The sequence below is a fragment of the Dysidea avara genome, chromosome 8 (genome assembly GCF_963678975.1).
Source record: "Dysidea avara chromosome 8, odDysAvar1.4, whole genome shotgun sequence".
NCBI lineage: Eukaryota > Metazoa > Porifera > Demospongiae > Dictyoceratida > Dysideidae > Dysidea > Dysidea avara.
Genome location: NC_089279.1, coordinates 19,470,561 through 19,522,443, shown reverse-complemented (window position 1 = coordinate 19,522,443; position 51,883 = coordinate 19,470,561). Strand labels below are relative to the sequence as shown.

At 36.7% G+C, this 51,883-nt stretch overlaps 3 protein-coding genes across 8 annotated transcripts; 2 read left to right on the top strand and 1 right to left on the bottom strand.

Moving 5' to 3' along the window:
• Positions 1-5,235: 5,235 nt before the first annotated feature.
• LOC136264219 (uncharacterized) lies at positions 5,236-14,581 on the bottom strand. The gene is made up of 2 exons (XM_066058930.1): positions 13,368-14,581; positions 5,236-5,553 (listed from the first exon to the last, which is right to left on the bottom strand). The coding sequence occupies exon 1, from the start codon at positions 14,562-14,564 to the stop codon at positions 13,458-13,460; it is 1,107 nt and encodes a 368-aa protein (XP_065915002.1). The 5' UTR covers positions 14,565-14,581; the 3' UTR covers positions 5,236-5,553; positions 13,368-13,457.
• A 10,853-nt stretch (positions 14,582-25,434) lies between these two features.
• On the top strand, positions 25,435-37,010 carry LOC136264084 (protein NLRC3-like). 6 transcript variants are annotated; one of them, XM_066058774.1, is made up of 6 exons: positions 25,613-25,816; positions 25,876-26,039; positions 33,850-33,907; positions 33,951-34,208; positions 34,266-34,310; positions 34,369-37,010. In XM_066058774.1, exons 2-6 carry the CDS (start codon positions 26,037-26,039, stop codon positions 36,645-36,647), a joined length of 2,643 nt encoding a protein of 880 aa, XP_065914846.1. In that variant the 5' UTR covers positions 25,613-25,816; positions 25,876-26,036; the 3' UTR covers positions 36,648-37,010. The 6 variants fall into 6 exon arrangements, with proteins under 6 accessions (XP_065914844.1, XP_065914847.1, XP_065914842.1 ...); XM_066058770.1 differs by having other exon boundaries at positions 25,612-25,816; positions 33,951-34,310; XM_066058772.1 differs by lacking the exons at positions 25,613-25,816; positions 25,876-26,039 and adding an exon at positions 25,435-25,580 and having other exon boundaries at positions 33,951-34,310.
• Positions 37,011-40,862: 3,852 nt separating this feature from the next.
• Positions 40,863-49,880, top strand: LOC136263734 (uncharacterized). The gene is made up of 4 exons (XM_066058367.1): positions 40,863-41,113; positions 46,433-46,592; positions 48,132-48,259; positions 49,472-49,880. The coding sequence occupies exons 1-4, from the start codon at positions 40,883-40,885 to the stop codon at positions 49,643-49,645; spliced, it is 693 nt and encodes a 230-aa protein (XP_065914439.1). The 5' UTR covers positions 40,863-40,882; the 3' UTR covers positions 49,646-49,880.
• The last annotated feature ends 2,003 nt before the right edge of the window (positions 49,881-51,883 follow it).

Genomic DNA, 51,883 nt, shown 5'->3' with positions numbered 1-51,883 from the left:
GGCACTGAGAAGCTTGTGCAAGACCAACGGGCAGTGTGGTATATGTGAGAGATGGTTTAGAAGTATGTATAGGTGACTTAGCAGTGCACAGATGCAAAGTGCAAAGGACCAATAAAAACTTGTCAACAAGATGCAGGATCAACTGCCATTCTTACATCCTTCAATTTGGAGGACCAAGTGACCTGAGATGCAGTGGATAGACAAGACAAATGTGTGTGTGTGTGTGTGTGTGTGTGTGTGTGTGTGTGTGTGTGTGCGTGTGTTTCTACTGTATAGAAGTGACAGGTTTTGAGTCTTTTGACAGAGACCCCCTTTTAAATTTAGCTCAGTCTAGCTATTGCTGTATTAGCAAACAACTGTATAAATAGCACTGTACATACTTCAGTATCATCTACTTGACGTATAAACCCTCAACAACACTTCTCCAACTACATGTACATTGAAAACGATTGAGATACTCTAATGCATTAGCATAATGTCTAAATAACTCCATGTGACCGGATTTGGTAAACCAGGCTTCCATACACATCTAAAATTTTAGTTTGACCATGTGTTTGACCTGAAATTTTCCGCACAGTTCTTTTATAGCATTATGAAATGACAGGTCAAGAATGAAACTGATGCATACACCTACATAGATTCATGATCCTTCAGTGGTTTGGTCACATAATATTATATGCGATTGGATTATGGAAAATGTTCCAAATCACACATAGAAGTTTCAAGATAAACATGCAGTTTTAAATAATTCATGACAGTATAACTTGCCAAGGATAGTAAGCAGGTGTATGGAATTTATTTACACAAGAGGTTTATCAATCTATCACCTTTCAGATACCTGTAGTTTGTAGAGTTTCCCACTAAATAAGATAGAAAATCAACAGAAAATTGTTTGGCCAACACTTAGGCCATCCACCAGTAAATCACTGATTCTTGTCAGGCCAGCTGCAGGCCCTTCACAAGGCCAGAAACTGCCATTCAAGCTGTCCACACCACCCAGAAAGACATCTGTTAAAACCAGCCTCGCTGCCCCCCCCCCCCCCCCCCCTCCCCCTTCATCCCTTTAAAAAAAAATGCATACAAGATCGAGATACTCTTATACTATAGAGCAGTCAATCACTCTAATAAAGCAGTCACAGTGTTCATGAGGCAAACTATGAAGCTTCATTATACTTTATAGTGTATACATTTGGTAAAGGACAGCCATTATTGCTGCGACCTTTTTTGTTTTGTTTTGTTCTTCAACTTTTTTTCAGCAAAGTGCACCCCCCTTTCTAAACTCTGTATCCGCCCCTGAGCCTCGAGTAGTTTGAGTAGTATTGAGGGTCAAAACTAGTAGTAGCTATCCACTGGTGGTGTTAGCTAGTTTGATTTTTCCTGATGTGCAATTTGGATCAGTTTTGTAAAATCCGGTCACATATCAGTTAGCTAAACCTGTGTCTATTGTCCAAGGACGAACTGTCCTGATTATCAAGGTGTCCTGATTTTCCAGGTCAGTTTACTTTCATTATGACATGTAGCATAGCAGTAGTATCTATGTACTATAAAATACTTTGAAGTGTCTCCTTATATGTTTTCCAACTGACTATAGTCCAGAAAAACATGCAGAAACTTTTAAATGGCTGCTGATCATACCACACATAAGTCAGTAAGAGACAATTATTGAAGCCATGTATATGTACTAACACCATATAATCAAATTTGCAAAGTAAATACAATAATTATGTATGTCATTGTGTAATTACATATGTAGGTAATAACCTAGCTTTACTGCTACAAGCACCTAAACTGCATTAATTAAAAGCATTTTCAGTTATAGCTACAATTTTGTAACATTGCTATTGCCATCACTGTCATTCTACTTGTTGCTTAATATTAAATTTTATGAAACATTTTTCTGCAATGTCTTCACACAGCTCTGTATTACGGACACTCCACTTTGGAATTCCAATTAGATGTGTACCATATACCTGCACTTTAACAACTTTCAAAGTAAGTAATTGCTGCACATGGCAGTGGCGGATCCAGGATGGGGCATTTGGGGCAAATGCCCCCCCCCCCCTTCAAGAAATTGCATACAAGATCGAGATACTCTAATAGAGCAGTCAATTACTCTAATAAAGCAGTCACAATGTTCATGAGGCAGTGTAGCTTACCTATGAAGCTATAAATAGGATTTTATTTTACATAACAGACGTAAGGATAACTAGCTATTATTGTCGTGACCTTTTTTTTTTTTTTTTGTGTGTGTGTGTGTCTTCAACTGGTTTTCAGCAAGTTTTTTTGGTCTTCAACTGTTTTTTAGAGAGGTGCCCCCCCTCTTTCCAAACTCTGGATCCGCCCCTGCATGGCTAATCATTCCATATCTTTACAAGTTTAAATTTATCATAATTCTGTTGCTTAAACCTTGACATTATGTTATGTCATTCACACAGTATTTACAGACATCATCTTCAGACAATTAATTTTCATGAAACAAGCAAGCAATAAATTGCTGTATAGATTGCTTGTCCAACTTTTTCAGTGTGTCAGCTTTGGTCACACTTTCAGTAAAAGCCAACAAGTCAGCCCAGTGAACATCAAAGACATAGGAATAGTGACACAGAATACCATGCCACCATCTGTAATAAATTTAGCCTAAGGATTGCTGAGTGCTGCTTGAAGTGTCCTGTAAAAGGATTAGTTTTTATGTCAATCATGATCTGTTGGGGTTAGTGCCATAGCACAGATTGTATGTCAGAGTGACTCGATGACTTTCTGTAACTGGAAGAACTTCATATTGAACATCACTGAAGAATGCAGCCCACTACAAACTATTGAATGGATCTAAGACAGATGGAGACCAGTCATATTTTATCTCTTTCTTTTTGTGATGCACAACCAATTCTCCACCGCTAAACTGAGTTGGTAAACAAACCACAAGGCTACCAAACATCCGAGGTGTGTCAACATGAGGTTTGAAAAAGCCACCAGGTGTATAAATATTCAATTTGTACAGCTCTGCTTGCAACCAGCACAGTTTAGAATAAGTGATCCAACCTCTCTAATGATGGGAGTATTTGATATGGTGTTGCAAACTCTAGTTAGAGGGCATCTCGGTAGTTCTTATCAATCACATCCTTGTCTTTGCACTCAAAAATAGCAACTGAACACACACATAAGTACCTTATGCTTTATTAGTACTAGGAAACTCTATTGAGCTCCACACCTCACCTATCCCTGTACAAACTCCAGTTGATGTAGAGGGTAGTTGTTGTAGTCTTGTAAGCCACTATCACCACACTGCTGTTGGGTAGCTCCATTCCTCCATTTGAAATAATGGAATCAGCAGATTCTTCATTTTCACATGAAGGTTTGGCTCTCTTGTTGGATTCTGGTTCACTTTGATGCTTTGCAAATTGTTCTTTAAGTTGTACAAGTTCTTTCTGGATTTCTTCATTATTTATTTATTACCAAGTAATTTAACTCACTCTTCATGTTTCCCTATTTCTTCACACCATTGCCTAGTAGCTACTCCTCAGATAAATGGAATTTGTCACAAACTGTAAATAACATGCATGTCACAGTATAAATTCCATAACAAGCATGTAACTACAGAATGCCAACTGGGAAAATTGACCAATGGACAATGCCTGCTAAGGGCCATCATGTCAATAGATTTATACAGCACAATGCTTCTTTGCAGTCTTTCTAGATCTATAAAATGATTGAAACACTCTAATAGAGCAGTCAAGAATGTTTTGGACCTGCATTGAAAGCCCGTGAATTGATGAACTATAGCCGTCATAGATTAGGTATAGATCTAGATATAGACCAGCTAAGTCAACAACACCAGAAAGCAATTAGCTGCTGTTGGCTACTCCTATGAAACCATAAATATTATAAAAGATTAAACATCAGCTAACATGAAGAGGTTCACAGTTTACTAACAGTACCTATGGCAGACTTTGGTTTTGGAAACTGCACCTATATTATGTTGAGGTATGCACAACTTCCCACATATATAATCTAGAGTGGCACATCCAGACATTTGAAGGGATATCGATGATATCATTTCTCTACATTTTGTCTTCGCTGTTTACCTTTACCATAATATAGAGCATTTGCAATAGTTACAAAGATTAGTACAGAATCAAAAGACATAGCTAGCTAGCTCACTTGTGAAACTATAGATTAAACAATTAATATTCTGAATAGGAAAATATTACAGTGCATTTGTCGTCATTTGTAACATCATCTCATGTTATACAAGATAGGTTTAAACATTTGAATAGTGAACAGTATGTCAGCAAATTCAGCATTGCTCTAATTCAGTGTTACAAGCGATCAACATATTGTACATCATTTTGCATGTAAAAACAGCTATTGCTGATGCAATAAGGTCACAACACAGGATACCCCAAGGTTGGAAATATCTTAGATATGTTGCATTGTTAATTGAAGTATAGCCCAGTATATACAGAGCACATTGAATCCTTGTCCATGGGATTTGATGAACTCATGGTATTTATTAGTGTACTCATGTACAGTGTAGTGTTCACAATAACCGTTGCCTGATGTGTATAGTGAAACCCGTGTCACTGTGTAATAAGGTCACCACTCTTATGCTCTCTAAATGGCCATTGTAATAATCCTCAGATGTGCCATTTATGACCACAGCCATGCACTGCTTGATAAAGTCAGGACTCTATAAGGCGACTGGAATAGACAGGTTTCACATACACAAATTTTACCATATCAATCTAAATTTTCAAAGCTTTCATTTAAGAATAATATCTGGCACACCGTAATTATATCAGCCAGTCATCACCTATCTATCCCTCATGTTAAATTATGCTGTAGTATGACTGTTCACCTTGTGCAGCACACACAGTCAAATATCATGGTTGACTGGACATTAAACCTTACTACATACATGCAGTGTACATCATATCTCCCTCATTGTAAAACCTGCAGTATTGTGATATTGCAATAACAATTTGTTTGTTGAATCATCTATACTATACAAAAGTAATAATTTACCATTTTAAAACTACAAAGTTTATGAACAGATCTAGGCAATTACTTATATAATAACAACTAACTAAGGGTGAAAAGTTAAAATAAAATTTAGTGGACTTGACAATTCCCTATATGGACACTGCCACCTACATAAGATTCCACTGCCTACATAAGATTATGCTTTTATAATTAATCCTGGTACTGCACTTCACCACTAATACAATTTCTGTTTGTAGTAAAAATGTACATACTGTATATAGCACTAATTTATGATATCAAAATAAAACAAAAAATAAAAAAATACACATTTTCCTTAAGCTTAATATCAACACACACTAACTAATGCTTGTAAAATAATGTATATGACATTGGAACTCGTTGTAGCTTACATTCTTCCTTGTCAACTGGTAAACACTTCCAAAATTCATTGCCATCATAATGTTGTGGTCTAGTATAATAAGGACAGTGTTGTAAGTGTTTGTTCATTACACTATCATTGTTGGTGAACTGCCAGTTGGAAGGTATCTCAGCATGTCTAGAGTAGCTCCATACCTACAGGGGTGATTATAGTTACGTATTTTTAAATGATCTGACATTTGTCAGACCATATTTGATCTGACATTTGTCAGACCATATTTGATCTGACATTTTACATAATGATCTGACATGATAATCAATGTATGGTCTTTTTACAGGTGTGAACAGCAAGGACTGATTTGGGGATACAATATACAGTGCGTGAAACACTCCAAAATGCAAAGTGTTGGGCATGCCTCCTCCCCCCAGAACTTTTGAAAAAATTGGTACCCAAATCTATTATTTTAATAAAATTATAGTGATCATTAAGTGAAACCTGTCTAATAAAGTCAAACATATAAGCTGCATAAATTGATGTACAATAATAATAATAATCTTTAATAGGTATACTTGTCAAATTACTACCTGTTATAAGGTTTATGAAGCCTCATTAGACAGACAGAATTCACAATAGTGATTGAAACAAATTTTATAAACATACAATGCTGCTGTGAGTGTTTCATAAAATTTTTAATGTTACAATGATAGAAAGTAATAAGCATGGTTGAAACAGTTTACAATATTTCACAATATCTATAGACTGTCTGTGTAGTTCAGCTTGAGTCTTCACTCTCTTCTGAATCTGAATTAGTAGAAGTATCAGAAACAATTTCATCATCACTAATCAAACCAGAATGTCAACAGTTCACAATTGTCAGTATTTTCGTCACTTTCACTGCCATCATCAGTTAGTGCTTTAGCACTTGAGGTCTGTTTAGGTTTTCTTTTCTTGCACCATTTTTGAGGTTTCTGCAGAACATGCCTCAAGCAATCTTTCCACCATAACTCAACGGCTGCATCAGCAGAAAATTTGCTGAAAGGTGGACCCTCTACTTTCAATTCTAGCAAATCCTCTAATGTAGAAGTATTCAGACTGGTTCTTTTTTTCTGTTTTAATTGCTTTTAGCACTGAGAAAATTCTTTCTACTTTGGCAGTAGAAAATGGCAAACTAAAAAGTAACTGACATATCTGCAATAAATTAGGCCACTGAGCTGTATCTGTTGCAGTGTGTAGCCTGTACAAAACCTTCTTATAGCTGTCTTTTTCAATGTTTAAGTACTTCCTCGAATATAGCACAGCATCTTCTATTTCATCTAAAATGCAACAGAGCTCCATGTTCTTGGCTTCTAATGGTGCTCGGAAATACTCAACAATCGTTCCAATGCTTGATTTAATTTCATCCAAGCTTTCGTCATCCTCTTCACTACCTGAACTATGCTGAGATGTCCAGTTTTGTGTATCCAGCAATATCAAGATTGCTCTAAGCAGTGCAAGGTTGGACCATTCCAAATGTATTTGTAATTTTTCATCTAAATGGTTCAAATTCGCTGCGACTTGTTCTTTGCAAGCTTCTTAACAGATTCACTGTAACTTTTTAAACATATATTTACCATGTTCATCAGGGTCTTCAGCAATTTTACTGCAGGTAACTCTTACGGTTGGCCATTGGAAAGGATCAAGTGAGCTGAACTTCTTAAGAGATTTATGTGACTTAAGAATGACAAAGGTGCCTTTGGCTATATCAAGGTTGTCGTCTTGGAGACTAAGGCTAAGTAGTGATGGTTACTGTAGGATGTCAATATACATGGCACACCCCATGATTATTTGACTATTTCTCCATTTGAAAACATAGCCTTTTAACTTCTGGCGGTCTACACTCTTGACGGTTTTACCTTAACTTAGTGATACCACGTGATTAAGGTAAGCACCAAACTGGTCTAGGACACATTGCAATGCATTTTGTTTTTGTGATATCCAGCGGCTCCCCTGAGCTCTGACAGGTAAGTTCCCACCTTCAGGAAACTCATACACTTCTTTTAGGTCATCTACAATATCTGCAAGTTCATGGCATTTCTTTGGTGATTTCTTTTAGAGATAGTAGAGTCTGAGCAACATTTCGTTAATGTCATTAAATAAGTGACTACACAGAGAATCTTTACATGTTAATTCTAGACAGTGTGCAAAACACCATGACCAGAATAGCCATGGAAGACTACGTTGGAGCATGCCCTTCATACTGTTTTGATCTGATATATTGACTGACGCTCCATCAGTGCCAACACCAACAAGCATGGTTTACCTTCAACATTAAGAACTTCCTCGCTGTCTAAAATATCACTCACAACTAGACCATTAGCATTAGCATCAGCTTTCTTTGGCTCAACTATTTTTTTAAATCTGGAGCATGATGTCATTTCCTCAGAATTGTTATCTACAAGGCAACACTGTACAACTATTACTTCGTTCTCAACCTTTCCTTTATCTACAGAGCCATCCATTAAAATGCTAAAAAACTTACTGTTTGAAAGCACGCACTGAAATTCTTGCTGCTGGGACTCTGCTATGTAGTGTAAAAGTTCTGTGCTGATTCCCTAGTTTTATAGGAGAACCCAAGAGGGACTTCATAGTGCTCCAGAAGCTCATGAATTGCAGGATACTTCGTAAATGGTAAGTTCTCTTTGGCTAAAACGTACGTTATGTTGAATTTCTTCTTCAATTTATCTTTTACTGCTGGATCCAGAGTAGACTGAAGGCTGTGAGCAATGGGGGGCATACGCAGCTACTGGTAATTTTGCACTTGGTGCTCTTTCTTCACGTAATTGCGCTATGGCTGTCTTGTGCTGGTTGCTCAATGCATGGTTTATTACGTTGCTGGTTTTTTGGTTTGTGGAACTGTCAATCCATGCCCTTGAGAAGTTCTTTAAGCTTTCAAGTCGGCTTTAATATTGCTTACACACTCTGCACCAGAGAGTTGACACAAGGGTTTTATCAGTAGAATCCATAGAGCAGTGAAGCTATGACATGGCTCGATAATTCTGTTTGTATACTCTCTTCCACTTATCAAATGTAGTCTTAGACACTTTCCATTTCACTTTCTTGCTTTAAGTTCCACCTGCACGAGGCCTTTTAGTCGTCATTATTATAGTAAACCAAAATACAAAATTACGCGTAAGAAAAAAAAATTTTGTTTGGATTTTTGTCTGGTCAACTTCAATAATGGACAGCCAATTCAAAATTTGACTGGATTTTAGCCAATGGCCAAGTGCTATAATCACCCCTGACCTAACATAAAATATTTAACACATATACAGTACAAGTAGAAGGAAATATTAGGAATTTTAAGCTGGATTGGGGATCAATGGACAAAAAAAGCAGAGAAACAAGGGAACAGCTAAAAAGTTTTGAAACAAGGGAGGTTGTCTATACCTGAGGATATACTAGTGGATGTCTCTTTAATCGCTACTCTTCAGTCTATAACCATAACTGAATTAGGGATTATATGTCCACTAGTATATCTGCAGGTATAGGCAACCTCCTTTGTTTCACAACTCTTTAGCTGTTCCCTTGTTTCCCTGCTTTTTTTTTGTTTGTTCTTTGATCCCTAATCCAGCTTAAAATTCCAACTTTTTCCTTCTATACTTGTTTGTGTTTATTTTTTTAATAACACAATTATGACTACTGAATCCATGTGTACCACATTAAAGGAAAGAATAGTGCTAGGCATTCCATAAAATAATTTTGCGTCTGAACGTGTGCCCAAATAATCAATTACGTACTGAACAGTGAGGTGGCCATTACGCTTCGTTTGTTGCTATGTTCCGTTTGTTACACAGCGTTACAAACGAAGAACAGTGCAAGAAACTTCTCTGCAATGAATCTAGTCACTACGGAAATGCAGGAGAAAACCATGACACAGCCAGAGGGAAGCTGTATCGTGCTATCGCAAATCAACACCTTGCATTGTCAGCGAAAAGAACTGGAACACAAAGGAGGACAACGGTAAGTCCATGATACGTGCATTGTATGTACTGTGGTTGGTGAAAAGGCACGTCTCTGGACGAAGCGACAGCAAACAGTGAAAAAATCAAGCCTGTAGCCTTATCCATTGCGGAGTTATGCTTGGCTGAAGGCATTAGTTAGTTAGAATAAAATTCTGTTGAATAGAATTTTTTTTAAAATCCCATAGAAACTTGCAAGGGTTTGGAGTCACTCTGAAGGCATTTTTGGGTTTGGCTATGCCTAACCAATACTGCCAAGCTGTTATGAAGGAATTTGAGGCTGGTTTTAAGGTGATATTTTTGGGCAAAAAAAACCCTAAACCACATGATCCCTAATACACAGTACTACCGTACTGTATGATTATGCTGTGCTTTATATTAGGGTTGCCAATGGTTTACAAGTTTTCTTTATCAACTAAAGCAATGAAGCTTAGTAGCATAACCAAGCCCAAACATGCTGTAAGAACAATTTGAAGTGTTTTCTTTGAATTTCCAATAAATTGCCATATATGTACAAATTTTCGAGGGACATATCAAATGGTACGGTCGTACCGTTTAAGTAGGAATCCATGTGAAATTTTTGTGTGCCGCCCAAAATCCCGCCTTTAAAAATAATCTCAGAGATATCTTACAAGACGAAAATCACCTTTACAGAATAGTACTAGTCCATATAATACATAAAACATCATTAAATACAATAAAACGCTTACAGGTGGCCGGATACAGAATTTTAAAAATCGCCAAAACTTTGAATGTTAGACTGACTGCCTGACTGACCACAGTCGCAAGCCTACAGGACAAACGAAGCAGTGCACGGCCACCATTTTAACAAACTCACCAGTGGGATGTGCCTTTTGGGGTTCCGACGAGTGTGTGCCCTCTGCGCCTTGTCTTTTCTTTTATCTTCAATCAGGCTGCTTGTCTTCTTCTTTATCCAACAAAACCATATTGAGGTGATAATTTTCCATATCAACACTTTCTTTAAGCAGCATAATAGACGCCACAAGATTATTTAAGGCACTTAGACTACGCTACTGTACAGAGGAATAGATTATATTCCTTACTGATATAATCTATGACAGAGGGTACTGTACGGAGGTACTGGTACTAGATAGCTTCACGATAGGTCACAAGATCACACCCATTCTTCATTCTACGCATTATCAATCTATCGATTGAAACCACTATGACACACCCCTTTTGCACTAGCTGTATTTCAGTGACCACACACCTTCTATTTGGAAGGCTGACTTGGCATACTCTATAATCGATCGAAACCACGCCCCTTTTTGGGCAAGGGCACATCTTGCAGGCTGCCTTGAGATACTCTAACACAGCAGTCACCCTAATAGAACAGTCACATGTTTATATCTAGCTGTATGCTTTAACAAAAAAACTAGCATATTAAAAATTATAAATTTAAAAATAAAGTAGAAATCCAAGCGATAAAAAGTAGTGAAACAAGAGAAGAACAATGGTGGCTATTACAGCATAGCTCGGTGGGAAAGTCCTACTTTGGCATTGAACACAAAATAATGGCTATATCATGCCAAAGTAGGGATTTCCCACCGAGCTATGCTGTAATAGCTACCATCATTCTTTTCTTCTTTCACTACTTTTTAACTCGGATTCCTACTTTATTTTTAATTTATAATTTTTAATATACTAGCTTTTTGTAGATTGTGCAGTTGTTTAGCTGTCCATGAATTTTCATCCTCAAAAATTAAAGACTAGTAAATAACAGATAGCCTGATTGAAAAGAACAATCCACGAAATATAAAACTGCGAAAATCATGAAATTTGTCAATCAGCGAAAATTACATACCTCGAAAATTTGTATGTAATTTTTGCAATACAATAGAAAGAAGTAGAATACAACAACCCATGCACAATGCACTTATTTCATCTCCAGCTACACACACACTCTCGTATGCACGCATGCACACATACAAAGCATGCTTGTGCTCAAGCACCATACAATCATGAAAAAATTAAATCTGCAGTTTTAGTTGTGCTTTCTAAAGGGAACAAGGTTAAAACTGGGTCACAACTGCTGACTCAGATGACTCACTGATCCTGATCCGGTTGTGACTATATAGAGCTGAAACATATATCCATATGTTATCCGGATATCTGGACAGGACATCTGGATATCCAGATAGTAAAACTGCTATTCATTTCAGCCCAAGTTGTAACCTACAATTGTGTCATGCGTAAAGAGCTATATTGTGCTATACTAACTCACTCCCACACCCGAGTCCTTACAGGCAAAACTTTCTTCCAAATGCAGTAAGTAAAACAAGGGAGATCGCTTGCACGTGATGATATTCTAGTGGACATTTACAGTAATCCCTACTTCATTGAATACCCATGACTGAATTAGGGACTAAATGTCCACCAGGTGTACCTGTTTTACTATTTTTTTATTTCTATGATGCTTAAATAAAAATTCATAATTTTCCTTGTATTTGTTTGTTATGAGTAAACCTGCACATACCGGATTAAACGAAAGAATGGCATCAGATTTATTGTTTTCGTCGCAACTATCAATTACTGAAAAATAAAGTAGCCATTACACTTTGTTTTTACTATTTTCAGCCTGTTGTACGGCATTACAAGTGAAGGTGAACACTACAAGAAACGCATGTCTGCAGTCACTATGGAAAACTTGGACAGATCCCAATACAAGGTAGCCATTATACAGCACTACCACAAATCTACACAATGAGTCGTCAATGAAGCACAAAAGAGGACAAAGGCAAGTCCATAGTGTGTACATTGTAAGTATTGTTGCATGCCAAAAGGCACCTGTAGGGCTTTAGTGATGTTAAACAGTGAAAAGTTTATGCAGTTATGCTTGTCTGGAGGCATTTACAGTCAGTGGAAAATTCCACATAATAATTTTGTTTTCATTTCATATGTCCACCACATGTAAACATTCACAATGCAAATATACATTAACTACTTATGCTATTCTGACACATATACAGTACAACACCACCACTCAACGCTGCTGCCTTGTAAATATATAGTCTCAACTAATGACTAATTTCACATTAGTCCTTCACCATTTTCAGGCATCACGTACACAATTGATCAAATGATATACCCATGGATTCATTGTTGATTCACCATGAATGCAATCAGTGACTTTCAGGAGTGGGTAGGTTGTTACAAAGTCTTTTTAAAAATATATTCAGTGTAATTTTCTGACTGACCACCTGACTGATGACAAGCATGACCACTGGAGTCGGAAGGGTGCTAGAGTTGGGGTGCCCAAATTTATGTTGGTAGTAATAAGTGTGCTTGCTAGGAAATTTTGAAAATTAAGTGTCAAGTATTTGAAGTTTGGGACATTTTCAGTGGTTTTAGCAGTTAATCAAGTACATACTATTCCTTTTATTACGTACATGCCTGACTGTTGTATTAGGGTGATCTTGATGTTTATTAGAGTTATCTCAATCGACTTATACAATAGCCTATTGGGAAAGGCATTCACAGCATCTTCAGAACTCACTTCACTTGTATTTCAAAGTGGGCAACTAAAAGCAAACCTTACCTGCATGGAAAGTTCACGGGCACCATACAGCCTTTGTTTTTTTACATACAGGCTAGGCTGTAGACTGTTTTTGTTTAAAACACTTTGTTCACGTATGACAAACGTAGACACAAAAAACATGCATTTTTGGAAATGAAACTAGGTGCATGCCCAGATCTGGTCTACAACCAGCTGCCTGGTATAAAACACAAGGGAATGGAATACTCTGCACTTCAATAGTCAAGCAAAAGATTTCAAGCAGGTCAAAGGTAAGCATCATTGGTAAAGTAAATATACTATATTCAATACATACAGAATCACTGTATGTAGAAATCAGTCAAGAAGTTCCTGTTTCTAGAGGCCAATTGCAAGGGTCAAGGCTTGTTTAGACCAAGGATGAATATTGGAACACATGCAGGATGAAAACATCATGTCGTACACTATGTATATACAGGGTGTGTGTGTGTAGTACCTGTGAATCCCTCCACTTGCTGACCTTGCGTTGCCATAACAACTGGACCAAGTTACCTTTAACTGCATTATGACAAGCATCTCTCAAGAATCAACTGGTCATTGATAAACAGAAGAGACCACTGGAGTCAAGGTAGTTGATTATGATATGTAAGACCTCAGTGGGTAACTGGCTAATTGGATCAACAGGTATATCACTATAACCATAAGCTGCTAGTTCTCTTTGTTGTTGTAGCCTTGCTGCATACAAACCTTGAGCTGTTTCTGAGTTTTCTGATTCTGCAATCAAACATTCCTTTTCTGTGATGACAAATTTGTGAACGTGTTTGTTATATATCAGTTTATATTCTGCTGGAGTTGGTTGCAGTCGGGAAATACTGAAATTACAGCCATACTCATATAATGGACAATGATGGACCAGCCAACCACCCAGCTCACAGTGTATGATACTATGCTGGGTCTTGTAGTGATTTTCAAATTCATCTCTTCTCACAGTCTCATTACATCGTAACACTATGTGTAACTGCTGACGACATTGATCAACAGTTACGTAGAAACAACACAATGATGAAGATAGTGATACCACTCTGGACTTAGCTGTTACACAATGTGCATTTGGATCGTAGAAATATGAATACTCTATTTTGCCATGAATTTTGTTCAGCATGTGGAAGAGTTTATCTGGGTCAGTGATATAATTACATTCTGTATGTGGATATGGTTGTATCAGTGAACTCATTTCCTTGCTCCTTTCTTCAACTCCCAAACTTTCCTTTATTCGTTCCATGTCACTGTGAAAGAAATCTTCCACAAACTTTTCTGCTTTCTTCTCTCTACTCCCATCAGCGAAGAGGTCTTCACTTGAGATATTCCCGAGGATATTCCTATCAACTCTTTCCCAAGCAAATTTGCAAACGACAACGCTAGCGGAGCAATGTTCCAAATGAACTTTTATCTTGTGTCGTGGCAGTGACACTTCGCAGCCATAAATCACGTTGATACAAGGGACCTGTTTGTTAAGGCACACGTTCTCGTGATCCTCCATCTTACACTGATGAGCCACGGTTCCACATCCATCTATACAGTCTGCCAGAGGACATCCTGGAGTTGTGCAGTTCCGGGAGAAGCAGTTGTCACAATGCCCATGAGTGTTGCTATCGTTGTTCGACTCCTCTGTTCGTTTTACCAGCCTCAACATGTTTATTTACCTCTTGTTTAACCTTTGGAAAGTGGAATAAATTTTCGCGGATTTCGCAGGCATCTAGCTCATGTTTATTTGAAATCATAGATAATCAGGGGTATCAAGACACACGGTACCCAAGAATCCGGCGCGCAACACCCGTGAGTATATTGACAGGAAGAAAGAAAACGCATTTTTCGCACCTCCGTAGCTCTGTGCTTCCTTGATGAAACAATACGATTTTTGCTGTGGACATGCCCTCCAACTTCAGCACTCCACATTCCAAATTTGAGCGAAATACTTCACGCGTTCCCGAGATATGCGACTTCAAAAATTGGCTTAGTTTCTTGTTTTTTTTTTTTCTTCTTATTTTTCTTCCTCTTGTCGCACACTTACAAAAACTGCTATAAAACGCGAACGCCATATCCGATTGCCTTGAAATTTGGCACACAGAAGGAGGGTATAAAGGCGCATCTCGGTACCAACTTTGGCTGGAATACGATAAACAGGAAAAGAATTATGAGCGATTATTCACGAAAATAACACCAATATGTTGTCATCCCTACAGGGTAAACCGCGTATGGAAAGAAGCTGAAAATCGGTGGGATAATAGGTTAACCATTGAACCTCAAACTTTTTGTGGTTTGAAAGAAATCGAGCTAAAAACCAGGAAGATACAACGAAAAAACCAACAGTGTGTAACAATTACGCAATCGAGATTAGCTAATAAAAAAACGACTGCTTGCCACGCCTACCATGGGGCAATGCTTTGAAAATCGTTGTACAGATGGAGTAATCATCTTAGAAAGGTTCATCAATGGTGCAAGTGCGAGATCAGCTTCAAACAAATCACCTGTAGAGAGTTCAGCTACAAACAAATCTCTTTGTAGAGAGATCATGCAGCTAGAAGAAGTTACCTTGTAGAGAGTTCAGTTACAAACAAATCACCCTGTAGAAAGATCAGCTAGAAGAAGTCACCTTGTAGAAAGTTCAGTTACAAAGAAACCACCATGTAGAGAGTTCAGCTACAAACTAGTGACCTTGTAGAGAGATCAGCTAGAAAAGTTACCTTGTAGAGAGTTCAGCTACAAAGAAACCATTCTGTAAAGAGCTCAGCTGCAAACAATCACCTGTACAGAATTCAGCTACAAACAAATCACCCTGTAGAGAGATCTGCTAGAAGAAATTACCTTGTAGATAGTTCAGCTACAAACAAATCCCCCTATAGAAAGATCAGTTAGAAGAAGTTACCTTGGAGAGAGTTCAGCTGCAAAGAAACCATTTTGTAAAGAGCTCAGCTACAAACAAATCCCCCTGTAGAGAGATCAACTAGAAGAATTCACCTTGTAGAGAGTTCAACTACAAAGAAACCACCATGTAGAGAGTTCAGCTGCAAAGAAATCACCCTGTATAAAATTCTGCCACAAACAAATTGCCCTGTAGAAAGATCAGTTAGAGGAAGTTACCTTGTAGAGAGTTCAACTACAAAGAAACCATTCTGTAAAGAGCTCAGCTGCAAACAAATCACCTGTACAGAATTCAGCTACAAACAAATCACCCTGTAGAGAGATCGGCTAGAAGAAGTTACCTTGTAGATCGTTCAGCTACAAACAATTCACCCTGTAGAGAGAGCAGCTAGAAGAAGTCACCTTGTAGAGTGTTCAGTTACAAAGAAACCACCATGGAGATTTCTGTAATCAATATATGTATTATATATATAATTTGTACAATTGTTGATAAATTATTTAAAGTACTTCTACTTCATCTTTTCTTCTTCCTGTGGTAAAGAAAAAAAAGATATGTTTAAAAAGTTCCGAAGCCGGCCATAGGCCGGCTTTGGGGTATACAAATACAAAAAGAAATGAAATCTAATCCAAAACAGCCAAGCTGTAAAAAAAGTGTGCGGCCCTCAAAAAGGCTATGGTGAAAAAAGATGTGAAATCCAAGGTGGTGGCCAAGAAATGGCTCTGATGGTAGGTTAATGGTAAAAATTTTAATAACGACAATTCAGGTGAATTTTGTGCCAAGACCAAACGGCACAAAAATTCACCTGAATTGTCGTTATTAAAATTTTTACCATTAACCTACCATCACAGCCATTTCTGGCTGCCACCTTGGATTTCACATCTTTTTTCACTATAGCCTTTTTGAGGGCCGCACACTTTTTTTACAGCTTGGCTGTTTTGGATTAGATATATATTATTTATGTTGAAATTGATGTCTAAACCACGAAAAATTGTTCCACAAAAATTACTGATTTTAATAGCAATCCACGAAAATTACTAGTACTTGCCGGAACAAGATTTTGCGTTGTCTATTTTTTTCTGTGAATGCTGACAAAACAGATGCTATCCCACTACAATGTAAATTTGTAAATATGAGTATCATACAAAGTTGCCACAGGAGTCACCATTTTGTATGACTCCTGTGGCAATTTTGTATGATACTCATATTTCCAAGGCTTACAGTGTAGCGACTTGTGAGAAGGCCTAAAGCCAGAAGGGAGCTCGAATTAGAAGCATGTTGTCCATAACTAAAACATGAAGAATGTCTAGCTCACAGTACCGTGTCCGGCGGATAGCTATGTAGTACTTTATTTGTACTGTAAGGCTTCCGGGCTCAAAACAGAACTCTAAGATGCTTCTTTTTGTTGTTTCTGGAGATTTTCACACAGACTGACCTTTCATATATAAAGCTAACAAGTGCCAATCTATTATTGGCTAAATGTTTGTACAGTTTTAACAGTGTTGTCTCCAACTGAATACTCATGTGAAAAATGAAAAGTTAATTCAGTAATAATCCAATGGTCACCCTCTGAAAACAGCATTAGCCCACACATTACAAATAAGTGGAGCCAGTGTGCATGCAAGGCTGCATATGCATGATGGCTACATTGGTCCTGTCACTACTGGGTTCTAAATTGCTTAAAAGTGTATTAGCTAAAAAGCAATGAAAATAATTAATGTCTTCAAACATATATAATTATCAAAATGTTGTGAATTCTCATTTCACAACCTTTTCACATATGGAATATGGGACTGTGATAGTAATTGAAAAATGATGAATTTGCATTGAAATCTCATAAAATTGTGACATTATTATTGCATTTTCACAAACTATATTGTTGAGTGATAAAGTAATGAAAATTCAATGAATTGTGACTACAAGCATGGTGGCTACATTGGTCCTGTACGTGGAATAGGAAGATGCCTGCTTTCTGGTAATTTTCACACAAGCTGACTTTCAAGAACGAATGGTGTTAATTTATTGTAGCTCAGCCTATTGTTTTCAATATCAATGTAGTTTTAGCAAGAGTGACTCTTGTTTAGCTAACATAATGTAAAGTAGTCATATGCATGACCAACAATCCCTTAAGCATCAAGCTGGATGTACTCATGCATGTTATAGCCAAGATGTAGCTATAAGTATTCATTTAGGTAAGAAATTGTGTCTTAGATCACCATGATTTTTGAATAGATTGTCCAATGTACTGCACCTATGATAGAATTTTGGTCAAGTGACCACTATTTGGGTATTTACGCGTGTTAAAATTATGCTGATATTGAATGCTACAAACAATCCAATAGTAAATTAGCACTTGTTTGCTTTATCTTAAAAGTCGGTCTGTGAGAATAGAACCAATCATCTTCCTATTTAGCCCTAACCGTATGACCAGCTGTTTGTTTTGAAGATGAAATTACTCTAATAGAGCAGTCAGCATTGTAGATATTCCTTCTCTACTAAATATTTTCTGTTAGCTAGCAGTCCTGAACTAACTGCTGTGTGTTCCATTATTTTCTGTTCTTTTATTTGTTGTTGGATTCTACTCATGCACTTAAAATTAATTTAAAGTTGCAAGAACTTCACACTGAATTCCCTGTCTAGCTATATATTACAGTATCGACAAGAGAACCACATAGAACTAGAAACTTAAATTGCAACTAACTATAACATTTAGCACTATTAAGGTCAATGGTAGCTATGTACCTTGCTTCAGAATTATTTTAGTGTAAACTTCAACTAAATTGGTTGTCTCAATAAAGAATTAGCTATCCTACAAGCAAAGGAAGTTGACAAAATGATGATTTTTATGTACATCATCACCATGACACCAAGACCAAGTACTTTAAGTACCTCACATATTTGCATAAATCTATTGCCTGATGTATTTGACTCTCTCCTTCATTTTAGATGCCAGTAGTTACAATTCTTCACAGAAAATTATAGCAATACTACTATACAGTTGTATGACAAGTTTAAAATGCTATCAATGCCAATGTAAACATGCATAATATACAACTTTTATACTGGAAATATACTAGCTATAGTGCAACAAGGCATACACTTCTGAAAGTTTTATAATTATGCCACTGTACATGTTATACAGAGTTCTTTGCCATGCACATGCTTTTCTTTGTTCCTTGCTTATTACATCATAGTTTACTTCTTTATTGTGGCTATACGTGTCTGCAGTGTCTCAGAACAAATTATATTAGTGAGTCAGTCCTCGGTACTTGTGGCGGGTCATGCAAACATTAACCATTGCCCATTAGTGAGTATTCAACAGTCTACCTGATGATGGAGCAACAGTGAAGTAAGGAGGGACAAGGTCCACAGTAGAGCTTTGCTAATTTGTACGAAATGCTTTTGGAAAGTGAGTAAAATAGGAGAGTGCAAGTATTGGCATGTTTTTGCATACAAGTTACTGTAGCTAACAATTTGAATGGTATGCATTGGTTGCTACAATAACATAGCATATGTTGGTTAAGCCTATTATATTTGCAATAAAATTTAGTAACAAAGTTATGAAAACTCTCTTTGTGAATTAACAGTCATAAATTGTTACCATGTTAGCTAATCAATTTTTTTGCATTTATAGTTTGAAGTTTGCATCCAGTTTTCTTGCATAATTATACTAGCTAACCAATTTACTAGTATGTGTTCAATGGACAAATTTCATAATAATGAAAAAATCAACCGTTGCCCCTAGCAACCTAAAATTTACATTATTTGTAGGTGTCAATGTCTTATGTCACCTCTCTAAGTTTTAAAAGGATAGCATATATAAGTCATGAGATATGACATTTTGAAGTTGCAATTTTCCCATACATTGTCAATGAGATGGGCAACAGTTGCCCCTTCTCAGTAATCACACAAACCATGGGATTTAAAGAATGTGATATCTTATGACCTATATACTCTATCCATTTATAACTTGGAGAGATTATTGTTGACATTCACACCTACAAATTATATAAAATTGAGGTATGTGTACTTTTGAATTTTTGGTCTTTGCATACGTTGAAATACCTTATTTTTGTGATTGCCCAGAAGGGGCAACTGTAGCCCTCTCACATAGAAATGTATGGGAAAACCACAAATTTCAAAATGTCATATCTTATCACATATGCATGCTATCCTTTCAAAATTTGGAGAAGCTACTTTAGACGTTATCACCTAAAAATATTGGGAAATTCAGGTTGCTAGGGGCAACGGTTATTTCTATATGCTATAAAATCTTATTATGGAATTTGTCTATTGTAATGAGATTCCTTATATCCACGAAAATTAAAGTTTGAGCTACACATGATAAACCATGTGATTGAGCTTTGCATGGGTTATTCCAACAAGAATATGTTTACCGAGTTGCCTTATTGTGCTTTACAAAGCAGCTTAGCCGTAAAACCTGTATATAGTGTACTGGAGAAATTGTATCTTGTTTCTATACAAGATACTTTTTGAGCATATATATTCTGCATGTGCATAATAAATGCATTTATAAGTGAATGCAAATACTTGCATATACGTTTAAAGCTAGCAAGTAAATAAAAATTCCTAAAGTAATATTGTGTTACACATGTCATATACAATACAAATAGCTAAAACACTGAGCTAGTACTAGAGTAGTATGAGGTAACACTGGAATGGCATGATCCAATGCTGGAGTGATACTCAAACTTTACTTCATTATTGTTTAAAAAATTAATGATTGGTCCAGCAATTACTCAGGTGAAAGTGCTGTCAGAAGAACTGGGTCTTACATTTATGAGAAGTCTCTTGCCACTGATGGTACTGATATGAAGGTGTGTATTGTGGGTCCAGACTATGCTCATGCTGAAGCAAGAAAATACTATCTGATGAGTAGCATGGATTTCGTAGGGAAGAAGTTGTGAATCTCAACTAATTACTACAGTCAATGACCTTGTGTAGAGTGTCTTAACCAGAAGGGACAATGTGACATACTACTTTTGGACTTCTTTTGATAGAGTTTCGCACTCTCTCCTGTTCCATAAGTTGTCTCACTATGGAATCAATGGAACACTTCTTTTCTGGCTCAGATCATTCCTAAATGGCAGATCACAGTATGTTGTATTAGAAAACCAGAAAAGCCACTCTGCTCCAGTTCTATCAGGTGTACCTCAAGGTACTGTGTTTGCACCTTTACTATTCTTACTCTACATCAATGACCTACCTATAGCTATCTGTGCCTGCAATAAAATTAAGTTATTTATGCTGGTGACGTTTTGTTGTACTCTTTTATACACACTGCAGATGACTATATTACTTTATAACAAGATTTGGACATGCTAGCTTAATGGTCACACACTTGGATGATGTCATTCAATCCTCAAATTTTTAAGAGTGACAAACAAGAGAAATCCCATCCTTAATACTTGCTACATTTGAGAACACACTAATCAAGGAAGTTTTGTCTGCTACTATATCTAGGGGTTACCATTGACAGGCAACAGCAAGCTCACTTAGAATGATCATGTTCAAATAATTGTTAATAAAGCTAACCAAATCAATGCCTTTCTACACAGAAATCTATGTCACTGCCCAAGTTGTGTAAAGTGCAATTGTTGCAAAAGTATAGTTAGATCTATTGTGGAATATGCATCACCTGTTTGGGATCCCCTCACAACAATCAATATGAACAAAATTGAAGCCATCCAGAACTGAAGAGAGCTGCCAGATTCTGTCTAAATGATTTTTTGAGATACTCCAGTGATTCTAATATGCTGACTACAGTATACCTACACTACAACAGAGAAGAGTCAGAGCTAAACTCATAAGGTCATACAAGATTATTAATGACCACATTGATATCCCTAAAGATTTCTTTATCTCGTGTGACCCTCGATTAAGGAATGGATATTTTCAACAACTAATGACGAACATTGGTTCATATAAATTTTCCTTTTCCCCTCTGTAATTAAGCTTTGGAACCCACTCCCCTACATAGTTAACTCTCTCTCCTTAGATTAGTTTGTAATAAGTAATTATATCTGTGCGTTACAATCTTGTGAGATTTCTGCACAGTAAAACAAATAAATAAATGAATAAATTACTGAAATATATAAATAGTTAAATATTCTTATATACCCTGTGGTTTATTTGATGTAACTATGGGAGAAATCCATTTGTAGCAGTACCCTTGTTTAACAGCTAAATACAACAGTTAGCCTTTATGTTACTTTTACAACTGCTATAGATATTTTTTCAGTAGTTAAGGGTGTCATGTATGGGGGGGGGGTACTTAAGTGACTTCTACTAGTTGCAGAAGTTTTCAGCTTCTTGCAGTTGTGTTTCACTAGGCACATGGCATCTTCACAAATGCTTCTCAATGAACTGCTGTTCCCAATCACACTATCACTGCTGTGCTACTACTATAAATTAATGCTGTCACAAAATGATGACCTAATATAGGTATATGATCCAGGGGCGTAGGAAAATATTTAACTTATGGGTGCCCAGTGGTAAAGCTGTAGACAAAAAAAAAAAAAAAGACAAAAGGTCTTAAACTGATAGCAGTGGCTGCATATTCTATTGCTGATAATCAAAATCAATATTTATAACTACATAGTTGACTACACAACTTCTCTGAATGAATATTGTGACTGCTTTATTAGAGTCATTGACTGCTCTATTAGAGTAACTGGATTGTTTCAGTAATACGTTTATAGTACACTGTGCTGACACCCGTTAGTTACGCCACTGGAAATATGGCACCCACTCCTGATATCTTTAACAATATTATCACATTAGAGCTGTGACCTGGACCAAGTGTATCTAACCAATTATTTTCTTCCCATGCCAATTAATTAACTTATTGGGTTTATTTTTTACAAAATAATTCGGCATCAAACACATGCTGTTTGACATAAAAATAAGGACATTTGCAATGAAACATCAGAGAGTCTGACACCAACTGGAATCCAACACAAATCATGCATTTGGAATCTCAAAATGGAATCTGGAGCTTGGGCATCTCTAATACAAAAATGGAATCTCGACATAAATGCTCTTTTTTCTGTATGTATTTCTTGCATTTTATCTTGTGTGCTGCGTAGCAACTGATTAACTTGATTGTTGCATCACCCTCAGCAATAACCAATTGAGGAGAGAGATGTCTTGTTTTGTTAAGACAAAATACAACTTAAGTACAGGGGTCTAGACTCAGGGGTACCATGCACTGGGTGGACAGTACAGGAGCCCTGGCCAGACTTACACTATTAAATTACAATAGCATGCAGAAAAGTTCAGTTTAGGCAAACCGATAGGTACCAGTATGGGGAGGCTCTAGAATTAAAAATCCTGTATGAGCAGGAGACAGCAATGCGAGCAGCCTGCTCAAACAGGGATCTTATAGATGTCTTTGTCACTTCATAAAGCATTGGCTACTTGGGCAATTGTGTCTGGCCTAAACAACCAATCTCGATGGTAATGAGATTAGCTAACAGATAAGCCAGAAAGCTGAATGTCATATTGTAAACAGCTATACCGGTCTTCCTTCCAAGCTCTAGCAGCCAAAAGATGTTGTTGGTATTGGTGGGAATATATAGTTAGTTTGAACAAATAGATGGAATTAATGGAAACTAACACCAAGTCAGGTCTGCTAAGGATGGAGGAAAGATTGGTTGGAATGCATGGTGCTAGGAGGGCAAGATATCCTGGAAGGTTAGCATAGAGTTTAAAACTGTCAGGTAAGTGCTGTTGGAGTCCATGAAAGAGAACCTGTAGGACTGAATCGCGTCTCCAGGTATACCTGCCTTGATCAAGAGCAACAGGTAGGGTCCGCAATCCGAAAAATCAACTTCTACAAATCAATCCCCCTACCATTGTGGGATGTTCATTGTAGTATCCCAGTGCTTGATCCACCATGAAACCGGAGGCACGATTGTTGTCTTCACAGAAATATTGTTTTCAGTATTTCGCAAGATGCAAACTTTATTTTTTAAATTTCGTGCTCCACACATAGGACCGGATGAAACTTGCTACTTAGCCAAATGGTATCCAGAGTTGTTGTAGTTGAAAAGTATACTCACAAAAATAAGTAAATAACTCGCTGGGTGCCCGGCACAGGGTTGCTTTCTTTGAAAAAACAGACAAAGAGATACGACGTTTCGAATTCAAACTGCCCTACCACCCAGGGCAAGAGAAGCCAACTCTTCCTCATAGTGTTTCGATACGGTTGGGTGCATAGTCTGTCTATGCTGTTAGTTTGGAAAAGATCTGAGACTTCTCACCATCTGGGTGACGAACGTCAAAATTTTCTGCAGCATCAAAGAATTCTGTCGCGCTTTCTAGCCAATTCCAGCGCCTCTGCAGCCACAACAATCATCAATTATAAACTAAAACTATGGCAAAAGATGTCCCTGAACGTTTGGTAGCAGCGGTTGTCAATTATTATTTCATCCACGGCTTCCACGCCTCGTTCTAAGCTATGCATCAAGGGAGGCAGCAAAATCGGGTGAAATTTAACTTCACCTCTTACGCTCCACAGCGGCTTCAAATCTTCACTAGATCACCCTACATCACCATTATGCTGCAAAACATCCAAAAACAAACCGAAAAAAGCACATAATCTGTCATTTTTGATTCGAGCTGGGTGGAGCTCCTGGTGAGCTGCTGGTATAGTCTACTGCATCATATGAAATCACAGAAACACCAACTACTACTACTACCAAACGTTTTGATCCATCATTTATCATCATTCTAAACAAAATTAAGTGACCAGTGTGGCATCAGAAGTACTGGAAAGCACTTTGGTACCATTGAGAGAATCCCTTGAAATGACGCACGAAACTTTTGATGTTCTTCACCCAGATGGTGAGAAGTCTCAGATCCTATCCAGACTAACAGCATAGACAGACTATGCATCCAACCTTATCACATCACTATGAGGAAGAGTTGGCTTTTCTTGTCTTGGCTGGTAGGGCAGTTTGAATTCGAAAATTTGTGTTTCGTTTTCTGCTTTTTGAGAGAAAGCGACCCTGTGCCGGGAACCCAGTGAATCATTTGCTTATTACTGTGCGTACTTTTTAACTACATTAACTCTAGATAATATCTAGCTAAGCAGCAAGTTCTATCCTGTTCTTTGTGTGGAGCACGAAATTTTAAAAATAATATTTGCATCTCACGAAATACTAAAATCGATATTTCTGTGAAGACAACAATCGTGCCTCCGGTTTCATGGTGAATCTTGCAATGGGATACCACAATGAACATCCCACAATGGTAGGGGGATCGATTTGTAAAAGTTGATTTTTCGGATTGCGGACCCTACAACAGGACATCCAGCCAAGATATGGTTTGTTGTGGGATGAGGAGCTTGACAAAGGGCACATTTAGGGCTAGCGATGATGTTTCATCTAGCCAGGTTCATAGGAGTTGGTAGAGTATCACAACCAGCATGTAGTCTAGCAAGAAGGACAGCTGTTTCTCAGGGAGGCCATACATCAATCCCTTCCATAAAGGACAAGCTTGCTCCAGAGTGATAATGTCTAAAAATTTATATAGCTAAGCAGTGAAATTTTTGATAAATGGAAGAGCGGGCGCCGGTCCAAACATGTGATAAGTGGTGCAGCACGTGACCACCCTTAAGCTTAGTTGTGGCATAGATAATAGAGTAAAGTACTCTATTATCTATGGTTGTGGTATGATTGAGCTGAAGGTTTATTTGAAGATTCAGTTATCATGGCGTTTATAAAGCCAAACAAAGAAGGATTCGATTACCTGGTTATGTAACTAGTAAGTTTGTAACTTTTTAATACCTTATGTATGTAGCCAGACTACACGAGCTGTGACCATAGATTATATATTCCTGCTGTGACGTACATGACATTATGAAAGTTTCTATATCGGATCGCTAGCTAGTGCGTGGCTACGTAGTTAAATTTACGGCACGTAGCGTGTGACCGACGAAACCTTGTCTTCACACTCGATGGAACCATCTGGCATGGCATGCCACATAGATGTAGTACATGGTGAGTGTATTAAAGTTTTAAGGTGATGCTGCATAGCTAATAAAGGTATTAAAACTCAGATTGGCACACCTGACAAAAGTTTTAGCAAGTCGCAAACTGCTATTAGCTACTTGGTTGTAGACTGAATATATTTAGCTACGTATTGATGGCGTGATTGATGGCCACTTGTCTTCACACCCGATGGAGCCATCTGGCATGGCATGCCACATAGATGTAGTACATGGTGAGTGTATTAAAGTTTTAAGGTGATGCTGCATAGCTAATAAAGGTATTAAAACTCACACCTGACAAAAGTTTAGCTATCCGCAACCTGTGTGGTCCAAATATTTGAGTATAGTAGAGGCATAGATCCTGTAAAGGATCTATGGTAGAGGACACAGAAAACTTACATGGCACAGGAAGTACTAATTGTTTTAATGCGTGATATCGTACAAATGCTGCTGAAGGGTACTTTCTAAATTCAAAGGTGATCCAATTGAGGTTTTCTTATAAAATTTATTTTTATTAACATGAGTCACTGCAACACGTAAATGTTATGCACCTATCAATAGCTACCCCCTCCCAGGATCACTAATGAAACAGAATTTCAGTTCTTAAAGTGTATTTGCTACGTGGAGGGGGGATTTGACCACTAGTTATTCCCCCATGCGTGTGTAGAGGATTAGATTTTTAAAAAGTCAAATCCCCACCATTTCCCCCACTATGCCTGGTAGGAGTAGGTGTGGGGTAATATTGATAGGTGCATTATGCCATTCTGAATATGCATAACTTGTTATTGATTTTCATATCTGCTTTCTATTCACAAGTACTATTGTTTAATATCATATTGAATAAAACAAAAATTTCAACAATTGCATATAATAATAATAATAATCTAATCAAAAACAGCCAAGCTGTAAAAAAAGGTGCGGCCCCCAAAAAGGTCATGGTGAAAAAAGATTTCGTGAAATCCAAGGTGGCGGCCAAGAAATGGCTGTGATGGTAGGTTAATGGTTAAATTTTAATAACGACAACTCAGGTGAATTTGGTGCCAAGACCAAGTGGCACAAAATTCACCTGAATTGTCGTTATTAAAATGTAACCATTAACCTACCATCACAGCCATTTCTTGGCCGCCACCTTGGATTTCACATCTTTTTTCACCATGGCCTTTTTGGGGGCCGCACTTTTTTTTACAGTTTGGCTGTTTTTGATTAGATATCACTTCTTTTTGTATTTGTATACTGCAAAGCCGGCCTATGGCTGGCTTTGGGGCTTTTTTAACCCATGTGTTTTTTTCTTTACCACAGGAAGAAGAAAAGAACTTAAAGAAGATTTTTAATGCTTCAATTATTTTTGATTTTATTAGTAATTATACAAATTATATACATATATTTATTACATGCCCATTATTCCCCACAGGATATTTTTTTGCAACTGATCTCCCTACTGGGTGACTTGAAATGTAGCTGAACTATATACAGGATGGTTTCTTTGTAGCTGAACTCTCTACAAGGTGACCTCTTCTAGCTGGTCTCTCTACAGGGTGATTTGTTTGCAGCTAAACTCTCTACATGGTGGTTTCTTTGTAGCTGAACTCTCTACATGATGGTTTCTTTGTAGCTGAACTCTCTATAAGGTGACTTCGTCTAGCTGAACTCTCTACAGGGTGATTTTTTTTGTAGCTGAACTCTCTACAGGGTGATTTGTTTGCAGCTGAACTCTCTACATGATGGTTTCTTTGTAGCTGAACTCTCTACAAGGTGACTTCGTCCAGCTGATCTCTCTACGAGGTGATTTGTTTCTAGCTGAACTCTCTACAGGTGATTTGTTTGCAGCTAAACTCTCTACATGGTGGTTTCTTTGTAGCTGAACTCCCTACATGATGGTTTCTTTGTAGCTGAACTCTCTACAAGGTAACTTCTTCTCTACAGGGTGATTTGTTGTAGTTGAATTCTCTACAAGGTGGTTTGTTTGAGGCTGAACTCTCTACATGGCGGTTTCTTTGTAGCTGAACTCTCTACAGAGTGATTTGTTTGCAGCTGAACTCTCTACATGATGGTTTCTTTGTAACTGAACACTCTACAAGGTGACTTCTTCTAGCTGATCTTTCTACAGGGTGAATTGTTTGTAGCTGAACTATCTACAAGGTAACTTCTTCTAGCTGATCTCTCTACAGGGTGATTTGTTTGTAACTGAACTCTCTACATGATGGTTTCTTTGTAGCTGAACTCTCTACAAGGTGACTTCTTCTAGCTTATACCTCTACAGGGGGATTTATTTGTAGCTGAACTCTCTACAAGTGATTATTTGCAGCTGAACTCTTTATGTGGTGGTTTCTTTGTAGCTGAACTCTCTACAAGGTGACCTCTTCTAGCTGATCTCTCTACAGGGTGATTTGTTTCTAGCTGAACTCTCTTTAGGTGATTTTTTGCAGCTAAACACTCTACATGGTAGTTTCTTTGTAGCTGAACTCTGTACATAATGGTTTCTTTGTAGCTGAACTCTTTCCAAGGTGACTTCTTCTAGCTGATCTTTCTACTGGGTGATTTGCTTGCAGCTGAACTCTCTACATGGTGGTTTCTTTGTTGCTGAACTCTCTACAAGGTGAATTCTTTTACCTGATCTCTCTACAGGGTAATTTGTTTGTAACTGAACTCTGTAAAAGGCGCGTTTTTGTGGGTGAACTCACTGCAGGTTGATTTGTTTGTAGCTGAACTCACTAAAGGGTGATTTGCTTGTAGCTGAACTCCTTGCATTGTGTCTAGTTTCTAGCTGATCTCTCTACAGGGTGATTTGTTTGTAGCTGATCTCTATACAAGTTGATTTGTGTGTAGCTGATCTCTCTGCAGGTTGATTAATTTGTAGTCGATCTCTCTACAGTGTAATTTGTTTGTAGCTGAACTGTCTATAAGGTGATTTGTTTGTAGCTGATCTCTCTGCAGGTTGATTTGTTTTAGCTGAACTCTCTACAGGCTGATTTACTTGTAGCTGAACTCCTTACATTGTGTCTAGTTTCTAGCTGATCTCTCTACAGGTTGATTTGTTTGTAGCCAATCTCTCTACAGGGTAATTTGTTTGTAGCTGAACTCTCTATAAGGTGATTTGTTTGCAGCTGAACTCTCTACATGGTGGTTTCTTTGTTGCTGAACTCTCTACAGGGTGTTTTGCTTGTAACTGAACTCTCTGCAGGGTGATTTGTTTCTAGCTTATCTCTCTACAGGTTGATTTGTGTGTAACTGGTCTCTCTACAAGCTGATTTGTTTGTAGCTGATCTCTCTGCAGGTTGATTTGTTTGTAGCTGAACTCTCTGCAAAGTGTTTTGTTTGTAGCTGACCTCTCTTCAGGGTGATTTGTTTCTTTCTACAGGGTGATTTTTTGTAACTGACCTCTCTTCATGGTGATTTGTTTCTAGCTGATTGCTCTACAGGTTGATTTGTTTGTAGATGAACTCTCTACAGGGTGATTTGTTTGTAGCTGATCTCTATACAAGTTGATTTGTGTGTAGCTGATTTCTCTGCAGGGTGATTTGTTTGTAGCCGATCTCTCTACAAGGTAATTTGTTTGTAGCTGAACTATCTATAAGGTGATTTGTTTGTAGCTGATCTCTCTGCAGATTGATTTGTTTTAGCTGAACTCTCTACAGGGTGATTTGTTTCTAGCTTATCTCTCTACAGGTTGATTTGTGTGTAACTGATCTCTCTACAAGCTGATTTGTTTGTAGCTGATCTCTCTACAGGTTGATTTGTTTCTAGATGATCTCTCTACAGGTTGATTTGTTTGTTGCTGATCGCTCTAAAGGTTGATTTGTTTGTAGCTGAACTCTCTGCAAAGTGTTTTGTTTGTAGTTGATCTCTCTACAAGATGATTTTTTGTAGCTGACCTCTCTTCAGGGTGATTTGTTTCTAGCGGATATCCCTACAGGGTGATTTTTTGTAGCTGACCTCTTTGCAGGTTGATTTGTTTCTAGCTGATCGCTTTACAGGTTGGTTTGTTTGTAGCTGAACTCTCTACAGGGTGATTTGCTTGTAGCTGACCTCTCTTCAGGGTGATTTGTTTCTAGCTGATATCACTACAGGGTAATTTTTTGTAGCTGACCTCTCTTCAGGGTGATTTGTTTCTAGCTGATTGCTCTACAGTTTGGTTAGTTTGTAGCTGAACTCTCTACAGGGTGATTTGCTTGTAGCTGAACTCCTTACATTGTGTCTAGTTTCTAGCTGATCTCTCTACAAGTTGATTTGTGTGTAGCTGATCTCTCTTGCAGGTTGATTTGTTTTAGCTGAACTCTCTACAGGGTGATTTGCTTGTAGCTGAACTCCTTACATTGTGTCTAGTTTCTAGCTGATCTCTCTACAGGGTAATTTGTTTGTAGCTGAACTCTCTATAAGGTGATTTGTTTGTAGCTGATCTCTCTGCAGGTTGATTTGTTTTAGCTGAACTCTCTACAGGGTGATTGCTTGTAGCTGAACTCCTTACATTGTGTCTAGTTTCTAGCTGATGTCTCTACAGAGTGATTTTTTTATAGCTGATCTCTCTACAAGTTGATTTGTGTGTAGCTGATCTCTCTGCAGGTTGATTTGTTTGTAGAAGATCTCTCTACAGGGTAATTTGTTTGTAGCTGAACTCTCTATAAGGTGATTTGTTTGTAGCTGATCTCTCTGCAGGTTGATTTGTTTTAGCTGAACTCTCTACAGGGTGATTGCTTGTAGCTGAACTCCTTACATTGTGTCTAGTTTCTAGTTGATGTCTCTACAGGGTGATTTTTTGTAGCTGAACTCTCTATAGGGTGATTTGTTTCTAGCTTATCTCTCTACAGGTAGATTTGTGTTGATTTGTTCATTGCTGATCGCTCTAAAGGTTGATTTGTTGTAGCTGAACACTCTGCAAAGTGTTTTATTTGTAGCTGATCTCTCTACAGGGTAATTTGTTTGTAGTTGAACTCTCTCCACAGTGACTTGTGTGTAGCTGAATTCTCTAGAGAGTGACTTAATTGTAGCTGAATTCTCTACAGGGTGCATGACTTGTTTATAGCTGAACTTTCTTCAGTGTGACTTGTAATGTTCTGAATCTCTATAGTGATATATTTGCTTAACTCTCCACATGGTGACTTGCTTCTTGCTGAACTGTCTATAAGATTAACTGTTTGCAGCTGAACTCCCTACAGAATAACTTGTGATGTAATAAAATTCTATAATGGAGTAAATAAATTAGCCGAATGCTCTATTAGGATGACTGTTCTATTAGAGTATCTCGATCTCGCATTTGCTACACGGAGTTGGCTTTAGAATCATAACTCAGTGGTTTGTAATCCTATTCTTCTGTACTACTGCAAGGACTTTCTATGAAGATTATTCCAGCTATACACCGATTTTCAGCTCATTGCTCTAAGCGGTTTGCCTAGTAGGCGTGAAAACTAATACTTTTTTATTCGTAAAAATTGATCGCGTAATTGTGACACAGGTTGGGATTTGTGTCATATCTCCATGGTCTTATCTCGATTCCTTTCAAACCACCAAAAGGCACTCCTACGATGGTTACTCCATCTACATAGCAATTTTCAACTCATTCCATGAAGCGGTTTACCCTGTAGGCGTGACAACAAATCGATCTTGTTTTACGTGAATAATCGGTCATAACTCCTGAACCATTCATCGGATTTGTACCAAATTTGATGCTAGGATTTGCCGTTGGACTCCCTTTCTGTGTGCCAAATTTCATGGCGATCGGAGTACGCGTTTGCTTGTTATAGCAGTTTTGCAAGTGTGCGAAAAGATCAAGAAGAAAAAAAAACTAAGAAAAAAAACGAAACTTTGGCAGCTCGTATCTCGGAAATGGCTGGAGCGATTTCCTTCAAATTTGGAATGTAGACTCCCCTGGCTGGCGGGCAACTGTGTAGCAAGTTTGGTTCCAATCGGATAAGTGATCACTGAGGTGTGAAAATGACGTTTTCGTTCTTCCTGTCAATATACTCACGGGTGTGGCGCACCGGCTTCTTGGGCCGCACGACACACTACCGTGTGTCTTGATATGTATCATGGACCCTAGTGATTTGCCTGATATGTACATCCAAGCCCACAGGCCACAGGTCCGAGGGCATGAGTGTAAATATCAGGGAAATCACGAGCGCATGTGGTACAACTAATGCGTACCATTCTGAATCAGTGTTGGGACAGTTGCTTTTTAAAGTAACTAGTTACATATTACTTGCAACTGAACTATTTAGTTACAGTTACATATTACCCATAAAATAAAGTGACTATAATAATATTACATGTTATATTACTTTGTGTCCACAGCCTTAAGCTGTCACGTGTGAAACTACCACCTTATCACGTGACATGATTGCATTGTTGCCTTGTTGGACAATGTGCAAATCTTGGTTATAAGTAAGAAGCTGGTGAATAAGCTTCACTCAGTAGGCTTCATTACTTCGTTGTGACTAGGCGTTACTCAGTGGATTACTAATGAGATTAGTAACTTTGTTACTTGTAGTAATAATATTATATAGTATTAAATCTGTTACAGTAACTATATTACTTAGGTAACGTGTTACATTTGCAAGTAAAGTAACTTGAGTTATCAAAGGTATGGTCGTACCGTTAAGTAGGAATCCATGTGATATTTTTGCATGCCACCCAAAATCGCACCTTTAAAAATCATCCTAGAGATATCTTACAAGACGAAAATCACCTTTATGGAGCAGTACTAGTCCATATAATACATAAAACAGTATTAAATGCAACAAAACTCTTACAGGTAAAAATCGCCAAAACATTGAATTTTAGACTGACTGTCTGACTGCCTGATCACAGTCGCAAGTCTAGAGGCCAAACAAAGCAGTGCACGGCCACCATTTTATGCAACAATAGCAAAATCACCAATGGGATGTTCCTTTTGGGAGTGTGTGCCCTCTGTGCCTTGTCTTTTCTTTTATCTTCAATCAGGCTGCTTGTCTTCTTCATCCAACGAAACCATATCGAGGCATAAATTTTCTGTATCAACACTTTCTTTAAGCAGCATAGCTAATAGACGCCACAAGATTATTTAAGGCGCATAGACTACGCTGCTGTACAGAGGAATAGATTATATTCCTTACTGATATAATTTATGACGGATGGTACTGTACGGAGGTACTGATACTAGCTAGATAGCTTCACGATAGGTCAGAAGATTACGCCCATTCTTCATTGTACGCATTATCAATCTATCAATTGAAACCACGATGACACACCCCTTTTGGCACTAGCTGTATTTCAGTGACCACACACCTTCAATTTGGAAGGCTAATTTGACATACTCTATAATCGATCGAAACCACGCCCCTTTTTGGGCAAGTGCACATCTTGCAAGCTGCCTCGAGATACTCTAACACAGCAGTCACCCTAATAGAACAGTCACATGTTTATAGCTAGCTGTATGCCTTAACAAAAAAACTAAACAAACTAGTATATTAAAAATTATAAATTTATAAATAAAGTAGGAATTCAAGCGATAAAAAGTAGTGAAACAAGAGAAGAACGATGGTAGCTATTACAGCCTAGCTCGGTGGGAAATTCCTACTTTGGCATTGAACACAAAATAATTAATGGCTATACCATGCCAAAGTAAGGATTTCCCAATGAGCTATGCTGTAATAGCTACCATCATTCTTCTCTTGTTTCACTACTTTTTATCGCTTGGATTCCTACTTTATTTTTAAATTTATAATTTTTAATATACTAGTATTACCTGTTTTTATAGTGTATTTCATTATATTACTTAGTTACCACAAAAGTAATAATATTACGTAATGCGTCACATAAGTAACATGTTACTCCCAACACTGTCTGAATGCACAAAATATAAAAGTAGTGATGGTGTCACTACTTAGTGAGTATTGTGGCAGAAATTACACCACTTAATATTTATTGCGCTTAGTTTCTTGTGATATTGAATACATTTTGCCATTATTGACTAAAAACCAATTAATGCTAGAAGAGCAGTGTTTTGTTGCCTTGAAATGATGATTTCTTCAATTCATCAGATAATCACAATTCTTGTACTTCTTTGTGTAGAACATTATGGATTTAAAAGCAATTGAAAAATTGGCACAGTTAGAAGCATCTGTACAAGGTATTTTGTATTAGTTTGCATATTAATTACTATAATTTAATAGGTACTGGTGTTCCCACACTAAAGGATCTTTGTGAACATGTTACTCCTTGGTATGCTGCTCAGTGGAAAACTATAGGACTATTACTGGGTCTACCTAAAGCAATGCTTCAAATTATTGAACATGACAATCATAAAGCTGTTGCCTGCTGTAATGCACTGCTAGAGAAATGGATTGAAGTTGATCCATCAGCCTCCTGGAATAAATTGCTCAGTGTATTGAGATCACCTATAATCTCTGGTAGTCTAAGTGTATCTGAAGGTACATTTTCAAGGTACAAAGGTACATGCTTTGTACATGTGCTTTTTGTATCTGTAGGAAGTAATGGCATTGGAGCCATTCAGTGCAGCAGTTCCAACAATGGTATATATGATATTGAATATGGAAATTATATGAAGTTATTTTGGTGTGCATTATGTAGGTCTTAATGCTCTCCTGCTACTGTCTAAAAGGGTTAAAAAGGTCTATGTACATACACGTTTTCTAACCGATACAGCCACTTGGCCACCAGATCCACCTAAAGTATTTACTCCTCTTGTGTTAATTCATCATCAAGGTCAACATACCTTTAAGGAAGCAACAGCAATGGCTAAGTTATTTCAAACTGGAAGCATTGGTAGTGTAGTTTCTGCTGCTAATCAACCTTCTTCTAAGCGTCAAAGACTAGATAACTATATGGCAGGCGTCCTTGAAAGTAGTAAGGTCACAAAAAATGTGACAGAAATGCTTGCTCCATTAGAGAACAATAGTGATCCTCAGTTTGTATTGTTTGAAGGCTCCCCTGGTATTGGAAAATCAGTATTATTAAAGGAGATTGCATACCAGTGGGGAAAGCATGAATTGCTGCAAAAATTTAAGACAGTTCTCTTGTTGTGTCTAAGAGACCCAAGTGTACAGAAAATGTCTACAGTAAGTGATCTGCTTAGTTTTTTCTGTAAACGTGATATAAGGGCTACAGAAATTACAAGTGCATGCAATGCATATATTTTTGATACTGATGGTAAAGATGTAGTATTTTTATTGGATGGCTATGATGAACTACCTGGAGCACTTCAAAATGATAGTTTAATTGCTGATATAATTGCACGACAGGTACTACCCGAATGTGGTTTGATTATCTCATCACGTCCACATGCTTCAGTGCATCTCAGGGATCAAGCTACACTTAGAGTTGACATACTAGGTTTTACAGAACAGGAACAAAAGCATTTTATTGAACACGCACTACAAAGACAACCAGAAAAGATTACAGAACTTATTCATTATCTCGATTCCCATCTTACCATAAGCAGCTTATGCTATGCTCCTTTTAATATGGTTGTACTAGTGTTTCTGTGCAAGCAGGGTGTGCCTTTACCAAAGAATTCAACTGAATTGTATAATTATTTCATATGTCTCACAATATCTCGACATTTAGTGAAATCAGGTGTATCTATAGAGAAGGACATAACGGACCTCACTGATATTCCTGATCCATGTGGAAAGGTTATACAGCAGCTTTCACAACTTTCATTAAAAGCACTAAGTAAAAATCAGTTGGTATTTACATTGAATGAAATCAAAGAATATTGCCCATTAATAGAAACTATAAATGGAGCTATTAATGGATTTGGACTGTTACAAACTGTAGAACATTACGGGATTTCACGGACAACAAAAACTTTCAATTTCACTCATTTTTCTGTCCAGGAATTTCTGGCAGCTCACTACTTAGCTAATCTATCACCCCAAGAAGAGCTTACATTTCTGAAAAGAAACTTTTGGAGAGATGATCATGCAAACATGTTTATGCTGTATGTGGCACTCACTAAAGGGCAAAAAGAGTCCTTTAAACAATTTCTCTGTGATAATAATGATGCACTTGTCATTGCTGATAAGTTTCTGTCTGATCCATTAAAGTGCCTTCGTCTTTTTCGATGTTTCAGTGAAGCTGATGACATGAATGCTTGTAAAAAAATTGAAACAAAGTACTCTAAAAGGGAAATCAGCTTTCGTTACATGACTTTGTCACCAAATGATGTAGAATCTATTGCCATTTTACTGACTTGTTCATCCATTAAAAATTGGAAGAAACTCTACCTGTACAGTTGTTATATTCAAGATCAAGGTGTTCGCATACTACACCGTGCACTGGCTGATAGTAATGTTGCTATTGAAGAACTTCAGTTATCACACAATGGCCTTACTGCATCATCAGACAATTCTATTTGTGATCTGGTTATCACATGCAAAGTAAAGGTTCTGATAATAGGTGAAAACTATGCTTTAGGAGAAACAGAGAATTTTTACCCTAATATTGTATCTCACCCATCATCTGTCTTAAAGAGGTTAGATATCTGGAGCAATAACCTGTCATCAAGTGCTGCTATTTCATTGTTTACTGCACTAAAGCAACCTAATCATCTCAGATGGCTTTATATTAGCTATAATGACATTGATGATGAGGCATGCAATGTTATTGCTGCTATGCTTAAGCACAACAAGACTTTGGAGCGCTTAATGCTATATCAAAATCCTATTAGTGAAGAGGCAGCATTAGGAATAATGAAAGCCCTTGAAAACAATGAAACACTGCTAGAGCTACGGTTGCCTAAATATTCTGATGATGTTACCAAATCGATAGCAATATTGCAAGAAACAGTTAATAAAAATAGGGAACTCAATCACTGCAACAATGAATTGGATGTTAACCATTATTGACAAGTAAGGGTATATGGCATTATTACACAACACCAAAAAGTGTATTTGTATGTATGTGTAAATGTGTTGTACACATCATGCACTACTGTGGTATATGTGGTGTGTAGGAGATGATAGTTCACATTTGCCTCGTTAAATTACAAATGTGAAGTATCATCTCCTACACATCATGTACCCCACTCAAATACATTTTATGTATAACATTGAATATCACATTTAGAGCTAATCACATAATATATGCACAAATATGCATTTTATTGTAGTGTTAGTGTGTAGTATTTTGTTGTTATACTAACAATCTTGTGGCACATTCTAGCAACAGTTTACTAGGTTTGTTATTATCAAGTAATATTGTTTCACTACTAAAAATGGTACAAGTATATAGTATTCTAATTTGACGCACACATGCATATACAGTCAGCTGCTCTAATAAAACACTCACCCATTTACAAGGGGATCACCTCAGATGTATACCACAACAGTCAAGTTGTGAACAAAATGGAGCACATTTCAAATCAAAGATGGTGGCCATTGATTAAATGGCTGCAATCATGCTAATTTTATGAACATGGTAATGCTGTAAATATTCAACATACTGTAAGTCAGGAAAAATTCATCGTCAAAAAATTTTCGTCACTGGCTGTATTGACGAAAATTAAAACGACAAATTTATTTTTACTATATAATTTGCGCATACAAATAGCTATTAATGCATAGTTATTCTGTCAAAAATTTTTTGTCAATTATGTGAGTGATGAAAATATGCTGCGTCGAAATTTTAATAAACAAAAATTTTCCTGATTTACAATACAGAGATTGTCATGTAGGTGTGTGACAACTAATTTCTATATGCAAATGCTTATATACCAGATTGTAAGGTGTAAGCTGTGCTAGCCACTTACAGTATATATAGAAATTGTTAAGTGTTGTTAAATAGTTACCTTACACTTTACCTTTTTCACAGTTAAATTTCCTTGCAACGACTAAAACAATTGTACATACCATAACAGACAGTCAGGTACAAACTACTTGATACTATAGTAGTACCCATCCTGTCATCCAAAGTGTAGCCAAACAAACAAGTGTATATATACACTCTACTAACTATAGTGAACCTAAAAGTTTCAAATGTTGCATGATAGCTTACCATTACAATCGCACGAAGACTTATATGATAGGGATTCCCAATGTGTTTTACATAAATCCTAATAGAACGTATACCACAAAGTTAACATGAGCTTCACTACATACAATAAATAAAAGATAAATGAATCTTTTAAAATTAATACAAATATGGCTCTTTGCAAGAGCATAGGTCCACTAGTGAGTATCAAAGGAAAAGGAAATGACAAAGCTTAATATTTGTGACAAATTATATGCTTCAAGAAGAATTAGAGAAAGGCACTTACTCTAATAGAATGCACAGGACACATACACAGACAAACAAATTAAGTGTGTATTACATTAAATTTATATCATCATATTGTCCTGGTTTTCCCAAATATATCAATGTGTTACACAGTGTTGGGAGTAACGCGTTACATAAGTAATACGTTACATAATATTATTACTGTTGTGGTAACTAAGTAATATAACGAAATACGCTATAAATTAAAACAGGTAATTTAATTCAAGTTACTTTACTTACTAATGTAACGCGCTACCTAAGTAATATAGTTACTGTAACGAGTCTAATATTACATAATATTATTACTACAAATAACGAAGTTACTAATCTCGTTAGTAATCCACTGTGTAATGCCTAGCCACAACAAAGTAATGAAGCCTACTGAATGAAGCTTATTCACCAGTTTCTTACTTATAACCAAGATTTGCACATTGCCATCTCTCCTACTGCTTGTTTCTAGTTTGTACAACATGCTCAACTTTGCAGTTTGTACAATAATGATAATAAATAAATACACCATGATCCCTTGTTGATTTACTCCATTGATCTTTTCTTGGCTTGTCATTTTTTGAATTATGTGTAGATTGGAGTATATGGAAAACAGACTTGACAGAACATTGTTACATCAATTATGCATATATAATTGTACACTTTTGTAAAACTGCAGCTGGCTCTATGCTATCATGTTAATGCACTTCTATATAGCTATAGCATAACGTAAACATTGTAGTTTATAGTGACTAACAATAAAGACCTATATATACTAGCATTATATGTTGTGTCATACTACAGACACTTCCTTATGGAATGTATAGCTATGTAGCTATGTACTACAAAGCCATGGACTACAGCATGCAGCATGGTTTCTTCTATGATAAGGCTTTCCTGACAGCTTGGTTTCTGCTGTTGACAGTTTAAATAAATTTCCTTAAGTTGTGAGATACTTTTAGCTACAGACAAAAGTAGCTACAAACATTTCCTCATAATAGACAATTGAAATTGAAAGCAAAAACGGAAGAAAACTGAATTTGAAAATAAATTACATACATGCAGTGAAACCTTATAAAGTGCAGTAGCTCACAAACATTATTATGCACAGCCATTATATGCTTCATGGCCTTTTTAGTGTAATCTCATTGCTGAAAACACACATGTTTGCAAATGATACCAGACTATTACTTCAAATAGGTTACCTTGTCTATAACTATGCACTATTAGATCACTATGTAGCTGCCATGGCTAGAGCAAAGTAGTGGGACAATTGAACTCTTCATGACAATACTTCTGAGGTGATATTGCATGACTGATTTGGTGCTGAGTCGGGTATTCTAATAATGTTCATGTGTATATACTCTATAACAAACAATATAAATCTTATTTCATAATCTCAGCAAGGATATTACTATTATATATATTATATAGCATACAAATTGTGAACACCAAGTTAACATGCACCATAATTTTTACTATGCACATGAAACGTGCATTTAGAGAATATTGAGCTATTTCTGTGGGACTTCTGTTCAAGCTTTTTAGTAGCTATACTATAGCTTTTGTATGCAATGAGTGCATATGTGTAGCTGTAGCCACCATTATGGAGTGGTTACTAAGTGATGCATTAAAAGTTTTGATTATATTATTGTTCTCCTTAATATATTAAAGTGTAAGTTATATATTGTGCTCTATATGAAACTTAAACTGTCGACGGTTTTATCATCTAGCTTGTACATGCAGTTTGCAAGTAAAGCACACATAATATGGGTAGCATAATAGCTCTTGTGTACCGCATCTTGTGATCTTAGTACAGGGTGATCATGAGTGAACACCAGTGGTTAAAAACAAAATGAATCATGTTTGGCAATGCCTGTGCACATATCACACACTTTTCTGTTGAATGTGATATGCATAGGAGATGATATATAAATAGTTTAGGTTTGCTCCATTGAATAACTAAATGTGAACTTCCGTATCATCTCCTACTGATCACATGTCCTACAGGAAAACATTATCTTGGAGGCTATAACTATATATTACATTGCATACATTATTCATCATTTAGTATTATAAAGCTGCATGTTTATGTAACTTTTTATCATTTACCACAGTGATTTGCTGGTATATATATAAAATCCTATACAGAAACAACCATGTTTTAAATTTATTTAAGAACTCCTCGGCATATAGTGGTACCTGTAATACTTACTACCCACTATACCTTTACATAAATTCATTAATGCATATACTGGTCCATTCTATTAGATTTATCACTTCATGGATTGTAAAAAAAGAACATAATATGACTATAGAATTGATCTAAGCACTAAACAATTTTAAATCAAATTATTATGGACTATACACAAAAGAGAAGGTTTTGAAGAATAGCTATATATCTCAAGGACCTTTTAGTCAACTAGTAGACTAAAAAGAGAGTTAATTCACACAAAGCTGCATATACCTGACTTTGACTTTATACTTTTCTATTGCTATATTATAGGATTAGTTTTACAATTATAGCCCAATCAATTTTGCAGCTAGACTAGTAGCTTAACTATATTGCTACAACTCTTAGACTTAGTCTTAGCCCCCTTTGTATAGCCCTGTTATAATTAGCTACAGCCATAACTGCGCTAAGCTATGCAACAAGTAGCTAGGTGTTAAATTAACACTTTGAATGGAGTTACACAGGTAGTAGGCCTAATTAATTTTACACTGATGTCGTCATGCTAGTGCAAGGGTCACGTGTTGCAGTCTGGCAATAGCTATAAAAAGGATTCGCGCACACTCGATGCCATATCTAGCTCTGATGACAGGCATAGACTCTGGGAAAATGACCGATATTAATCCCATACCGTTTCTGTGGAAAAACCAAGCGACTACAATCAAAGGTTGGGAAATAATTCATGAGCATTTGGAAAGAGTTCTCGAGAAGTGTGAAATTGGCGAAGGCTGCGACGATGGCGATAAAAATTACACCATCATTCAGTTCGAAAGCCTCACTATCAAGATCGAAGGCCAGATAACAGTGGATCACACCTTAACCATATTGAGCATGTGGGAAGTAAGTTTTATCTGCTCGGTTTTATCAGTACTTGACATTACATAGCTAAAGGTTCCAGTTACAGAACCATCATAAGTAGATAGCTCGCGATTGTGACAATTGGAACACGTGAAATGTTAACCTTGTTTGTGGTTGTGTTTTGTCCTGTCCCGTATCCTTTCTTTTTGTATCTTCCTTGCCATTCCTGTACTGTGCTTTTTGTACATTAGTGTAGCCGCATGTGTCCGAGGTGTATTGTAACTGTATGCGTGTTTTGAACATCTTGATGATGGTTTTCTCTCTCACTTACCTAATATCGGACGGACTCCAAAACATATTGCTGCCCGTTGCTGTAAGACCTTCAGTGCTAGTGGTCACTATAAAGTGTTATACCGTATAATAAAATTGGGATTAGCTACTCGAGTTGCAACAGGAATTTTTGAACAACTTATATGTTTTTAGATAGTTCAAAACTGTGGGACTTTGCCGGACACCAAGTATCTGGTGGCATGTGCAGCCATGCAAAGTCATTTCCGATTAATATGTATAGCTATCCCGGAAAAAAAGTCGATTCACGGACACCCACAGTTTACAAATAACACTTGTATCCAATCAACAGTTTTATATGTTCACTTTGTAGATCAACTCATCTACTTTCTAAATATCCCCAGTTTATTTAATCAAATCCTTTAAATCACGAATTACAGATCAAATAAAAAGAGACGTTGCTGGAGTAATAATCGCACCATGAATTTAAGTGTACGGAAGTATATGGTGCTTATAAGTGTATACGGTACACATTTCCCATAAACTTATCTCAAACAAAATAATAATTATACTTAGTCATGTTTCTGTATACTTAAATTTATGGTGCATTTATTACTCCAGTGATTTGATTTGTAATTCGTGATTTAAAGGATTTGATTAAATAAACTGGGGATATTTAGAAAGTAGATGAGTTGATCTACAAAGTGAACATATAAAACTGTTGATTGGATGTAAGTGTTATTTGTAAACTGTGTGTATCTGTGAATCGACTTTTTTCCTGGGATATACGTATTAATTGGAAATGACTTTGCAGGGCTGCTGCCACCAGACAAAGAAGCTGAGAAAGCTGATACTTGGTGTCCAAAGTCCCATAGCCTTGAACTATCTAAAGACATATAAGTTGTTCAAAAATTCCTGTTGCAGCTTGAGTAATTCCATCTGATTTTTTAGCCCGTCTGGTATTAGATGAGTTACTCTAAATACAGTATAATATGATGATACCCTTGTGACCACTGTGACAGTTAGATCATACAAAGATGATGTACATATGTGAGCATGGCAAGGTGTGTGTGTGTGTGTGTGTGTGTGTGTGTGTGTGTGTGTGTGTGTGTGTGTGTGTGTGTGTGTGTGTGTGTGTGTGTGTGTGTGTGTGTGTGTGTGTGTGTGTGTGTGTGTGTGTGTGTGTGTGTGTGTGTGTGTGTGTGTGTGTGTGTGTGTGTGTGTGTGTGTGTGTGTGTGTGTGTGTGTGTGTGTGTGTGTGTGTGTGTGTGTGTGTGTGTGTGTGTGTGTGTGTGTGTGTGTGTGTGTGTGTGTGTGTGTGTGTGTGTGTGTGTGTGTGTGTGTGTGTGTGTGTGTGTGTGTGTGTGTGTGTGTGTGTGTGTGTGTGTGTGTGTGTGTGTGTGTGTGTGTGTGTGTGTGTGTGTGTGTGTGTGTGTGTGTGTGTGTGTGTGTGTGTGTGTGTGTGTGTGTGTGTGTGTGTGTGTGTGTGTGTGTGTGTGTGTGTGTGTGTGTGTGTGTGTGTGTGTGTGTGTGTGTGTGTGTGTGTGTGTGTGTGTGTGTGTGTGTGTGTGTGTGTGTGTGTGTGTGTGTGTGTGTGTGTGTGTGTGTGTGTGTGTGTGTGTGTGTGTGTGTGTGTGTGTGTGTGTGTGTGTGTGTGTGTGTGTGTGTGTGTGTGAACAAACAAACAAGCAAAATTACAAAGAAAAAAGAAAAGAGTTAAGTTAGGCTTTCTGTTGACCATTCACTACCAGTTCCAAGCAATGAAGTCCTTTGTGAGTATGACATACATCTATGAGCTGAATTGTTGAGGGTCTTCCTGATGGAAGATGCGCTGGTTATGGAAAGTCAATAAAACTTTTGATGTTCTGTATAGAAGTAGGTAGGTAGTGACCCCAGCACAGTACTTCATAATATAAGACACCGTTTTACTGTAGTATAGGCTACTGCAATTCGCTTTATATTTGTTGCAAAAAAATTCATGATAAATTTTCATGTAAAATTATTTTCATAAGATTTACGTGAATGACTGCTCTATTAGAGTATTTCTATCTTTTGAAAGAAAAATTTGTGTAAGAATTTTTGTACAAGTAATTGCATGCAAAAATTATTTTATAATGAAAATAAAGCAAATTACGGTATAAAAGTATGAGGCCACATGAGAACCGTTCAGGGATTGTACTGAGTTTATAATATAATTAGCTAGCTACATATGCACATACATGCACTTATTGTTAATCCAGACATTGCTATATTTTACACTGTAAATTTGGTCATTATTATTGCATCATCTCTGCCTTTTAATGACTGTATAGAAGAAGGGAAGGCTTGATAGGTTAAAATCCAATGTCAGAAGAAGTGGCTTTAACCATTGCCAGTTAATTCTCAATAAGTGAATATTGTGATTAATTTAAAATGAGACTGCTATACTCCTATAAAGCATTTAGTTAACTCTAATGGAACAGTCAGGTGCTTGTACGTATGATTGCAATGAATGATGAACTGCTTGCCTGCATTGGTTTATAGGCTTCTGAAATAAATAAATAAGTGGCCTAATATGTACAGCTAAACAGATGTAGTCTATATGGTGTTGCATGCCAACATGGCCATACAGAGCCTCAGTGCTTTCTTGCTTTGTCACTGCTGAATGCTAAAAAATAGAGTAGAAAAACTGATAGACAAATACACAGAGAGACATAGAGATAGAGACACAGAGACAGACAGATGGAGAGAGACAGACAGACAGAGAAACACAGGGGGAGAAAGAGTAAAGAACAATGCATGGTCTGGCTATGAAAACTCACAGGAAAAGGCATAAGAGCTGGTAAGACCACTCAAATTTACATAAATTTAATTTATTCAATTAGGCTTGCGCCAATTATGCTGGCAAAAGTTCGAGCATAATAGGCTGGCAAAAGCATCAAGCATTATGTCAGCATAATAGGACAATTTTCAAGAATTTTAATTAAAATGCACAATGCGCATGCCAAAAATACTGCCCAACATGAACATACTGCACATTATTACTGCATTAAGTGCATTTCATGTCAAAAACTTTGTAGTGCTATTATTTCTTGACTGATTATAGTAGTAAGATCGAGATATTCTAATATAGCAGTCATTTACTCTAATATAGCAGTCAGGAAATGCTGATATACTCTAATAAAACAGTCAGCTTTCGAGCATAATCTTGATTGTGAAAGCATAATTTTGAGCATAATAGGCTGGATTTTTGAACACTGCTCAAAAGCATAATAAGCTATTTTCAAAGCATAGTTGGCTCAAGCCTATATTCAATGCTTTGGTGTTTAATTAGCTATAGTGTTGTTCCAATATCAGCTAGTTATTACAGTTCTAGTTCCAGTTTTGGAACCATAATCTTTAAAATTACAATCCCAGTTCTAGTTCTGGAACCATAACCTTTAGAATTACAGTTCTATTTCCATAACTTTTAGAATTACAGCTCTAGTTCCAGTTCTGGAACTATGACCTTTACAATTGCAGCTCTAGTTCCAGTTCAGGAACCATGAAATTTAGAATTATTCTTCAATTTCTATAACAACACTTATTTTAACTTAAGTATTACCAAAAGCCCATAATGAATTATGGACACTCACTATATTAAGTTATATATGCTAGTCTTGCCAGGTTTAATTGTTTCATGTATGTAACTAATACTGTAGTTATCAGCATTATTATACAACAACTATAACACTAACACTATATAGGGTGATACTAAAAGACCTGTAGCTAATTATCAAGCACTGAACCAGACATGTATACATATGCTAAAACACTGCTTGAAAACAATGATTATAGCTATAATATTAGAAGAGAATGCCAAATGCAATGCTGGCTCAGTCATGCACATTGTTATGGAAACTATGAACACTCAATATCCTTTTGAAAGACAAGTTTGGTCAGCCACATAACTTGAGGCATGCCCACATGAACCTTCCCATGATTTTAATTTGTATACTTTTATGAAGTTATACATATATTAATACCATACCTGTTTCACTGCCCATATAAAAGTCTCAATAGGAGCAGTGAAATTTATCCCGTATTTCACTGGTAACAGTGAAAAAGTTGTAATTGCAACTTCATTGGCTAGAATTTATGTTAACAATGTAACGCCAATTAGTGTTTATGCATGTTTAGTACATAGTGACAAATTGCGTGTATAGCAACGCTAATGCACAGCATGCATATATGCAGTGTATATGCAACAAGTATGGTATTAATTGGGAATAGCATGGGTATAGCAGTGAAATTTGGGATAAATACCATGAGTGTTCTATTGGAAATGGGGATAAATTTCACGAGGTGAAGCCGAGTGAAATTTACCATTTCCAATACAACACTTGTGGTATTTATCCCAAATTTCACTGCTACCCATGCTATTACTAGTACATATTACATTGTTTGTTTGCCAGCAGATAAAATTCTAGTCTTGTAGAGCATAAAATCTCATTGGCAAAAACTGTATGGTTATGACCAATTCCAGTTCCAGTATCAATTCCAGTACTTGATAAAATTTCTTTATTGTTCTAGTTCTAGTTCCAGTTTTGAGGAAAGCAAAATTATATTTCTATTTCCAGTTCCAGTCTTAAGGAAAGCAAAATTATTGTTCCAGTTCTACTTGGAACTGGAATTAAAAGGGCTGGAACTGGAATTATTTTAATTCCAGTACTGATAACAGGAACAACACTAATTAGCTAACTACTGTATCATGCATGCTGTCTGACTTTTGGCTTTAATCTGACTGCCCACCCTATCTAGTAATATATATATCATACAGTCTAAGAGGGGGAGGTTCATTGATTTCAAGGCCAGATGTGGCAGTAACAGTAAAATTACTGTTCTTGAAATATTATTATACGTTAGAGATTGTTTGTTCTTTTTCAATGGGCTCTTATTCAATATGAGCATATATTGATCATGTATGTGTGTGAAGAATCTATCATGTGAGGTAGTAAAACTACTTTAAATTTGCATCAACCAATTTGCTGATCATGACAAATCATAGCTAGTCATAATAAATCATGTTGACGGACAAATAATATTACTATGCAGTATTACCACATCATCCGATATTCCAATGATGTGCCACTACAAAATGAACTGATACGACAATCTATTATACAACACCAGCAGGATAATATAACCTATCAGTTTGGTCTAGTGAAGAAAGGACCTTGGAAACCACTAGGACCTAATCCACGTCGACGAGAGAGTGAGTAATGGATGTTGTACATCTACCACATACATTTACCACGTGCGCATGTTTTATGTTCTACAGCATATGCGTATTTCATCGTACAGTAGTATGTACCATACATGTATGGTATGAAATACACTTGTGGTACAGAACACTAAAGACATGTACTAGGGCTGAGGTAATTATGCTCATGATTCTTTGCATTATTCTATTCAGAATTTCCTTGAAAAAGCTTGCATTATGCTCCAAAATTTATGCATTATTCTCAAAATCATTCCAATAAATTGAAACAGAAGTGTTGAACTGCCTGTTTATTTAAAATTCTATGGTTAATTATTGCACATAAGTGACCGGATTTGCGAAAAGGGGTCTTCCACACACATCCAATTCTACGAACTTGAAAAACCATAACTTAGTGATAAAGTAACATATTAACCTGAAATTTGCTCCATCCACTAAGCTATGTTGGCACTCACTACTAGCCAAATGCCAAGGCAATAGCATTTTTCAATCCAAAGGTATTAGTCGTCAAATTTGATATATTGGTTGTGTGTGGAAGACCCCTTTTCGCAAATCCGGTCACATATTTTATTGTTCTAATAGAGTAGTATATATGCAAAAAGTAAGATTGATTGCTTTATTAGTGTATATACAGGTGAATGTTCTATTAGAGCATCTCGCTCTGGTGACTGTCCTATTAGAGTATATCGATCATTCATTCATGAAATCTTTGATAAATTCTTTCAAAATACTAGTACAATGATTCTGGCACTATGCTGAAAATTATTCTGGCATAATTACTGCATCCTTACCTTTATACTACATGCTTTTCACCTTTTGACCTGCTAATGACAATCCCAGAGTCCAACAACTGGACCAAGCACAAACTTAGCTTGAATAGTATTGCTGTGCTGGTGCTAGGTGAAGTCCCTTTTTGCAATGGAAAATTCTGTCACAACTTTGGTGAGAGGGTTGACCAGCACACAGCCGATGATGACAACTTAAGTCCTCAGTGTGATTAAAGTTCTTCTCACATCCACAGATAAAAGAACCAATAGGAGGACCTCTAATAACCCTTTCAGATGAGATAGTGGCACAAATCACACCTCATCATGACCGATCCTGGGCTGCACCATACCAACTGAAAACATCAAACTTCATCCTTTAAGTGTCCCCCCACACACTCAGTTATAACTATAGTCAACATCAAAATCTTCTTAATAATCACCAGGAATTAAAAGCAGTGGAGCAGGTCACAAGAGATTTTTCATGTTCCTATAAACCGATCATATATGAGTATCACTTAAAGATTGAGATACTCTAATACAACACCCCTTCTGTACCTATGAAAAACTAACCTAAAGCGAAAACGCCTATATACAGAAAAGAGTCTATATACAAGAATCAATAGATTGGAGTACATGTGTTTAGTGCAGAAGCGGGCTCCATCATCCATACCTCCATGCACATTATGGCAAAGCTATCAAAACAATATTAAAGTTTTAATATTTAAGCGAATAACCGATATCGATATGTTTCTATGTATTTATATAGGGATCATTTTTGTGTCTGGATCTCGTGACAACACTGATTTAGAACTGTTCAATGGAAGGACCAACTTATATTTGCAAGTCAAACAAGTAGGACATGGATATAAGGTGAAAGTGGCTGAAAGACCTCTAGTAAGTGATGCATGTGTACTGTACATCCCAGACATCAGTGTAAAATATAATTATTTTCCATTTAATGTAAAGATATTGAAAAGGGTGCCATGTAGATATACGTATATAACAATCAACTCCTCCTTATGCAATCAACAAAATGCAACATATATATAGTGGGACAGTGATTTATGAATAAATTTAGGATAACATGATAGAAACAGTAGTGGAGCTGAGGTTTTTTTGTCTCTGGTTAAATGCTAAATTGTAACAAGTGTGATTTGTTGATTGGTGGTTACTTGTATGGTAGCCAGGAGCTATATATGAGGTACATGTAGAATCTTACACTTATTTGTTACTGATCTGTACACTTAATTCAAATTTGTCATGCATATAGATTCAATGTACAGGAAAATGTATTTGTTATAATAATGAGCAATTCAAATTGGACATACCAGTGATGACATTGCCAAATGGTAAAGTAAGATATAGCATGTGTGAAAATAAATTCTTATGGCATAGACAACTCTTATGAAATTTACACATAACTGGAGACTTGTATGTTGCACATGCCAGATATCAGGCCAACTGAAATGGTTGGAGTAATGCAACAAGACCTGTCATTATGTATCATGCCACCTACCAGAAGTCTTTGAATATTAAAATTAACACTATTTTCACACACATTATATGCACAACAGCCCTGTATTCCCAATGCACAAAAACCAATCATACTCTAATAGAACATTTCAGAAAATCTTTTTAATTGCCTTTACATAGCGTACAGGTGAAATTCAGCTTTGTATGATGTAGGGTTAAAGTACTGTATTAACAGCTAAAAGTTCACAGACATAAATATTTATTATTAATGGACATATCTGTCATGGCCAAAGTATCCATTGCTGGGCAGGTACTATGTATGTTTCTCCTTCTTTGCCAAACACAAAAACAAAACAATGGAGAATCATTGACATTCCATCTTTTAGATATGACATAAATTAATGCTCATATCACATGTTTTTGAAAAATCAAAAATTCTACATGGGTTTTGTTGTTAGGATCTTCCTTCTCCACTAACCAGGCATTAAAGAAAAGAAATCAAATGTATTGTACCCACAAAATTAATTGTAATGAATATATTATATCAGGTTTTGGCAGAGCTGGTCACATAAATAACATAGTGTATTCATTGGTTGTATTTATACACTAACAAGCACATATCTTTTGTAATAGGAAGCTGATCCTATGTCACGTTTTGATCTGAGTGATCCTGGTACAATGAGGCTTGTTGTTGATCCAAGATATTATCTCATGTTTGATACTTCAAACTACCGTGTAATTGTTGGTAAACCCAGTGGTAATTCACTTGGAGCTGATTTTAGGTTCATAATTAGATTTTTTGGTTAACAAACACAAACTATGTGTAATAAGTACTAACATTCTTTATGCAGAAAGATTTTATGCTCACAACATACCTTTATTTTTACAGCATTATTGTAATGTTATTTTCTGTACATATTTACGAGATGCAGCTAGGCTAAATATTTTTGTACTTGTGATGCATAAATGAAAAAATTGTGTTTAGAGTTGTACAATACATATTGTAGTTTAGCCTGTAAGATTCACAGGCTAGGGATCAGATTTAGCAACATTTAAATTTTAATTTTGGTAAGGGTATTATTAAGGGAAACATGAAAGAATGTTTATGTGAACATTCCTATCATGATTTATTATCAGCAGCATTATAGGGGATGCTATTTTCTACTGGGGAGACCCCTACTATGCAATACTACAGTGAAACCTTACTTAGTGGTCACCTCAGTGATGAGGCCACCTTATTATAGTGACCAGGTCCAGCAAATGAGTTCAAATGTATTTTCCATTCTGGAGTTTATCGTAGTGAAAGGTAGGAATATATTACTTAAGACATAATGGCTGGGAAAAGTATGAAATATATTACCACAATAATGGGTACAGCTTTGCCAGTTAAATTATACACTTAGAACTACATATGTAACCGGATTTGTGAAAAAGGTACCTTTTTCACACAGAAAATTTGACCCATTTTTTTAACTTTAATATTTCATAACTTATTAATAATTTCATATAATTGTCTCAATTTTCCACGAGTGCAGCTAAATTATCTGGCTGCATTTTGAAACAAAGAGCAAGTTACTCTGTATAAGGAGTCAACTGTTACATTATTTTGTTTGATGGCATGTAAAATGTGTGGAAATGTACCTTTTTGCAAATCCAGTCACATATTATAGGAGCAGCAAACTTTTGCAGTGATACCTTGGTTCTCTGCTCAGCTGGCCCCTTTATTGAGAAAAATTGTGTTTTACCAGTTTGGTCTTGTGGCCACTGGCCATATTAATGAGGTGGCCTTATTAACAAATAGTTAATCGCTACATGCAATATTATATTGTTTGTTTACGTCAATTGTAAATTGCTGTTATAGTTACTACTGGTTTGTTGAAAATCTCTATATAATAAACCGGTTTGTTTATGACCACATTAATGAGGTTTTTGGTAATACAGCCACCTCACTAATAGGGCCACTTTTCATGGGCCTCATAGGTTGTCCTAATAACAAAGCTTCACACACACCATATTGCCTGATAAATTGTCGCTCCATGCTCTCTGTTGAAGTCACAATTATAATGTTATAGTTACTCCCTGCCAGGTTGCATAGCATTCATCCTTGCATTTTCACACATGTACACTTTACAATTATACACTTTTCTACACTTCGTATTGTACACTTTGTAAAATAGTATTAAAGTTTGGCACACTGTTAGTGGTCTGGAGGCAGATTTTGTGATATGCACTGTATGCTGTGTTACAACACTGATGTGATGCATACTGTTCATGTATCATTTTTTATTGTGCATTTGGCTATTTGGTGTATGCACGTGTTGGTGAAATTCACTAGTATCTGATTGGAACACTACACACAATATGTACCCTAAATCTATTATAGCATTCCAATGGTAATAAGATCAGTTTCAAATCAGAGTTGGTATTTTTTGTTGTTTTGCTATAATCGGGTATAGGAATTTTAATAGTGCACAGGTTACATACGTATGTTCCAGTGCATGTTTTTAAGATACGAATGCATGAAGAATATTGCAGTGTGTCTATAAGGATCTGCATGGCTTGATGAGAATCAGTGGTGCACTGGTGGATGGCCTGGTATAGTTGGCCGAACATTCTTTGAAGTCTATCTGTGGATGTGTTGTCTACCTCCATTTTGAAGTATATCTGTGAATTTCATTCATGGTCTATCACTTTGAAGTTTACTTGTGGATTATCAGTGGACTTCAATATTGTTGTTTACCCCATTTTGATGTCAATATAGTGGAGTTCAATTGTCCATTTTGAAGTTTGTATTCTGAAGTCTATCTGTGAACTTGAATCATGTCCATTCTGAAGTCTATATGTGGATGGTCTACCTCCGGTCCATTCTGAAGTCTATATTTGTGGACTTCAATTGTTGTTTGCCTTCATTTGTCTCTCACACATATCTCACATATACCTGTAATCTTGAGTTGTAAAGTCTATCTGTGAGATTTTTTTATTTGGCAGGAAACTCTATAAGCACCTACAACACTGGGAATATATGCTGTGAATGGTAATAAATTG

What these genes read in the sequence shown, in the direction of transcription:
- LOC136263734 (XM_066058367.1), top strand. Translation starts at nt 40,883, where the DNA reads ATGACCGATATTAATCCCATACCGTTTCTGTGGAAAAACCAAGCGACT. An exon ending in CCATATTGAGCATGTGGGAA is followed by an intron (nt 41,114 to 46,432) that starts GTAAGTTTTATC and finishes ATTACTATGCAG; the next exon opens with TATTACCACATCATCCGATA. An exon ending in AAGTGGCTGAAAGACCTCTA is followed by an intron (nt 48,260 to 49,471) that starts GTAAGTGATGCA and finishes CTTTTGTAATAG; the next exon opens with GAAGCTGATCCTATGTCACG.
- LOC136264084 (XM_066058771.1), top strand. An exon ending in GTTAGAAGCATCTGTACAAG is followed by an intron (nt 33,908 to 33,950) that starts GTATTTTGTATT and finishes ATAATTTAATAG; the next exon opens with GTACTGGTGTTCCCACACTA. An exon ending in GTGCAGCAGTTCCAACAATG is followed by an intron (nt 34,311 to 34,368) that starts GTATATATGATA and finishes TGCATTATGTAG; the next exon opens with GTCTTAATGCTCTCCTGCTA.
- LOC136264219 (XM_066058930.1), bottom strand. Translation starts at nt 14,564, where the DNA reads ATGTTGAGGCTGGTAAAACGAACAGAGGAGTCGAACAACGATAGCAAC.